This window comes from Bidens hawaiensis, unplaced genomic scaffold (assembly GCF_021521415.1).
Source record: "Bidens hawaiensis isolate Kalapana, Puna unplaced genomic scaffold, B.hawaiensis_p1.1 tig00015185_1, whole genome shotgun sequence".
Lineage (NCBI taxonomy): Eukaryota > Viridiplantae > Streptophyta > Magnoliopsida > Asterales > Asteraceae > Bidens > Bidens hawaiensis.
This window is the reverse complement of record NW_027492343.1, coordinates 447,723-519,811: the sequence shown is the minus strand read 5'-3', so window position 1 is coordinate 519,811 and position 72,089 is coordinate 447,723. Positions and strand designations below refer to the sequence as shown.

The following is a 72,089-nucleotide window of genomic DNA, read 5'->3' as shown; positions in this document are numbered from 1 at the left end:
ATTTATTTATTAAAATTGAAATTAATATACTAATTAATGTTAATTAATAATACTAATTATTAGTCTTTTTAATAATAATACTTAATTATTAATAAATTAATAAAAGTAAAAAACATATTAGTCTTTTTAATAAAATAATCAATTATATTATTTTATAAATAATGTCTTTTTAAAAAATAAAAGTAAAAACATATTAATACGATAAATATAAAACAGGAAGATGAGATATTAGGACAAATATTTATTACTCTTTTCATTTGAAATCACAGATGTTTAGATGATACTTGTCGTTTTAAATGGTAGATGTCTGTTAAAGTGTATTTTGACATATAGGGGCAGGCTACTTTGGGTATCGTGAACCGCTAGTCAAAGTGGCGTCATTTAAAATGGCGGATCACACAAAAATGTACCACATCTGCCAACACCAGCTAATTGTCCAACTCACCCGATGGAAACTGAAATGCTCTATATATAATCTAAGATCCGCATTTCAAATGGCTGAAATGACGGATCTCCTAGAAACCATTTCACCCTTCTAAAATTTCCTACTAAAAAAAATCACTTATATAAAGATTAAGTGAATTGCTTGGACTTAAAATTTATTCAAGCCTACATGATATAATAAAATCACCCCTTAGGGCTAAGTAATATACTGTGTTATTATATTGATGTAGTTTGAGTTGATTAATGTGCAAATAGGAACCGATTAGTTGATGATACTCCTTTAGTGCAAGACTTATGCCTTATGTACGGTTGGATCTTTTTGCCAACGGATATTAAAAGTCGGGTTGCAACAAGTTTTTGTAGTCGGAGGCTGTTTATCGTTAGTGAAGAGGTAGGTCCCAACAGAGCCCAGTTGGACCCGCAAGACTCACCTTAAAAAGGGACGTCTGCGCAGAAACCAACTGGATCCGCAGGACCAACCATGCTCAGACGTGACGTCCTTACGCGCAGTACGCAAGCTGTTCCCGCAGGAAATGCCTCCCAATGGTGAAGGACTCTGCCTGTTCCCGCAGTTGCCGATACAAGCCATCAGGGAAGGCCACCCGCGCAGCAAGGCTACACGCACAAGGCACTTAGCTCTCAATCACTCAGTGTCACCTGAAGGAATGAGCAAAGCCGGGAACAATCCCGCACAAGGGCGGGAGGGGGAATACTCCCGCCCAAATAAGCCAGTCCGTACGATACGGGAAGATCTTCTGTAATGTACCTGACGAGGTATGGGCAAAAGATCTGACTAAAGATACGACAGCTTATTGACAACAGTATGGCGAGCAGCATGCTCCTGTACTGTATGTCACTATTAGCCGCTGCCTACTCACCAACTCCTGTCATACCATGTGCATAGCCGGTAGTTGGTGGAAAAGGAATAGTACACAGCAGGCCTGGTCACTATCAGCCGCTGCCTACCCACCAACTACCAGCAGGGCACGTGCGTAGGCCACAGTTGGTTGAACAGGAATACTATTCAGCCGGCCACACCTCCTTGGAAACCTACCTTCGGCTATAAATACCACAAATGGTATGACCATCTCATCTTATCATATCTTATCATATTATCATCATAATATACCTGATATCTGCTCTAGCAATCTCTTAATATACATTTATATTTAAAGAGCAATCTAGTCTGATTCTCACGCCGGAGGGTGGTCACAAGGAGGAACCCCCCCCCCCTTCTCAGTGACAAGGTCACGGTGTCTGTTTTGCAGGTTATCAGAACAACCATCTTTGCCGGGTCTAACCCCTCGTGGGAAACATCTATCTAACCCCCAGGTTATCCGTAATCTGCCCGGGGTCCGGTTAGTGTTTCTTCATTGGCGCCATCCGTGCATAAAGCTAGAACTTCATTTTTCTCCAGTTTTTTCAAACTTCTGGAAAGATGGTTAAAGAAACTCCGGTAACCACAACCCCAGCTACTGGGGGGAATACCGGCTACACAGTCTTTACGAACACTACCCCGGTTACCCAAGCCGGGGCAAGTGAAGTAAATTTTATGAACACTACCCCAGTTATCCAAGCTGGGGCAAGTGCAGTAAATAATCGCTCACTGGGATTCACCGATACCCAGTTAGAGAAACGAACAAGACTCCCCCGCCAAACACTCGATGAAGTTAAGGCATGGGCGGAGGCACGTCAAAAGGAATTCCAAGCTGAGTTGGACGAACGCTTGTGTTCCGTCCAACAGGCTGACGAATTCGAAGAATACTTGGACGATGACTCGGAGGAATCCAACTCCGACGCGAACCCTCGCCATAGGGCAAAAGGGAAGCGTAAGGAAACGGACTCCCAACCGAGAAGGCATTTTGGAGAAGCCTTCAAACCAAAAAACACAGGTGGAAGTCCACGTGACTTCTCCAAAACATTCAGACCAAACGTTGCAAATGCGGGAACGTCCAAATTTGCAAGGGACATTGCGGAAGCAATTGCCCCAAAAAGTGCCAAACAAATGTCCAGCATAGGCACATATGATGTTATATCTGACCCAGATGATCATTTGAACAGATTCATAGCGGGGGGCAACCGTCAGTAGTTGGACGGAACCTACGTGGTGTTACATGTTCCAAATGACGCTTGTTGGGGCTGCTAGAGCGTGGTTCGATCGTCTACCGGTCAACCACATCTACGACTGGGCAGACTTCCAACAGAAGTTTAGCCAACACTTCAGCCAGCAAAGAATGTATATACCGAGGAGCAATGGACAATCCTCAAATGCATTCGAGAGGAAGATGAATCTTTGCTAGACTTCATCACTCGCTTCAACTCGAAAAAGCTAAGTCTGGGTAACATTAGCGAAGATCTCGTTCGCGCTGCTTTTATTCAGGGCGCGAACGACCCAGAGCTCATCCGCACCTTAACGGGTAAAGATGGCATGCCATCCACATGGGATGCCATCATGACAGCAGCTAAACGCTTTGCGGAAACGGAGAAGCAACTGGGTAGAGATCTCCCACAGAGCACAAACCTCTACACCCAGAAAACAAGAGAAGACAACGTCCTTACCGCCCGATTAAACAAAAAGCTAAAGCTAGGAATTTGGCAGTCAAGGGTAAACTTTGACACCTCATCCGGCTTGCAACATCGGTTAGGCGGAAGGGATAACGTACAGTCAAACAAGAACTCCAGATGGATGCCGCTCACCAAAAGCGTCACCGAGATATTCGCCACTGAGGAGCTCCCATGGCCAAAGCCTCAAATAATCCGACATCGTCACAATGCTGATCGGAGCAAATACTGTGACTTTCACAGGACAAAAGGCCACAACACCGAAGAATGCATAGACGTAAAGGACATGGTCGAAGCATTTGTCAGAGATGGGACGCTCACGCACCTCGTGGCGCAATGAACGCTGAGCAGGCTGATGCGTGTAGAACCCCAGCTGGGGAAAACACGAATAAAATTTCAGCTTCAATATGGAGACTACATGCTGCGTAAAGAACGAGATCCCGAACCAGGTGCGTATCGGCTCGATGGCACTCCCATCCCAACAACATGGAAGGGAGTTCAATTACACAGTTTGCATGTAGATCAATTCCAAATTTGTAAAGAAAAGGCCAAGAGCCACTTCTAATGGAAATGATTCTCCTTAGAACATCGACGCTGATGATTTTACATTTATACTTTATGAACTATCAACACTGATGACGGTCTTCACCGCATACATAAGTGTGAAAGTCGTTGCATGGGGAAGACGGAAAAACCCGCATAAACCCAAAAAACGGCAAACCTTCACGCAGGTCAGTTGAAGGGGAAAAGTTCAGTCATCCCACTAAATGAAAGTGCCGGTCTATCCGCATGAATCATGATAGAGGAAACTGAACACTAACCTATTAACAACCGAGCGTCGAACGGTTAATTTATTCAACACTAATATGCCGGTTTTCACCGCATAATTACGTGGAAAGTCGTTAGTTGGGGAAGGCGGCAAAACCCGCATAAACCCAAAAAACGGCAAACCTTCACGCAGGTCAGTTGAAGGGGAAAAAATTCAGTCATCCCACTAATTAAAGTGCCGGTCTATCCGCATGAATCATGATAGAGGAAACTGAATAACCTATTAACAACCGAGCGTCGAACGGTTAATTTATTCAACACTAATATGCCGGTTTTCACCGCATAATTACGTGGAAAGTCGTTAGTTGGGAAGGCGGAAAAACCTGCATAAACCCAAAAAACGGCAAACCTTCACGCAGGTCAGTTGAAGGGGAAAAAGTTCAGTCATCCCACTAAATGAAAGTGCCGGTCTATCCGCATGAATCATGATAGAGGAAACTGAATAACCTATTAACAACCGAGCGTCGAACGGTTAATTTATTCAACACTAATATGCCGGTTTTCACCGCATAATTACGTGGAAAGTCGTTGGTTGGGGAAGGCGGCAAAACCCGCATAAACCCAAAAAACGGCAAACCTTCACGCAGGTCAGTTAAAGGGGAAAAGTTCAGTCATCCCACTAAATGAAAGTGCCAGTCTATCCGCATGAATCATGATAGAGGAAACTGAACACTAACCTATTGACAACCGCGCGTCGAACGGTTAACTTATTCAACAGAATTTCTAACAAAAGGATGAGGAAAACCTACACGCAGGTCAGATATAGGTTAAGTTTAGCCATCCTACTAAGTGCAAGTGACGGTCCTACCCGCACAATCACGAAAGAGGAAGCAAAACTTCACACCTATTATTTACCACGTTCAAAGGTTAACTTATCCTAAAGACTTAGAAATCTCAAAAAAGATGAGGAAAACCTACACGCAGGTCAGATGGTAAAGTTTACCCATCCTACTAAGTGCAAGTGACGGTCCTACCCGCACAATCACGAAAGAGGAAGCAAAACTTCAACCTATTATCTACCACGTTCAAAGGCTAACTTATTCTAAACACTTGGAAAATTGCTAATTTAAACTAAAGTATGCAAGTCATATAACGTTTATAAAGTAAGGAATCCAGAGAAAATAGCGGTCTTACCCGCACAAAGATTTATATTTCACAATGATTCATTACAAGAATGGTCGGGTAACTACCCGCCTACAAGAAAATAAATCTATACAAGCTAAATCTATCCTAGCAGTGGGAAGGGATCTTCAGGATCAGGCTTCAGGGCCACTTCCACTTGGACCAGCACCATCAGTAGAGCGTGGCAGTTCAAGGAAAGCTTTAAGGATAGCTAGCCCATCATCAGCAGCAGCAACTTCGTTTACCTTCTCCACCACCGGATGCGGGAAGGCGGCATACTGATTCACTGCTTGGTCGTATACATCTTCAGTATCTACATCGAATAAAGGGAAGTTGGAAGGCGGGATGCCTTTCTCAACGAACCCTAGACCAAGCAGGAAGCCGGCCTTTTCCCCATCCTCGTGAGAAGCGTTGAGGGCTGCGCTCATAGCATCGTCATAAGACGTCTCAGTGAAGACTCGATGCACAACCTACAAAAGAAAATATACAAGTATCAGAACCTTTTCTATTTACAAAGAAAAGCGTAAAGACATGAAAAGCTTACCTGAGACAACGCTTCTCGAAGAAGCCATTCCTTGGCAACCAGAGCTTCTTGGAGGGCAGCTTGAGCTTCGTTACGGGCGCATTCGGCTTCACTCTTGTTGAGGTTGGCAAGCAACACATCTTTAGCCGCAGCCTCTTCGACGCCCTTTAGCTTACGCTCGGTATGGTCAAGCACCCCCCTCTGGTCCAGGATTTCTTGAAGCTTCTTCGCGTCCTCCATCGCCAAGGCATCATGAGCCTGCTGGAGAGCCTCTAATTTGGCTTTAATCTCTTCATTCTCCAGGCGTAGAGGCTCAGCAACAGCTTCAGCCTTGGTGGCCCTTTCAGTTGCGTTCCTAGCAGTTTCCTTAGCCAGCCAAAGCTGTTCATTAACAGCTTGGGCAGCCTTGGAGCGAGCCTCGAGACGGGCCTGAACCTCAACTTCAAGGGCCTTGAACGCCTTCTCCTTCTCCGCCGCCGCGGCGGAGAGCCTCCTATTCTCCTCCCGGACAGCCCGCGCCTGAGCTACTTCCTGAAGGCGAGCTGCTTTTAACTTGTCGTTTTCACGACAAAGCAGCTCGACGCGCGGCTGCATCCGGGCCAGGAGAACCCGAAGCTCATTGCTTAGCCTACCCTCCTGGTAGCTAGCCATGGCTTCCCCCAACGCACCACTAGGAGCAGCGTGACGAGCCCACTCCACGTACTCCACAGGGGTGCGAAGGGTTGTTCCTCGGCGAATGTTCCATCGTGGAACATACACTTCATTGGAATCCGACACTGCAAAAAACAAAGAGCAGTTAGGAAAAGATGATTGAAAAATATAAAATAGGCCAAAAGAACCCTACGCACCTGTAGGGTCAATTACAGGCCGATAACCGCCGAACCCATCACCTGAACCCAAGGGAAATCCATCCAAGAGGTCAGGCAGATGGGAAGGTGGCAGAGGTTGGCGATACGCCCCATGCATACCTGAAGGATCGGCCGTCGTTGCCGATGACGGAGGAGGCATGGTAAAGGCCGCCGCGGCCGCCGCTGCAGAATCCGCAGCAATAGTAACCGCCGGCTCGGTGAAAGATGCCGTAAAAATGGCACTCACAGCCGGCGGTGACGTCATCTCAGCTGGAACAGTCGGCTCAAAGGAGTGAGCAACTGAACCAGCGGAAGCAGGCGCAGGCGCCTGGGTCGTCGCCTCAGGTAGGCTAACCAAGCCTACCGTCATTGGCGGAGAGGTACTCCTCTGCGGTCCACCCTGGAATGCGTCAACATCCACGCCTGCGTAAAGAAGATAAGTATTAATGATGGAAAACTATAAAGTTAAAAGATAAAGGAAGTTTGTACTTACGGGTTTTCTTGAGCCGAAAGGTACGGAGAGGCGGGGACGAACCCGATGGAGCCGGCCTCTTTGCGTCGCTCACCGTCGTCTTCTTGGGCTCTCCGGAGGTGACAGTCGCAGCCTCCGGAGCGGTGGTCTTATCACCACCGGGATTCCCCGCCACCTCTTCGCTCTCGGTCTCCGAATCAGACCGAGGCACCGGATCGGCAGTGGAGGCCACCTTCTCTTTCCCCTTCCCGCCGGCAGCCTTCTTCTTCCGCACCAACGGAGGACCATCTGTGGATTCCTCATCAGAACATACGATTAGAGGAATTCCAGCAGAGGTTTCAACATTGAGGGGTCGAGGGTTGAATAGCGCCTTACCTGGCCGCCTGGCTCTCAGGATCTCGTGGCCTAGCGGGTAGACCTCCATGAACCGATCCGCCGTTTGTTCTAGGATGGGCAACTCGTTCTCGTCTAGTACCCATCCGAGCGGGACCGTCAGCCTCCCGCGGGTTCAGGAGCGACTGCAAGTCGTTCCCCTCTGAAATAAACAGGAAAAAAGTTAGAAGAGATTCTAAATCAACAAAAAGAAACAGAGCATACCGTAAGGAACAGAGTTCGAACCGTATTCAAGGACGATTGGGATCTTTTGCGCATCCGCCTCCTTCCACACCCGGCTCATCCCCAGCATCACCATCCCGGACTCCGCAAACCGGTAAACCGGAGATTGGACTCGGGATATCTTCGAAAACCATTCCGCCTCCTCGTAGTTGGAGGCGTGAAGGCTGGGAAGTGCTTGCCCGTTCTTGAATTTCATGGCAAGTGGGATGGCGCGAGCGGAGATGTAGAAGAACTCCCGCTTCCACGAGCGAAGACTGCGCTCGGTTGCGCAGATTTTCAAACCCTTAATCCGGGTTATCAATGTATACCACCCCTGGATGCACCTCCAAGTGTAGAAGGTCATCAGGCGGTCAACATAGGGCTCAATGCCCAGAATCCGGCACACCCACTCGAAGTGCCGAATCTTGGCAATCGCCATCGGGTGCACCTCGGTCAGGTGCACACCGTGCCTCTCCAGGACACGGTAAACAAACTTTGTCAATGGGAACCTAAGATTCCCATAAACAAAGAATGCAGCATATACCCCGATCTTGCCTCTGGGGGCATCGTACACCGTTTGATGGGGTTCAGGAAACTCAGGCTCGAGAGACTCGAGCATGAACTTCCTGACGACGTACTGGTACAGATCGACAGGCAGAGCACACTGGCACACGCCAGCAGTACTCTTGTCATCGGCTGTAGATTCGAGATCACGAGACGACATCTTGCAAAAGAAAGAAGAAAACGATTTCAAGAGAATGCTCGGCTGAAAGATGAGTATTCGCCGGAAAACGTTCTGAAGATGAAGAGAAGAGTGAAAGTATGAATTACAAAGAACCTTCTCCCCCTTTATATACTAATCGCAATTAATGCGATGCATTTAATGCGAAAGAGAGAGAAATCGAAGGTGCAATGAAACTATGACACGTGGCAAAGAGCAAGCTGGCAACAGCTGTTGACAGGACGCATACCATTAATTTCGTGGCCACGCGCCCGAAAAATCGCGCCCACGCGCCTGAAAAAGCGTCTGGAATGACCATGTACTGTCACGTCACCATAACTTCCTGCACGTCCTGACACAGTCAGAAGAAACCGTCGCACGACGTTTCAGACGTTTGGACTGTTCTTATCCTTTCACCAACTCTTCGAATTTCAAAATTCAAAAAGATTCAAAAGTAAGCGGGAAAATACCCCTTACCTTGGCAACCAAGTAACCGTAAGACGGATGCGGGTACAGTGTTAAGGCAAAACCCTTCACATACCTAGCACCCGCAGGGAATTGAAGCCAAGAATAACTTGGCAACCAAGTAACCGTAAGACGGATGCGGGTACAGTGTTAAGGCAAAACCCTTCACATACCTAGCACCCGCAGGGAATTGAAGCCAAGAATAACTTGGCAACCAAGTAACCGTAAGACGGATGCGGGTACAGTGTTAAGGCAAAACCCTTCAAATACCTAGCACCCGCAGGGAATTGAAGCCAAGAATACCTTGGCAACCAAGTAACCGTAAGACGGATGCGGGTACAGTGTTAAGGCAAAACCCTTCACATACCTAGCACCCGCAGGGAATTGAAGCCAAGAATACCTCGGCAACCAAGTAACTATAAGACGGGTGCGGGTACAGTGTTAAGGCAAAACCCTTCACATACCTAGCACCCGCAGGGAATTGACGCCAGGAATACCTTGGAAGTAAAGTAACCATAAGACGAGCGCGGGTACAGTGTCAAGGCAAAACCCTTCACATACCTAGCGCTCCGCATGGAATTGAAACCAAGAAGGATCTTCTGGGCAATGCTTGCGGAAACGAAAATAACATCCCCGCATAGCGGGAACGTCGAGAACAACATTGTTTGAAGCTCCAGGATGGAATTGGTGGTTTTAACATAATTGATCACTATGTTCAAAACTACCAAAACCTCATGGAGAATCCACACAAGTGGGACTCAACGCTCCTGACTTGCGAGGAGGTTACAGACCTACCCGCATCATACCCAAAGATCAAGCAGGAAAGTCGGGAATTTCTGCAAGTGACAAGGACTTCCGCGGGAAGAATCCCCATGGAAAACCTTAAAAAACCCTTTTCAAAACCCTTTGCTTAAGTCCAAAAGTTCACCTCACTTTATTAAACACTCATGAGAAGAACATTGGACTGGGGGGACTTGAAGAGGTAGGTCCCAGCAGAGCCCAGTTGGACCCGCAAGACTCACCTTGAAAAGGGACGTCTGCGCAGAAACCAACTGGATCCGCAGGACCAACCATGCTCAGACGTGACGTCCTTACGCGCAGTACGCAAGCTGTTCCCGCAGGAAGTGCCTCCCAATGGTGAAGGACTCTGCCTGTTCCCGCAGTTGCGGATACAAGCCATCAGGGAAGGCCACCCGCGCAGCAAGGCTACACGCACAAGGCACTTAGCTCTCAATCACTCAGTGTCACCTGAAGGAATGAGCAAAGCCGGGAACAATCCCGCACAAGGGCGGGAGGGGGAATACTCCCGCCCAAATAAGCCAGTCCGTACGATACGGGAAGATCTTCTGTACTGTACCTGACGAGGTATGGGCAAAAGATCTGACTAAAGATACGACAGCTTATTGACAACAGTATGGCGAGCAGCATGCTCCTGTACTGTATGTCACTATTAGCCGCTGCCTACTCACCAACTCCTGTCATACCATGTGCATAGCCGGCAGTTGGTGGAAAAGGAATAGTACACAGCAGGCCTGGTCACTATCAGCCGCTGCCTACCCACCAACTACCAGCAGGGCACGTGCGTAGGCCACAGTTGGTTGAACATGAATACTATTCAGCCGGCCACACCTCCTTGGAAACCTACCTCGGCTATAAATACCACAAATGGTATGACCATCTCATCTTATCATATCTTATCATATTATCATCATAATATACCTGATATCTGCTCTAGCAATCTCTTAATATACATTTATATTTAAAGAGCAATCTAGTCTGATTCTCACGCCGGAGGGTGGTCACAAGGAGGAACCCCCCCCCCCCCCATTCTCAGTGACAAGCTCACGGTGTCTGTTTTGCAGGTTATCAGAAGAACCATCTTTGCCGGGTCTAACCCCTCGTGGGAAACATCTATCTAACCCCCAGGTTATCCGTAATCTGCCCGGGGTCCGGTTAGTGTTTCTTCATTTAGCTTTATGAAAATATGACGACCGTTTTCTTAAGTGAAATGGTTTTAAACTTTTGGATGATGATGAATATTAAAACATAACTCCTATAATTGTTCAAGTATGCCGATTGTGATCTGTTTGCAGATTGTCTAGGGTCTACAATGGTCAAATGCACAAGTCGATCTTTAATTTATAAAGAAAATATACATTTAAAAAAATCCCGCGATAAATATATGTATACAAACATTACATTACACATTGTATTGAAGGTACGTGGTTCAAGATGCCATGAACGTGATATCGATCACCAAAACAATGAAGAAATAAATGGATTATAATCTTGTGAATTTATATTGTCCCAGAACCCACCACGCCATTTGATAGGATGGTGGAGCATATCGTAAACATCACAAAGTCTATCAGTACTAGATTTAGAACCAAATATCGGGGTTAACATTCAAAAAATTCAAAAAAAATATTTAACCGTATTTCATACAATGTAAACTACACAAAAATAGAAACATGATGATAAATAAATTTAAACACATGGGCTGCATATTTCTCCTATTCGGTTTTTGAAAGCTTGATGTCACACCCCACCCTAAGACGGAAATGTCGGGACGTGAACAGATTGTTCAATGCTCGCAAGGTACTATCATGCAATTTTAAAGGTGACAATATCTATTTATTAATTTAATTAATCCAAATATTCAACAATCAACCAAAGTACATCATCTTTAAAATAAAAAGCAAAATAAATTCAAATTAAGTCTTCATAATTCCTTCTAACTTAAAATCATCACTAAGTCCTTCATCTTGGCAATCAAGTCAACGAAAACATGCATATACGTATAAAATAAAGTAGGTTTGTCAACACAATATTGAGTGAGTAAAACATCAGTAAATTTAGTTACAATATAATGCAAAAGGTGCAAAACTATCCTTTGTGAGATAAACAATAAAGCCATCGAGCAATTAAGTGTGTCGGTAAAACAATTGCCTTGCAAAGTGGGCTTTGGCTACTGCGACGGACGTATGATCATGCTATGAATGTGAATATGATGGAAATCTCCGAATGCGATCAAATAAACAATTAAACATGTAGCAAATTAGGCATTTAATTGATAAACACACAAGATTAAACAATTTGCTATTGTGAATACTAGATAATACGTAAATATGATAGGATACGCATATATCTCCAAAAAGTTGAAAATAAATAAAAAAAAGGGGGGAATAAGTTACTCACCTTATCAAATAAGCAAAAAATGGTAAATGATGTGATAAGAAAATGAAATATCACGCTCTTCGAGAATTATCAACGAAAAACCCTAGTTAAGAATGATAATGGAAATAAATGTGAATTAAAGACGGATTCTATAACTTGATAGGGATTCGGGCTTTGATGATGATCGTGTATGTTTGTGAATACACTTATTATTTAATTTATTACTATTTGTAAAAATCACTTTTATTTACCAAGAGTTAAGATTATATAATACAAATAATATAATTTAAACATATATATTTAAAATATACTTATAAAAAAAATTAAACCAATAATCATAATTTGATAAGTTATATAATAGTGTTTGTTTTAAATATTTATTTTAAATATTTAACGAACTCTCGTTAATAAGATTGATAAAAACATATTTAATATATTTATTATAATCTTACTTATACACACACACATATATAGTTTTAACAAAAAGAAAACGTCAATCTAGAAGTGCCAATTTTCAAAAAATATATTTAATTACCCTTTTATATTAATTATAATAGAGAATATTCCAATTTGACTTCCTGTGATATATATCGGCGGGAGATAGAGACGTCTGTCATATTTGGGCGGGACAATCTGTGCCCTTCCGTCAAATATTTCTGTTAATGACCGTTAAGAAGGAGGATGTTTAAGACTTTTTACAAATACAAAATTGGCAGGTCAGTCTGTGCTCTTCTGATTATTAAATTTTTCAAAAGCTTGAAAAAACCAGTTTGCGGGGAAAAATGGCAGTCCGACACCGGGTATCTTCTTCTTCCTCCTTCCTCCGTTTTCCTTACCCCCATTCTCCACCACAACTTCCTTCCCTCATTCCTTTTCATTACCCCTCTCACATTCCTTCCTCTATACTCAATATATATATACATACCTCCATCTTCATCCAAGACCAGCCACTCAAAACCGAAGCCACCGTAGCCTCCTCCACCACCTTCGGCTCCTACCGTAGCTCCCGGCACCTCCATCAGCTCCTCACCGTCGCTCCCGGTACCTCCATCGGCTCCCACCATCTCCACCGGCTCCCACCGTAGCCACCTCCACTGTTGCACCCGGCACCCGGCTCCGCTACCATGGTTGTAACCATCACCTGCAACTTCAATCTGGCTCTGTTAGGAGTCTCGATTGACGTTAATTTGCGATTACAGTTCCGTAATCGATCACTTGAAGTTAGTTTTTTGGTCACATTTGCTGGCCAAAACCGAATTAACTATAACTGGACGTGGCATCTTGGGCCGCGTCTCGGTATGCTACCGTTGTAATCCCGAAGTTTATAATTCGGGTGAATAATTATTTAGTATGTTATGTATGTAAAATCCCGAAATTTATAATTCGGGTGTTTTGATATATGTATTTTGTGTTCGTGTTATATATATAAAAAATGCTTGTCTTCATCGTGTTGGGGTTCGGGTTCGGGTTTAAAAGTTTGCACCAAAACGGGCCGTTTTGGTTGTTTCGGGTTAAAAGTTTGTTAAAAAACGGGGTGTTTTAGTTGTTTCGGCTTATAATTTTGTTAAAAAACGGGCCGTTTTGGTTGTTTCAGGTTCAAAGTTTGCTAAAAAACGCCCCTTTTTGGTTGTCTCAGGTTTAAATTTTGCTAAAAAGCGGGCCGTCTTGGTTGTTTCGGGTTAGAAAATGGTTAAAAAACGGGCCGTTTTGGTTGTCTCGGGTTTAAATTTTGCTAAAAAACGGGCCGTTTGGGTTGTTTTGGGTTAAAAGTTTGTTAAAAAACGCGCCGTTTTGGTTGTTTCGGGTAAGAATTTGGTTAAAAAACGGGCCGTTTTGGTTGTCTCGGCTTTAAATTTTGCTAAAAACCGGGCCGTTTGGGTTGTTTTGGGTTAAAAGTTTGTTAAAAAACGGGCCGTTTTGGGTGGTTTCGGGTTAACCTGTAGCTAAAAAACGGCCCGTTTTGATTGTTTCAGGTTAAAAGTTTGTTAAAAGCAGGCCGTTTTGGTTGTTTCGGGTTAAAAATTTGTTAAAAACGGGCAGTTCTGGTTGTTTCGGGTTAGAATTTGGTTAAAAAATGGCCCGTTTTGGTTGTCTCGGGTTTAAATTTTGCTAAAAAACGGGCCGGTTTGGTTGTTTTGGGTTAAAAGTTTGTAAAAAAACGGGCCGTTTTGGTTATTTCGGGTTAACAGTTTGTTAAAAAACGGGCCGTTTTGGGTGGTTTCGGAATAGAATTTGGTTAAAAAACGGCCCGTTTTGGTTGTCTCAGGTTTAAATTTTGCTAAAAAATGGGCCGTTTTGGTTGTTTCGGGTTAAAAGTTTGTTAAAAAACGGACCGTTTTGGTTGTTTCGGGTTATATTTTTGCTAAAAAACGGGCCGCTTTTGTTGTTTCGGGTTAAATTTTTGCTAAAAAATGGCTCGTTTTTTAACAAACTTTTAACCCGAAACAACCAAAACGGCGCGTTTTTTAGCTAAAAGTTAACCCGAAACAACCCAGACGGCGCGTTTTTTAGCTAAAAGTTAACCGGAAACAACCAAAACGGCGCGTTTTTTAGCAAACTTTTAACCCGAAACAACCAAAACGAACCGTTTTTTAGCTAAAAGTTAACCCGTAACAACCAAAAACGGCGCGTTTTTTAACAAATTTTTAACCCAAACTGCCCGTTTTTTAGCAAAATTTAAACCCGAGTCAACCATAACGAACCGCTTTTTAGGATAAAAATAACCCGAAACAAACCAAAAACGGCTGTTTCGGATTCAAAGTTTGCTAAAAAAAAACGCCCCTTTTTGGTTGTTTCGGGTTTAAATTTTGCTAAGAACCGGGTTCATTTTGGTTGTTTTGGGTTTAAATTTTGCTAAAAAACGGTTCGTTTTGGTGGTTTCGGGTTTAAGTTTTGCTAAAAACCGGTTCGTTTTTGTGGTTTTAGGTTTAAATTTTGCTAAAAAAAACGGTTCGTTTTGGTTATTTCGGGTTTAAATTTTGCTAAAAAACGGTTCGTTTTGGTGGTTTCGAGTTAAAAGTTAACTAGTGTTTGGTTCGGGTTCATTTAGATAATATATATGATGATGATATATATGATTATGATGATAAGCAAGCATCACACATTAATGTTAAGAGGGTATATATAATTCATATTGTATATTTATAAGAAATATTGGCTTAGTTCAAATGATTGGTGTTGTTTGTTGTTAAAGCGTGGGTTGGGGGTTCGAACCACTCCACACGATTTAGAATTAATTTAGGCTTAAGGGTAAAATAGTAATTCCAACATTCTGTGGTCAGTCAACTAACGGTCAACTTGACGGAAGGGCACAAATTGTCCCGCCCAAATATGACAAACGTCCATAATGCGCAAATTAGTTTTCATGGGCTAATCTATCTCCCGCCGATATATCACAGGGAGGCAAATTGGAATTTTCTCATTATAATAAGTTTTATTAATTAAAAATTAAATGAAAATTAAAACACCAAAATAACGGATGACAGGGCTCGAACCAGCGTCTCCAGGCGTTCACATAAACCAGCACAATGTGTACAAGCAAACTGGGCTGGTGTCTAATTCCGTTAATAATTAAAACTAGATATTTTTATACGTTAACACTGATCATCCCTAACCTCATGAACCCTAACATTTACAATTGGCTAAATTGTTTGATGGTTGACTAAATCATCATAGGGTTATGCCAGTGATTAAAAACGAACTAGCAACATATAATAATTATCTCAAACAGTTACGAAATGAAGATCTATTGAATTGAAACAGGGCCGGCTCAAAAACGAACTTGAAACACTAGTAACTGGATGACATAATGCAATTACTTTAGGGATTAGGTTCGCGAGATTTGCAGGAACGTTCGCACGTGTTTATTTGAATTAATATGGATTCTAGATGGTATAATACTAAGTTGGTATAAGACAGTGACGTATTTTGAACAGCCAAATCAAATTCTGATCTCATTCTCTAATTAACTTGTCGGTGTAAGTTCGTTTTAGGCAATGTAAACGATTTGGAATATCAGTTTGATTATAATACGAAGATTAAGGAACAAGAAATCAAACGAGTCACAAATTCGGATCCAAATACGGATATGGACCTGGTTTGGATCAGGAGATGATATCTATTATTTAATTTAAATTGCAATTTAGTCCCTACACTTCATACATGGACACAATTGGAGTTAAAACTAAGTTTAGGGTGGGTTTGTATATAATTCAAAGTGATAATAGATAATTAAATAAATATGATAAAAAAAAATAATAATAATTCGATAAATGCGCTATTTTATTGATTAAATTACCCGAACATAGAAACGGGTCAGGCAATGGCTATTAAAACAATAAACGAAAAGTTCGGATTGTTACACTTGAAATCGAGCCATTACATCATTTCCTTTTACTTTATCAAGAGTTTTTATTTCGACCGCACAAATTAAAGCATTGTTCAAATACTCATCACCCATTCGATTGCGCAAATCCGTCTTGATAAGCTTCATTTTAGAAAAACATCTTTCAACGGTTGCGGTTGCAGCCGGTAAAACCAACGCTAGCTTCAACATAAGATAAACCAGAGAAAAAGTTGTGTATTTTCCGGTTCCGGTTTCCACCATTACACGAGCAAGGTCACATATTCCACCCAATTTTGCAAATTTATCATCTTCATTTAAAGTGTGATAAAAGGTCGTAAGATCACCTGGAGTACACTATCTTTTTTCGTTACTAAAGTCATTCGGATACATATTAGAAAATACCACTATCTTCAATATGTCAAACTTAGAAACCAAATCACAAGGATTAAACCGGACATATTTTCTATCAAACTAGTTGTGACCTCACTAAATATATTTTCAAGTTCTTGAATTTGCATATCCAAAACGGTATTAAAAACTTTTGTAAGGCCAAATATTATGATATGACTAGCGATATCAAATTACGAAACCCGTTGTATATTTACGGTCAAGTTAATAATTTATGTCGGCGAGAAAACCGGACACGAAACAAGGGCTTCGGCATGCGCTTTTAGCTTCAATGGGATAAGCCTTTTAGAAGGAATAGTTTTAGCTATAAATAGGGGCTTTATGTATTATTGTATTTGTGTTTTCAATGGTGCAAATCACCCACCCAAGGGGAGCTCAACTTGGGTGGGGTCGGTTCTTGCGTAACGTATTAATCTTTAATCGACAACGAGATCGTTCCTTTATTTTATCTTTATATTATTTATGTTCGGTCGTTTGATTTACCACACCCATCTCGAAGGTTTATCAAGTGCAAAGTTCGTTCGCACGTTAGATCATGTCGTTTGGGACCCACAACTTCAACCTCAAAATGATGTCGATTAGTAATGATATATTTTCGGTTTCGTTGATTACCATAACTTTCCATCATATTTAACATCTTAGTCTGGTTTTTTTACAAAAAGATATCACCCTAGCCAACATCTTGTCAAACCCGTTTTGTCTTAGATTATTCAATGCTCAGTTTGTTCTGCTTATCAGCTTAAACGCTTCTAACAAGTCTTATATTTTTTTGGTAGATGTTTTGACAGAGCATTTGTGAAGCCTAAAATATCGTCCAACAAGGTATATATATTATTTTAAGTGTAACATATATTATTTTAAGAGTTAATGGGTTTTATTGGTTTGGGCTTTACACCTTTGTTCGGGCTTTAGTTGGGTTGAATTTTTTAATTGGCGCGCTGGGCTTAAAGCGCATAGGGGTAAGGTTTTTTTTTCATGGGTAACGAAACACGAAAACCGACCTTTAATAATTATTTTTACACTACCGACAAGAAGTTGAGGGGTAGAGGAGGCTACCCCTCGTAATACACTATATCTGCCACTGCAATATACACAACTAAGTTTGGATTAAATACAGATGAAATTAACGTGCTAATTGTGAGAATCAAATAGAGTAATTATATATACAAGAAGATTAATCATATAATTACATCATAAAACAATTATATAATTACTTTATGATGTAATTATATAATTACTCTACTTGTATATATAATTACTCTACTTGATTCTAACAATTAGAATGTTAGTTTCATTTTTATGTTAACTTTCACCTACACAACTAATATTGTTGTTCGTTTTTTTTTTATGTTTTGATTTTGTCTTGTGTTTTTTAAATAAACTGAACTGTTTTTTGAATATTAACTTCTATATATTTTAAACTTAATGTTACATTTTTGTTTAATTGAACTAATTATTTAAAAGACAACTTTAGGGATGGTGGGATGACAAGGTTGTGCATTCCCAAGATTTCGCTATAAAAGTGTGTGACGGAAAAAGCTGATGTGGCATATATAGGTGGATGGGAGCGAGTTAGAGCACCCACGACGGGCTTCATATTTCGAGGTATGGATAATGTGTAACCAAGTGGATAGACCCTAATCCAGACTCTAGTGTTGTGGAGAAAGTCTGCATAGGTGAAAGCTTGCTTCTGCAGATGAGCTGACAGACGGAAGGGTTGCAACTTTTATAGTTTAATTGAGGTTTGTAGATGTTTTTGGGTAACGTTTGTAATATATTGTGGAACTGGAGCTCCTGTCAATGTTTATTGTTGTGGGTGCTCTTACGGGATTGAACAGATAAACTCCCTCCAAAGGAGTGATATGGCTTGAAACTGATAGTAGTTTTTTCTAATATCGCAGAATTACACATTGGTCCTGTTTAGACTGCATGATAGGGTTTTAACCGCAAGTTCTTAAACTAAAAACAGATGTGACTAGAAAGCATAAAGTAGTCAACCAAACATAGCGTTTACAAAAAGGAAGACACGTGTCACTCGAAAGCGCAAACTAGTTGCAAAATAAACACACAAATATTTATTTAGTTCAACGTTTACTAGGCAATGCGTGTGTGGCCTTGCTTTACCTGTACACACAGCGTAGTCGAATCAATATATTGTTTATGCAATGCTTATTTTTTCGGGTGCCCGAAAATCGAGTTTAGTCTCCAGGGAGAACGCTGGATCAGGTTTTGAGGCTCATGGTCGTGGCGATTTAAGTTCACGAAGTATCTTCTCATCAGATAATTTTTTGGCAAATCTGTCCCAAAGAAAAATACTCAATAAATTAGTAGTAATGCACCAACTGAAAATATAGCTTGTCAAATATTGTTTCTAAGATTACATACTTTATAAGAGAGAATTGAATACCTTAGGGCTTAGACTTAACTTATTTAGGTCGCATACCATAATGGTATTTCCATTACATATATTATTATTATTATTAGCTTTTATATAGCTGTTAAACTGTGATCTTATTATTAATATTATTATAATTAGTAGTAGTTTGTATATAACTGTTAAACTTTGATTTCCTTTATTTTGCTTCATACACATGTACTTAGAGCCGAGGGTCTCTCTGGAAGCCACCTCTTCATTCCTTTGGATGGAGGTACGGTGTGCCTACATCCCACCCTCCCCAGACCCTACTTATAGCTTTGCTGTCGGTGGGATTTTACTGGGCATGATTGATTGATTGATTGATTACTTACTTTATAAGTGCCTCTTTATTAGTTTCATTCGTGTAGGGGATGAATTTGCCATTTTCCAAGTTGACTCTTGAAAGCTTCTTATCAAGTAACCCTTTTCCGGCTTCAACCAAAAAATCCAGATTTCCTTTCGTGGCTCTGTCGAGTGGAGACAATGTCCTATCCAAGCTATCTTCCTGCGTTTCACAGAACTCTTCATGGAATAGCGTGACCAAATCGATCGACGATCATTACCAGTGATTCTAGATTAAATGGTGATGACGTACGCCAATGTTTAGCAGTTACAAGAATTACACAACAAATTTTAAGTGTGCAAATATGTGAGGAAATTAAGGGCATAGTTGTGGTGTAAACAAAAACCTGGATGCGTAGGTAATTTGTTTCGACGTTAAGTGCTTTGAAGACAACCGAAAGATGGAAATCAACCATATCAGTGCTAGCTTGTGTGAAAATATCAAGTAAGGGACTGGAGCCATTATTGAACCACCATCCAAGAACGCCCCATTTTGAAGCCTCGTTTGCTGTATATTTCCCTTCTATTTTGCATTCTCCTGTTCCGATAGATATGACCAAATATCTACGATACTCGAGGGATTGAGGTAAGGGAAAATCATGATTTTTGTGAATGAGTTGTTTGGCAATTTCTCCCATTGCAATGAGAGTCTATTAAAGAACAACATGAAAAATAAAATGAATAAATTAATAAATAAAACCCACCAGCAGATGTTCTAATCTTGTTAATCTGATAATCAAATGTGGCAATCCACTGAATTTTTTAACAAAAAGAACATTTTGTTAATACTGTAGAAATAAATGTTTTGATTTATAGGTTTCAAATGGCAAGGCTCATTCTTTTCTGTTGTTTTTATTAACATATTGCGTCTTAACACTTCTTGTTAGTTTAAACCCAATGACAATTAACGAAAATGATTGTGCCCCCAATTCAACATTGATAAATGTTCTTATCAACTTTTATTATATCCGCTTTAATTTTTAAATTTACTTTTTGCTTTCGCTCTATGTTAATAACTTAATGTTACCGGATTATTTGCTGCCACACCACCATCAACAAGGTTGAATTCATGGCTCTCCTCCTTGTGTTCGGTTTTAAAATAATGCGGTGGAAGATAAGTTGGTGCCGCTGATGTTGCGATGCAAATATCTGAAAGCTTGGCATTCATGTACGGTTTTTCATCAATCTGGCAAAATAAGGCATATAGACCTCATGTTTAAATGCTTCCATAGTAACAGGATAGAACAAGAACACAAATAAGACGATGAGAAAACCTCATAGCTGGAGAAAATAGTAGGCTGGAGTTTATTGATGTCGAAGGTAGGAATTGCAACATTAGTTAATGTATCTCCTAATTTTGTCTCTTTAAGCTTCTCCTTTATGGAATCTTGGAGGCACTTTCCATCATACAACGGCCCAAACATGTTTTTTGCTATCTTTGTAAACGTATTGCTGTCAATCAAGCAAACAAAATCATGTGAACATTGTTTATACATAGTTTAAATATAAGCAATAAAATTGGTATAACCAGTTAAAATTATGTAAAGGTTGTTTACAAATAATTAAAGTTAAATGTAAGCAAGGAAAATTGTATGTGAAGAAACAGCTAAGACGAAAGACATAGAAAAATACAAACAAAAAATTTTACAAGCTTAAAGGAAAAAGTAAAACACTCTTAAGAAATTACCTTACATTGTCTAAGTCTACTTCTAAATTACACTTCTTTAAGAAATTACCTTCACAATTTGGAAATACATAGTTTTATACAACGCATTGGTACCTATAGGCCAAACATTCTTTGCTTAATATGATACATATGTGTACTAGGCTTAAATTAGTGGATATGACAAATGACAAATATATCAGGGTGATATTACAATATTAATAATCTAGGGGTCCAAATTAAAATGTATATAGTACTAGTGGTGAAGGAGGGGGGGGGGGGGGGGGGGTTACCAATCTCATAGGAGATTCAAATTCGAGAGCCATTGGGTCACTAGCCGATATCACTGAAGACGGGTTATCCGGGTCAGCAGCAAATGGGTGGATCAGCTGGGTTGGATCAGATAAAAACAAAAGTGGCTAATGTCACAACTTCATGCAGCTTGCAGTCCCACGTTCCCATTGCCTATCAATTATCATATTTTAGTTTTTGTCTTTTATTTCAATTTAAGTTTTTAAGCTTTCATTTCCCTTAGGCCATCCGTAGTATGCGGATTGTTTAGGCGACGACGGGCTACAACACCCCCCCGGGGGGCGATTTTAGGGGCGATAGGAGGGGGGGGGGGGGTTTCTCGCCTTCTCTTCCTTTACTTTTATTATTATTATTATTATTATTATTATTATTATTATTATTATTATTATTATTATGTGAGTGCTATATACATACATATATGTATATATATAGGGTAAGGATCCTAAGAGAACCTTTTGCAAATTGAGAACTTTTAGAACCATTTTGGACCACTAAAAACACTTTTAAAAAAAATATTTAAAAAAATCATAAAACAATAAATAATAAAAATTTTAAAAAAGTAAAAAAAACCAAAATTATTATATTTCATTCCGGTTTCATTAAAAAAAAATAAAAAAAATGTCGTATTATACTCATATGTATAATTTTATATAACCTTTAGTTACGTAATATACACATATGTACAGTATCGTTTATCTTAAATTATACACATGTGTACAAAAAACATGCAAATGTACATATATGTATATATTATACATATGTGTATATGATTTAGCTAAACCGAGTTTTTTTGAAACCGGGATGATAAAATAAGAATTTTGGTTTTTTACTTTTTTGATTTTTGTGTTTTTTTTATTTTATGATTTTTTTTATTTTTGAGTTTTTTGTGGTAAAAAATGGTTCTCATAGTTCTCAATTTCAAAAAGGTTCTCTCATGATCCTGATCCTATATATATATATATATATATATATATATATATATATATATATATATATATATATATATATATGTATAGGGGCTACAACACCACTACACCCTTAAAACAAAATCCACCATTTGCTGACTGGGCGCCACATGGTGCAAAACACCTCATTTTGTAGCCCCTCCATTACACATAGCCTTAGTGGATAGAAGTTAGTAGTTTTAATTCCCTAAAGGCTATGAACGTGGGTTAGTGTTCTCCTTATTCTCTATGTAATCACACTTGATCATGAAACAGACAGAGAAGATTTATTATGTTTAATTTGGTTTTTCCCTACTGGAAGGCTAAATATTCATTTGCTACGTCAAGCTTAGCAACTTGAGAGGTGAACTTTGGATACCTACTCGTGACAGGTGGTGAGTTGTATCTTGTTATGGATTCGTTTTGTTCTTCGGTTACAATTTGGGTGGTGAATCTGTATCCCGGGTAGTCCATTGGAATCATCTTTGTTTGATTTCACAATTTTGATCAGTCGTTTGAAGCCGAGTTTAAAACAGGGGGGCTTGTGCAATTGTTAACCTTATGCACTTAAGGAACAAACAAGTAGAGTACAAGACATCGATGAATTTGAGAATATTTTCTCCTCTCTAGCTTTAGTTTTCTTCTTTTCTTTATCAATATTCGCATGATTACCGATTGTTTTGTAACAGTTGAAATCACAGATTATACTATAACCTCAAAAATTGCTTTAATCATTACTGTAATATCTTTTAAAGTTTAAGCCGGTAAAGTAAGGGCTGACAAAATAAATATCAGGCCTTTACTTTATTGTTATGTTAATATAATAAATTCAAGATCTTTACAATAAAGGAATATCATAAAGTTTTCTGTTCTTGATGTCTTAATTCAGTTCTATCTCATGTGTATATGTGTTATCCATCTTTAAACAGATTTGACTAGAAACTTATGATTATTCCAAAAAAAAATTGAATGAAGTTATTATTACCAATCTTGTGGGAAGATCTTTGGACAGTTAGTGTGGTAGAAGGCTCTGATGTCTTTAGCCGCGAACAAAGGGCGCCTATTTTCATCTGGAGCTGTTAACATCGCAGTGATGAGACCACCAGTACTAGTACCAGCAATTATATCAAAATAATCTGCTATTCTTGCATCCTCACCATCTAGTTTCTAAACCAAAAGATCCGTTAATAAAAACCGGGGTCTCAAGAAATCGATGGTTGCACGAATTAGTTTCCAATTATATACTTTAGTGTTCTTTTTTGTTTTCATTTTTACTTAGAAATTGTAAGGTACTAAGGTCTTGAAAAAACATTGGTAGAAGCTAAAACAATTTTTTTATTTAAATCAACATAAATATAGAAACCACATAAACTTGTTATACCTGAAGCTCGTTTTCAAGAAACTCGATGATAATTGCTGGGATTAGACCTCTAATTCCACCACCATCTATGCTAAGGACTGTGATCAAATTCCCATAAACTGGGGGCTGTACTATTGAATTTGTTCTTTGCATAGTAATTGATGTGTCTTTCCCTTATTTGTGTATAATTTTGTTCAAGCTTCCCCTCATGACATTACTATTTATAGGCCCATGTTCTACTTTTCTTGCTCCACTATTCTGTGTTTGAAATAAGCTTTATTTTATTAAATTGTTTGGTCAAATTATGCTTTCCTATACAAGAACTATATGCCCAAATAATAAAATGGCACAAGTCTGAAAATGAAAGTGTATTTTGTGTATATTTCATTATAGGAATCTGAATGTTTATATCTGGATTTGTGCCTTAAATGGAATATTAAAATATGTCAAGTCCAAATAATTTATTCTAAAGAATAAGGTTCCATATTGTATTGAAATGTTGAAGTTGTTAGTTCGATATGTTGGTCTAATGTTCTTGGTTAAAGACTTAAAGTTATATGCTAAAGTATAAATTGGAATAGCTAAATGGCTATTGAGAAACAATACATATGGATGGACGCCGGGTAGGAGTTTCAATTGGCTTACTATAAGGAGAGGCTTGAACATGTCGTGTTGCATATTGGCATTTGTTTGGATATGTGTAGGATATATTTACATAATCCAACGACAATCAAATGTCCTTAAAAAATATTAAGTTTGATAGTTTCTAATCAGGTGTCACACCTCAACCTACGACGAAAATGTCGGGGCGTGAGCTGATTGCCACAGCTCTCAAGGTACTATTATAAAATTATAAGCGACAATATCTAATTAATTTATTTATTATCAAACAACATTTAAATACAACAAAAATTAAGAAAATTACAAATACAAAACCAACAATTCTTGTATATGTTTATTATCCTAAAGTCATCTCTACGTGAGCTGCAGTTCGATAAGCAATCCCAATCTATAACCTGCAAATGCGTACAAAATATATATTTGTCAACAACACATGTTGAGTGAGTAGATCACCAGTTTTGACACAAACAAACATGGTAATATATAATGATATAAATGAATAATAAAAATAGGCAAAACTGTTATCTATGAGTATAAACAATGAAATCGTTAAGCAATTAATGAGTGTCGGTGAAACCATTGCCAATGCGATCGGGCTCCGGTCACTACGACGGTCGTATGATTATACTATTTGGATGAGGATGAGATACCAACCAACCATAAAATAGTAGACACATAAGCATATAACAAATACCAAGTAGTCATTCAATTGATACACAACACAAAGATCACATTTTGCATTTGAGAAATAATAGTGTAAGTAATTTGATAGTTGGTACGCAAGTGTCCCCAAAACATTTGAAAACAAGTAGAAATAAGTGAGTGATTACTCACATGATAGGATGAACGAAATAAAACAAGTGATGATATGAGAGAGATGAACCCTTCGGGATATATCATCAAGGATTTCTAGTTATATAATGTAATATCAAATTAATTATAAGAGATATAACATGATTTAAGGAACTAAGATTTTGATGTTATTAAGTTATGTTTGAGATTTGAATGGTTAATGATTGATCGATTAATCTCCACGACCATTGTTATTAATAATCTTATTAATTATAAATTCCCCAATAATTACTCATGATGTAATACATAATTAAATACTTAAATTATTTAATTAATACAAGATATGCTTGAAATAACAAAATCTAAATAGATAAATGATTAAATATACAAATTAAATAAAATAATTTAATTAAATATAAATTGATATATTCTTATAATAATAATAATGATATCTAAATAAATAAATAAATAAAATAGTTATAATAATGTGTAGAAAGATATAAATATTTTGTCTTAAATCTTTTAAGAAAAATCTATTTAATACGTTTAGTTTATATAAAATAAATATAAGTTTATAAAGACGCTCAACGACAAGAATCTCAAATGATGATGTTGGGTTTAAAAAAGTTAAAGTCTATTATCAGTATATACTTACAATACTCACGTATATATGTATATAACTTAACGAGATTAATTGATAAAAACGTAACCTAGTAACGTTGGTTTAATGAAATAATGTTTTTTTTTATATTTAATAATAATTATAAATCATTGAAAAGCATTAAAAAAAATAAAAGAACAAAACTGATCTGGCCAGGGATCGAACCTGCGACCCTGGGCTCATATCTTAAACATACACACTCAACCAACTGCACTACCAAGTCAATTGATTAGAGAATGAAAACAAATTAATAACTACAGAAGCTTGCGAAACCCCAATTGATTATAAACCCTAAAATCCTAAATCGTTTAATCCGTTATTTGTAAGATCAAATTAAGTTAGGGTTAATGTTATACGATATCAAACGAACACAGAAGCATAAACATTTACCTTTAATGAGGGTTGATTGATGGTGAATGGCGAGACAAGATGGACGCCAAAACACGAAGAGATTAGCCCAGTTGCAGGCTTGAATGGCGTAATTAAATCATAGGGTTTTGATGCGCGAGGTATCCAGGAAGGTTGACATAGGATTAATTGAATTATGAATATTGTAATGGTTTCCAATGAAAAACGGGTTAGGACGGCGATACAGTTTTAGTTAATACATATAATAGTTGATCGTGTATTCTTAATTAGAATGTCGGTGAGATTCAGAATACGCGTATAAACGATTTGTTATAATCAATTCCATCTATAGAGCGAAGATTAGGGTGCAAGACATCCAAACGGGTTGCGGATATGGGTCTTGGATACGGGTTCGGGTCCTGGGTGAAGATGTAAAATAATAACTTTGGGCAGGTTTGCAAGTAAGTCCTTGAAGTTTAAATATGGGTACAAAAAATGGTTAAAAACTTGTGTCTAGGGTGAAATATGTATTTATCTCAAAGTTATATCTTAAAAGTTTATTAATTATTAAATAATAATAAAATGATATTAGCTCGGTAAACGCGATTTGTTGTTGATTAAAATTACCCGAAACAAGAACGGCTCGGGTATTGGTATTTAAAACTTTAAACGGAAAACTCGAGTTGTTACAGTCTCCCATACTTTAGGGAATTTCGTTCCGAAATTAAGAGATACTATAACAACATCATTAACTTTTGAGACAAAGAAAAATTTAAATATAAATTTTAAAATTTATTATAACACAGAACTTTGAATAGCCAAAACAACGCTCCAAACGAAAATCCTATAAGGACACTTATATATAGGATGTACTAGTGGCGTATCCACCAATTACCATTATCACAACTACTTTCAATTCTATATTATGACACACAATTGCACGTATTATGATTTCCATGCGAGGACTTCGATAATTATGTAGGTCTCCATAATTACTTAGGTCGTCGGATGGTCCACATAACTCGTCACATCGTGTTGGTTACAAACTATATTGAAAAACATAACATTGTGAGAAAAGTTATTTATTTATTATAAATATGAGGAAAGTATTAACATATTATAAGACCACTTGGGAGTTGATTTATTATAAGTGTAAAATCAGAAGATTATATAAAATATTTCTAATAACGCAATTTAGGTGAACTTTCAAGTTTGATTAATGTAATTAGTGAAAATTTTTAAAGTAACTTAAAAGTTAAGAGAAACGGAAACATTGAAGTTGGGATACATGATGCATCGACAAGATCGATTGTGAAGAAAGAGAGTGGGGATACGAGCCAACTAACAAATTTATGTGAAATTACCAAATAAGACAACAAACCAAAATTTTATGATTGCAAGGATAACATCAACAAAAATTGATGAAGGAATTAATTGATAATTGTAGACGAATAATAACCTATGAAATTTTTAAATATTGCAACATTCGAGGTAGAATTCATAAGATTGAGAGTACAAATATGAACAAAATTAAATGAAGACTTTGAGGGATTTAGTTTAGTTAAATGAGAAACTCATGAAATTTAAAGAGAACTTTATACAACGTTGAAATATCGCAATTGTGTATTGAAGATGAGGTAAATTAAAATATTAAAGTACTGGTAGTATTGAGAATGCAAAAATATTAATGCAAAAATTCATGTATACAAACAAACTGTAAATAGATGGAATTGGGAAGCGGATATTCACGAATCACCGAGATAGTCCTATTCCAATTAAATCTTTAAAAATAGATATAGTATAAAGTGGGTCATTGGAATATCCCCAAATTACAAGGGATTTTCCTATCTCCATAAAATCACTAAAATTAAAATAAAGAAGTTGCAATATTCATAGTTTATCATGAAAGATTACAAAATAATGAATATTAAATTAATAATGAATAATATAGATGAGTTGAGAAATAATATAATTAAAAAGAAGAAAACGCGGAGCTGGAAATGCATGAACCACCATGACTATTCCAACTACAACTGAAGAAGTCATCGAAACATTTTAAATTCCCAAAATGTATTAAAAACTGAAGTAAGGAGCTGAAATATCTACGAACCACCGTGCGATTCAAACTAAATAACGAAATCTAACCAGAATGAAAATGGATTGTTGAGGTACCCACGAACCACCGCAGGTTTTCGACAACAATAGTGCAAATGTCATTAGATAAAATGGATCACCATGGGAATTAAATGAAATTCATTTTTTAATAGTGAAAATTAAGTTAAATAATGGAAAATAAAACTCCATAGCGGAAATAATTTTGTTTAAATAATGACAAGTTCAATTAATAATAGAACTACAATAATTCAATTTCAACGATGAAAATTTATAAGATGACAGGTAAATTATAATGCATGAGATCAATAAATACACGACGTACAAAAAAATGTTAAAAATCAAAGTTGAGCGTAGAAATTAACGCGTTTTCAATAATTTAATAAGCAAACAAGGTAAATGAGAAAAGACAAATTGAATAATATGGTCAACTAATAACTGACTGTCGAAATTGTGTCTTTTATAATTGAAAAATTATTTCGATTTATGAGAATCTAAATGCTTTGATTAGTTGACGAAATGTTAATGAACCAAATCCTATAATTTTGATTTAGTAAAATCAAAGTATAGATAAGTACGGTAATCAATGATATTGTTCTTTGGAAAGATAAAGTAAATTTTTATTGTATGCAGAAATATTTAAGTTGATGGATTATTCATATTGGGTTTGTTCCAAAATAACTAATTTAGACGAAGAGTTGTTTAAGGTATAATTGAAGACAAATCGGTTAGATAAAAATGAAGAAGACCGTGAAGATCTCCTGTAAGGCCCCGTCACCGGTAACCCTACTTTCGTGTTGGATTTACTCATAAACGCAGTTCTAAATATCAGAGTTAATTAAAACATTCGCGGAATTTAAAAACTTTCATAAAACATTTCATAACAAAACACGTCTTGTCTTAAAACATCATTTTGTCTTTCAAAATAAACGAAACATTAAACTTAAACGTCTTGAGTCTTTCGATGCCAGCCTCTTATTCAGTGCCACGTGTCTCCTCAAGCGAGCTGCCTCATCCTACTCACCTGCGTGCATACTAAAAGTCAGCTACACTGAGTGAGTTCTAGTTAATCACATAATCATACAATACATTCTTACATTTCATACTTAACCTCTTAACTTTCTTTCGTACACACCTAAGTGCATATACTTTCATTCTTACCTTCGTACTTTCTTTACATACATAATCATACGTTTTAAAGAGCCTTTCGCCCTATAACCTCACAGATATTATAAGGGTCTGGTCCCTAACATCACAGATATTATAAGGGTCTGGTCCCTAATATCACAGATATTATAAGGGTCTGGTCCCTAACATCACAGATATTATAAGGGTCTGGTCCCTAACATCACAGATATTATAAGGGTCTGGTCCCTAACATCACAGATATTATAAGGGTCTGGTCCCTAACATCACAGATATTATAAGGGTCTGGTCCCTAGTTCTCGAATATTCGTAGGGTTCGATTCCCTCTTCGTTACCATACAACCATACATCATACCTCGAGTATTATTAGGGCTCGGTACACTTTTCGTAACCATACAACCATACAACCATCTTTTCCTTCTTTTATTAACTTTATTACGTTCATACACATAAGTATACATACCATACTTACCTTATACATAGCGTTACAACCTGACAGTACGTGCAATATCCGAAGATCGTTCACGTACAATCAAGCAATCATTCATACATATCACATATATCACATATGGCATACACTTATCACTTAGGATAAATGTATTAACAACACATCGAGTATGCACACAGCCCCGAAAACATAACAAGGAATGGGGCTAGAAACTCACCTGAACACGGTTACGTTCACCGTTAATCGTAATCCCTTTCTTCAGTTGTGCACGGCTGACTGTATAACAAGTATACGTATCAGTTAACTATCACTTCTCATATAGCATTTCTATCTTTATATGACCCACAACGAACGGGGGTCCGGGGGCAGCGCCCCTGGCAGCGGGGTCTAGGGGCGGCAGCCCCTAGCAGGGTCCAAGGGGCAGAGCCCCTGGCTGGGGTCGAGTTGCCAGGTCAGCTTGGAAAAATTTTATTTCCATTAACTGTCTTAACACATTTTTCATTAGGTTTTTAATTTATTTTCTGATCGAACTTGACTTTAGGCGAAGTTATCAGTTAGGCGAACTTGGCCGTAAGCGAAGTTATCAATTAGGCGAACTTGGCCTCAGGCGAAGTTACCAGTTAGGCGAACTTGGACGTAAGTGAAGTTATCAATTAGGCGAACTTGGCCTCAGGCGAAGTTACCAGTTTAGGCGAACTTGGCCGTAAGCGAAGTTATCAATTAGGCGAACTTGGCCGTAAGCGAAGTTATCAATTAGGCGAACTTGGCCTCAGGCGAAGTTACCAGTTAGGCGAACTTGGCCGTAAGCGAAGTTATCAATTAGGCGAACTTGGCCTCAGGCAAAGTTATCGCTTTGAAGGCGAAGTTATCGCTTTGAAGGCGAAGTTATCGCTTTGAAGGCGAAGTTGCCCAGTTCGCGGCGAAGTTGCCCAGTCCAGCCGCTGTTTGGTTTCTATCAAGCATTTTGGCGATTTTAACACCCTTGTTATGGTTCAACATCACCCACTACGTTCCCCAACCGTTTTCGGTCGTTTATACACTATAAAGCTTGGATCTTTAAACTTCAAAGATCAAGAATCATACCTTTTTGAGCTTGTTTGGATCTAGTTTAACTTGTTTAATCACAACTAATCGCTCACCCTCTCTCGGATCTTGTTCGTTCCTCTCCTCGGCCGCCGGCGGTGTGTGTGTGGTGTGTGTGTTTTGGAGTGTTAGAGAATAAGATGGAATTAATGATAGTTTAGGGTTTAGGGGATATTTATATCCCTTAAAGCCCATGGACCTGAGGCCCATTCTCATTTAACCCATCTCAATTAATCTAAGTTCATGATCCGCTCCTTACTCGATATTAAATAATTAGTAACGCGAAATCACTAAACATAACTTTCTTTATTCAACATTAAAATTTTAGGATGTTACAAGTCTCCCCTCCTTAAAGAGGTTTCGTCCCCGAAACCTAACCATTACATAAACAAACTAGGGTAAAACTTGCGCATCTCATCCTCGGCTTCCCAAGTAGCATCTGATCCCTTGCGGTGTTTCCATATCACTTTTACCAAAGGTATAATCTTGTGACGAAGCTGCTTCTCCTTGTGATCAACGATCTCTATCGGTTGCTCGATGTAGTTCAGTTGTTCATCAACCTCAATGTCCATCAATGGCACGTGAGACGTGTCATCAGCTAGACACTTCCTCAGATGGGAAACATGGAAGGTTGAATGAATTGCTTCTAACTCATCGGGTAAATCCAGTTTATAAGCTACTTCACCCACACGATCTACAATCTTGAACGGTCCAATGTACCTCGGACTCAACTTCCCCCTCTTTCTAAAACGGATAATTCCTTTCCAAGGCGAGACCTTAAGCATCACATTGTCGCCAACGTTAAACTCAATTGGTCGTCGCCGCTTATCTGCATAAGACTTTTGTCTGTCTTGAGCGGCTTTCATTCTTGCTTTGATCTGATCGAACCTTGAAGACGTTTCTTGAACCACTTCTACGCTTCCCATTTCTTTCTGACCAATCTCACCCCAACACACCGGGGTTCTACATCGTCTACCGTAAAGCATCTCGAACGGTGGCATACCAATACTTGAATAGTAACTGTTGTTATAGGAGAACTCTGCCAGATGCAGATGATCTTCCCAACTTCCACCAAAATCTAAAACACAAGCACGTAGCATATCCTCAAGGGTTTGGATCGTCCTTTCAGACTGTCCATCGGTTTGAGGATGATACGCCGTACCGATGTTCAACCTCGTCCCCATAGCTTCATGGAATTTCTTCCAGAACCTCGAAGTAAACCGTGTATCTCTATCAGACACGATCGATAACGGTACTCCATGCTTGGTTACAACTTATTTGATGAACAAGCTTGCTAACGTTTCTGACGAGATGGCCTCTCGTATGGGCAGAAAGTGAGCACTCTTGGTCAAACGGTCCACAATCACCCAGATGGTATCATGTTGCTTAGCTGTACGAGGTAGCTTAGTTATGAAATCCATGGTGATGTGTTCCCATTTCCACTCAGGTATCTCTAGCGGTTGCATCTTCCCATAAGGCTTTTGGTGCTCGGCTTTGACTTGTAAGCAAGTTAAGCACTTACTAACATAATCCACTACATCATTCTTCATTCCTGGCCACCAGTAATCTCTTTTCAAGTCTTGGTACATCTTTGTAGCTCCAGGATGGATTGAGTACCTTGACTTATGAGCTTCATCTAAGATTCGACTTCTAAGATCACCATGGCGTGGGATCCACATACGGTCGAACCTAGTCTTAACTCCATGAGTGTTTTCCATCAACTCATCTTGCTGGCCATAAATCCTTTCTTTCTTTACTAATCCTTCATCTACTAACACTTCTGACTGCACTTTGATGATTTCTTCAAAAAGGCTTGGGTTCATGATCAGCTTGTATGACTTCACTGTTGCAAGGACTTCCTCATTCTTACGACTTAACGCATCGGCGACCACGTTAGCTTTACCGGGGTAATACTTAATCTCACAGTCGTAATCCTTAATCAACTCCAACCATCTTCTCTGCCTCATGTTCAATTCTTTCTGCTCGAAGAAGTAATTTAAACTCTTATGATCTGTATAAATAGTACACTTTGTACCGTACAGATAATGCCTCCATATCTTAAGAGCATGCACTACGGCTGCTAACTCCAAATCATGCGTCGGGTAAGTACTCTCATGGACCTTCAACTGTCTAGACGTGTAAACTATCACCTTCCCTCGTTGCATCAATACGCAACCTAACCCTTGATGTGAGGCATCAGCACAAACAACGAAATCCTCGTCACCATCGGGTAGAGCAAGGATTGGAGCTTGCGTGAGTCTCTTCTTCAATTCTTCAAAGGCTTCTTCCTGAAACTTTCCCAACTGAATACTATCGACTTTCGGGTCATACCGGTCAGCGGTGCGGCTATCTTGGAGAAACCTTCGATGAATCTCCTATAGTAGCCAGCTAACCCTAGGAAGCTTCATATATAAGTCGGATTATGCGGAGTCTTCCAATTCGTTATCGCTTCAATCTTAGCTGGGTCCACGGTAATCCCCTCCGGATTAACCACGTGACCTAAAAATTGCACTTCTCTTAACCAGAACGCGCACTTCGAAAACTTGGCATACAACTTCTCCTTCTTCAGAGTCTCCAATACCTCCCTCAGATGCTCAGCATGGTCAGACTCGCTCTTTGAATAAATCAATATATCATCGATGAAGACGATAACCGACTTATCCAACATCGGTCGACACACCCTATTCATCATGTCCATAAATGCTGCAGGAGCATTGGTTAGACCGAATGACATTACGAGGAACTCGTAGTGTCCATACCGCGTTCGGAACGCTGTCTTAGGGATGTCTGCCTCTTTCACCTTTAGCTGATGGTAGCCTGATCTGAGATCTATTCGTGAGAACCAACTTGAACCTTGCAGTTGGTCAAACAGATCATCAATCCTTGGCAAAGGATATCTATTCTTTACCGTAATCTTATTCAACTCACGATAGTCTATGCACATTCTCATACTTCCATCCTTCTTTTTCACGAACAATACTGGTGCGCCTCACGGGGAAACACTCGGTCTTATGAAACCTTTGTCGAGGAGTTCTTGCAGTTGGGACATCAATTCTTTCATCTCGGACGGTGCTAGACGGTAAGGCGCTTTTGCGACAGGTTGGGCTCCTGGTATTAAATCTATCTGAAATTCTATCTCTCGCCCCGGTGGCAACCCCGGAAGATCCTCAGGGAATACTTCTGGGTAGTCGTGCACAATAGGAACATCTTTCATTTCTTTCGTCTCGGCCGTAGCGTTGACGACATACGCCAGGTAGGCACAACACCCTCGCCTTAGCAAACCCTCGGCTTTTATCATCGAAATGACATTAAGCCCAGAACTTTCCTTATCACCATAAACCGTTACCGCACTACCGTCCAATGACTTTAACCTTATCATCCTACTCTTACATACTATCTGAGCCTCAAACTCAGACAACCAATCCATACCCAAAACCACATCGAATCCTCCCAAGGTCATAACGTACAAGGTAACCGGGAACTCATGTCCTTCCAATTCTATTTTACAGTTCTTAACCATTTTTGTTATTTTAACCGAAGTGTCACTGGCGGTTTCTACTACAAAAGTTTCAGGCACTCGGCAGCCTTTCATTTTAGCTAGTTTACTAAATGTCGTAGCTACAAAACTTCTATTCGCACCAGAATCAAATAATACGGCAGCAGAAATGCCGTTTACTAAGAACGTACCGGTCACAACATCAGGAATCTGTCTAGCTTGCTCTTGGGTCAACATGTAGGCCCTAGTCCTCGGCCTTGCTTGATCAACATCTTTCTTCCCACTACCTCCAGCCTCACCATCGGTGCACTCTCTCGCCATGTGGCCTGTCTTGCCACATTTGTAACATGCTGGCTTTGCACTGCACTCATTGGCATAATGTCCTACCTTCCCACACTTATAACACACATTAGACCCCATCCGGCATTCCCCACCGTGAGCCTTTCCACATTTGAGACAAACACCAGAACTTTTACCCCACTTGCACTCACCACCATGCATCTTTCCACAGGTCTTACACAATCTCTTCTCCCACACTCTCTGCTTCTTATCTTTGGGGTTCCATAACTGAGTATCGGGTCGTTTAGCAGGAGCGGCCCATTTCTTCTCTTTCTTCTCGTCTCCCACCACCACATCATCCGCAGCCAGGTCTGCATAGACCATCTCTGCGAGTTCGACAGCAGAATCGAAAGTAGCAGGTTTACTTGTCCTGACTAACATGCGGACTCTCTGTGGTAATCCCCTCACATAACACTGATTCCCCTAGCCTCAGTGCTGACCATATCGGGTACCAACCTAGACATTCGATTGAACTCTGTAGTGTACTCACGATGTGTCATCGTCCCAGCTTTCAAGTTTAGGAACTTCATCTCCGCCCTTTCAACCTCGGCGTCAGCACAGAACTTCTTCATCACTAACTCCTTCAGATCGTCCCACTTCATCTCTTTGATCTCTTCTCGGGTCTTCCTCTGCTCCACACTCTCCCACCAATACATAGCCTCATCTTCAAATGATTGGGTGGCATAACCGACAGCTTGGTCAGGACGACACTCGCTGATTCGGATAATTTTATCCATGGCGGTTATCCATTGAAGAGTAGAGATTGCGTCTCCTAAACCGGTCAGCTTAGGCGGGTCATAACCTTTGAAGGACTTATAGTTGCAACCGCCTCGGCCTCTCTTCCTATCATCAACTTTAACAGACCTTACCTCACTTGAATCACCATTTTCCCCCTCATCATCTTTCCCACCATTACCACCTGCCCCTTCAACAGTTCTTTCACGGCTATCAGCAGACCTTCCCGGGGTAATATTCTTCACAGTAGTGGCTACAGCTTGAACAATAGCTTTTTGAATTGCGGGATCCAGTTGAACTCCTTCATTGTTTTTCGGGTTTCTTCCAGCTGCGCTTCCTTCAGCTTCGGTGTTGGAAGCTGTCTCAACCGAAGGTTGCTGGACACGACGAGGCCTGCCGCGTCGTCCAGTGCGACCTCCAGCTCCAACAATGTCTCCAGCTCCAGCCATCGTATTCTAAAAGAGAAAACACAAACATCATCACTCAAGGAACTGTTTAGTACAAGGATAGCAAGGCTAACAGGTAATAACAGTGACCAGTTGTGATTAGTTGATCACGTTACTTTCCGTGTCCTATACACTTCCCTTTATGAGTCTATTTGTGCTGGTTCTACTTAAGCAGTTAGTCAAATCAAACAATCAATTATTCCTATCCCTGACGTTCACATATCTTTTCTTTCTCATTAACATATATCATTTAATCATACACTTTACCTTTACTGATCTTGCTTGAGCGACACATGGCATTCTTGAACTGGCATCTTCTTTCCTTTCTTACTTAAATCCCATTCTTTGTTCGAGTCTAAGCATGTAGGATGCTTAAATCTCTCGAACTTTGCTCTGATACCAACTTGTAAGGCCCCGTCACCGGTAACCCTACTTTCGTGTTGGATTTACTCATAAACGCAGTTCTAAATATCAGAGTTAATTAAAACATTCGCGGAATTTAAAAACTTTCATAAAACATTTCATAACAAAACACGTCTTGTCTTAAAACATCATTTTGTCTTTCAAAATAAACGAAACATTAAACTTAAACGTCTTGAGTCTTTCGATGCCAGCCTCTTATTCAGTGCCACGTGTCTCCTCAAGCGAGCTGCCTCATCCTACTCACCTGCGTGCTTACTAAAAGTCAGCTACGCTGAGTGAGTTATAGTTAATCACATAATCATACAATACATTCTTACATTTCATACTTAACCTCTTAACTTTCTTTCGTACACACCTAAGTGCATATACTTTCATTCTTACCTTCGTACTTTCTTTACATACATAATCATACGTTTTAAAGAGCCTTTCGCCCTATAACCTCACAGATATTATAAGGGTCTGGTCCCTAATATCACAGATATTATAAGGGTCTGGTCCCTAACATCACAGATATTATAAGGGTCTGGTCCCTAACATCACAGATATTATAAGGGTCTGGTCCCTAGTTCTCGAATATTCGTAGGGTTCGATTCCCTCTTCGTTACCATACAACCATACATCATACCTCGAGTATTATTAGGGCTCGGTACCCTTTTCGTAACCATACAACCATACAACCATCTTTTCCTTCTTTTATTAACTTTATTACGTTCATACACATAAGCATACATATCATACTTACCTTATACATAGCGTTACAACCTGACAGTACGTGCAATATCCGAAGATCGTTCACGTACCATCAAGCAATCATTCATACATATCACATATATCACATATGGCATACACTTATCACTTAGGATAAATGTATTAACAACACATCGAGTATGCACACAGCCCCGAAAACATAACAAGGAATGGGGCTAGAAACTCACCTGAACACGGTTACGTTCACCGTTAATCGTAATCCCTTTCTTCAGTTGTGCACGGCTGACTGTATAACAAGTATACGTATCACTTAACTATCACTTATCATATAGCATTTCTATCTTTATATGACCCACAACGAACGGGGGTCCGGGGGCAGCGCCCCTGGCAGCGGGGTCTAGGGGCGGCAGCCCCTAGCAGGGTCCAAGGGGCAGAGCCCCTGGCTGGGGTCGAGTTGCCAGGTCAGCTTGGAAAAATTTTATTTCCATTAACTGTCTTAACACATTTTTCATTAGGTTTTTAATTTATTTTCTAATCGAACTTGACTTTAGGCGAAGTTATCAGTTAGGCGAACTTGGCCGTAAGCGAAGTTATCAATTAGGCGAACTTGGCCTCAGGCGAAGTTACCAGTTAGGCGAACTTGGCCGTAAGCGAAGTTATCAATTAGGCGAACTTGGCCTCAGGCGAAGTTACCAGTTTAGGCGAACTTGGCCGTAAGCGAAGTTATCAATTAGGCGAACTTGGCCGTAAGCGAAGTTATCAATTAGGCGAACTTGGCCTCAGGCGAAGTTACCAGTTAGGCGAACTTGGCCGTAAGCGAAGTTATCAATTAGGCGAACTTGGCCTCAGGCAAAGTTATCGCTTTGAAGGCGAAGTTGCCCAGTTCGCGACGAAGTTGCCCAGTCCAGCCGCTGTTTGGTTTCTATCAAGCATTTTGGCGATTTTAACACCCTTGTTATGGTTCAACATCACCCACTACGTTCCCCAACCGTTTTCGGTCGTTTATACACTATAAAGCTTGGATCTTTAAACTTCAAAGATCAAGAATCATACCTTTTTGAGCTTGTTTGGATCTCGTTTAACTTGTTTATTCACAACTAATCGCTCACCCTCTCTCGGATCTTGTTCGTTCCTCTCCTCGGCCGCCGGCGGTGTGTGTGTGGTGTGTGTGTTTTGGAGTGTTAGAGAATAAGATGGAATGAATGATAGTTTAGGGTTTAGGGGATATTTATATCCCTTAAAGCCCATGGACCTGAGGCCCATTCTCATTTAACCCATCTCAATTAATCTAAGTTCATGATCCGCTCCTTACTCGATATTAAATAATTAGTAACGCGAAATCACTAAGCATAACTTTCTTTATTCAACATTAAAATTTTAGGATGTTACATCTCCTTTGAGAAAACTGAACTACAATTGATTTGATTTATCTGATTAAAAGCACCTTGGTTAATTGAGTATATAAGGAATTAAATATTTTATGATTTGAGACACCTCGATAGGTTTGCAAAAATGAGTTTTGACTAAGGCAGGCTTGATAAACTTAAGTCTCGCGGGTCTAGAATCAAATAAGCGAGAACAACCTTGTTACATGAAAAAGCCTAAAAGGCATAGAGTTGGTAAGCTTGAATTAAAGGGACATGGGTATTGTGGTATGGTGCATGTATAATTTGAACTCGGCATGCATGAATGAATAGGGAGCATACGTTGCGTAGATGATTAGGGTTTCCATAAATCTAGGAATCACGTGTAGCAGGTGTATAAGATTGAGTTGTCAGCATAGACCATTGCGGGACGTCTTGTGTAGTAGGCGGTGTACGGTAAGTATTAGCAGAATAGTCATAACGGTTATAGTGTGTAAGAACGACACAAGGATTGAGTCGGATGACAAAAGTCACAAATAAGGAATAACGAGTGAATACTGGTGCGAGGGTTATTGTCTAAGGCACTATGATTTTGTTGAGGTTGATAATTAGGTTAACCTAACTCGATGATTAAACTTGTATTTGTTATTATCGTTGTTATGAGTATAAGTATTGGTAAAAGATATGAATTTATTAGCAAAGAAGTTAATGAGCAGGATTGAATTGATTGTATTTATGTTTTGGAAATTGGGTTTATATTTTAAAGATTGCAGGAGTTATTTCTTTAACTAATCATCTAACCATGAGGCGGTTATAGAAAAATAAATAATTGATGTTATTTGATGTTGAGAAAACATTCTATGATTAATAAATATGTGATTTAATGAGACGATTGGATAGTTGTGTATATTCATATCAAGTAATGAGACGTCGGTGAAACCATTGCCAATGCGATCGGGCTCCGGTCAGTACGACGGTCGTATGATCATACTATGTGGATGAGGATGAGGATGAGATACCAACCAACCATAAAAACAGTAAACACATAAGCATATAACAAATACCAAGTAGTCATTCAATTGATACACAACACAAAGATCACAGTTTGCATTTGAGAAATAATAGTGTAAGTAATTTGATAGTTGGTACGCAAGTGTCCCCAAAACATTTGAAAACAAGTAAAAATAGGGGAGTGATTACTCACCTGATCGGATGAACAAAATAAAACAAGTGATGATGTGAGAGAGATGAACCATTCGGGATATACCATCAAGGATTCCTAGTTATATAATGTAATATCAAATTAATTATAAGAGATATAACATGAGTTAAGGAACTAAGATTTTGATGTGATTAAGTTATGTTTGAGATTTGAATGGTTAATGATTGATCGATTAATCTCCACGACCATTGTTATTAATAGTCTTATTAATTATAAATTCCCTAATAATTACTAATGATTTAATACATAGTTAAATACTTAAATTATTTAATTAATACAAGATATGCTTGAAATAACAAAATCTAAATAGATAAATGATTAAATATACAAATTAAATAAAATAATTTAATTAAATATAAATTGAGATATTCTTATAATAATAATAATGATATCTAAATAAATAAATAAATAAATAGTTATAATAATGTGTAGAAAGATATAAATATTTTGCCTTAAATCTTTAAAGAAAAATCTATTTAATATGTTTAGTTTATATAAAATAAATATAAGTTTATAAAGACGCTCAACGACAAGAATCTCAAATGATGATGTTGGGTTTAAAAAAGTTAAAGTCTATTATCAGTATGTATTTACAATACGTATATATGTATATGTATATAACTTAACGAGATTAATTGATAAAAACGTAACCTAGTAACGCTGGTTTAATGAAATAATGTTTGTTTTATATTTAATAATAATTATAAATCATTGAAAACCATAAAAAGAAAAAATAAAAGAACAAAACTGATCTGGCCAGGGATCGAACCTTTGACCCTGGGCTCAGATCTTAAACATACAACCAACTGCACTACCAAGTTAATTGGTTAGAGAATGAAAACAAATTAATAACTACAGAAGCTTGTGAAACCCCAATTGATTATAAACCCTAAAATCCTAAATCGTTTAATCCGTTATTTGTAAGATCAAATTAAGTTAGGGTTAATGTTATACGATACCAAACGAACACATAATCATAAGCAATTACCTTTAATGAGGGTTGATTGATGGTGAACGGCGAGACAAGATGGACGGCCAAAACACGAAGAGATTAGGCCAGTTGCAGCCTTGAATGGCGTAATTAATCATAGGGTTTTGATGCGCGAGGTATCCAGGAAGGTTGACATAGGATTAATTGAATTATGAATATCGTAATGGTGTCCAATGAAAAACGGGTTAGGAAGGCGATATAATTTTAGATAATACATATAATAGTTGATCGTGTTTTCTTAATTAGACTGTCAGTGAGATTCAGAATACGCGTATAAACGATTTGTTATAATCAATTCAATCTATAGAGCGAAGATTAGGGTGTAAGACATCCAAAAGGGTTGCGGATTTGGGTCTTGGATACGGGTTCGGGTCCTGGGTGAAGATGTAAAATAATAACTTTGGGCAGGTTTGCAAGTAAGTCCCTGAAGTTTAAATATGGGTACAAAAAATGGTTAAAAACTTGTGTTTAGGGTGAAATATGTATTTATCTCAAAGTTATATCTTAAAAGTTTATTAATTAACAATAATAATAAATTGATATTAGCTCGGTAAACGCGATTTGTTGTTGATTAAAATTACCCGAAACAAGAACGGGTCGGGTATTGGTATTCAATACTTTAAACGGAAAACCCGAGTTGTTACACAGGGTTTGAGAACTTTGTAATAATAAATAAAAGCGATTAACTTAGCAAAGTTCGTTACTGTTGCTAATTTTGAAGTTGTTATGGTTGCAGCATTATAATTGTATGTGTTATGAAAAAGCAAGAAGATGCTTACTACGATGAGTATTGTGTTTAAATAATGAAACTTTAACCATAGTAAATTTAATTTATAAAACTATGTGTCACGGGCTCACGAGGGGCTTGGGTGACAAAAAAGTGTTGCCACATAGGCGATATGTAGGCCTCCCGTTTACTCATAACTACCCAATATGGGTGTAATGGGAAGGGCTTGGTCGGTAATTAGGCAATGATTATATATTTAATTATTCTTATTTATTTATGTTAGTTTATATATTAACAAATGTAATTACATATTAATAAATACACTTAAGTTATAAAAAAGTTATAGTTTCATTTAAGTTTTATATAAAAAAAACTAAAATAAAGAGCTCAAACTTGAACATATGGTTGTGTAATTACCACGTTGATCCATATTATTTTATAGAACATGAAGATGAAAAATACTAAACTTAGATAGAAGAATGATATTTTGAAGTGGTGGGATTTTAAATAATAAAATATTGGGTTTAAATAAGTGTTTGATGTTATTATCATTATTTATTATTTATTTTTGTTTTTTTACTTGTAAATAATCATTTTTTAATGGCCAACTAAGTAACGCTGGGTATCCCGTACGCGGCTCCCATTGACTAAAGGTAGCCCGAGCCGGCCGCTAGTCCGGACGGACAGAGCCCCTAGCGGTCCACCTGTTGAGGGATTCACCGAATAAAACCTGACCCCCACGCCCGCCAAACGGCACGACAGCGAGGAGCCGGTAAAACCGGGTGAGATCAGGACTCGAACCCTGATAAGCCAGAGTCATCCCTCATATCTCCCATATAAGTTGGTGATAGTGAGATTTGATCCCCCTACCACTCACTTGTAAAGTAAGTGCTCTACAATTGAGTCACAACCAACTTATTTATAAATGGTTATATAGTACAATACTTCAATGATGGATCTAGTCAAAGTCACATTCCAAGCATAAAAATATCAATTTGAACCTAGATGTTATAATTCAGAAATCCGTAGTTAGTATCCGCCGTCTATTATAGTTTTCTCTTATTATTTTAATCACAAACGTAAGTGTTTATTAAAAACTTGTCTTTTCTAGAGGTGTGGATTCAATGGGAAAATCTTCAAATTGTCCATTTTGATCAAATAGCTCAAGGTTTTGTCTATTAAACTGAAAAATCCCCAAATTGTCCAATCATATACCGTAGGAGACAAACGTTAATCGTTGTCAGGCACATCTATTCTAGGCATATAGGAATTGGCCATGTGCACAACATACCGTCGTCTCGAGGTGTGGATTCCAACGAATTCAGATTTAAAAAAACATCTCTTTTTGCTAGTAGTGTGATTCTGTGGTGGATTCAGTTTCAGTATAGTTGGTGAGTTAAAACACTACAAAATTTAAGTAATTATAAGATTTAGAGCTCACGAAAAAGAAAACTTAGTAAACCAACTTTTATAACGATGTCGATAGCAAAAATGCGTACTTTTTTATATTACTTTTTTTTATGCGTATAGTATTTTACCATCCTAACAGGATTGTGATTTGAAACACGATTTCATTTCAATCTCTAGCACTGTTTAATTACAAAATTTTGTGCACCCTTTTGTATCAACATGTGAGCAGGTTGCTCCATAAGCTTGATTTAACTCACATGTGACGAGCCTAAAACGGATTGACAAGTGGCGGCCAAGATTTTCTAGATTCAACATTTTGAGAACTACATAATAGTCTTAGATGAACATATATATTAAATTACGTGGTTACCGGTGTTTTGTAACACTTCTATATTATAAATATAATGAAGATGTGCATAAAGTCTGTTTTATATATTTATTATGTATTTGGAGGATGAGGTGGGGGCTGTTAATTATGTAGACCTTTAATTAGTCGACGCCAAGAAAAAAGCAGAAACTATTATTAGATGCTTTTTTTTTCTTTCTTTCTAAAGGATGCATGTTAGTGGTGATGAAAAGGATAGTGATGGAGCCAGATTGATTATGAAATATTTGTCACCAGTATTTGTCACAAATTAATAATGTTAGAATCCAGTACAAGAATCGACAGAATTATGAAACCTAAAGCCTTAAGAACGAACTTGAGCATTGTGGAAAATCTATGTTGCAAATATGCAGAGATGGATTTATTATATGGAGGTTGTTCGGATCAAAACTTTTAATTAATCCTAAAAGTTACGAGGGTAAGAATTATTGTTTACAAACACAATAATTAACAAGAAAATATACTTACCGGCAGGAAAACTTGGGCACCATGTTGTTAGAATTTTAGAAGAATCTTATATCAAGCGATTAACTTAAAACACATCTTTTTTTTTACAACGACCGAGTAAGTCATATGTAAACCAACTTTTTCAGGGATATGTACAAGGTTGGCTCTTAGAACGCTGTGAGACCGTGCGTCCGTGCCCCTCTGATGCGTGGGAACCGGATGGAATCCGTAAACTTTCGCCCCCTGTCTATTTTGTACCCGAGATTAGCCCTGATTTATCAGTTCACCCAAATATCCATAGAAATAATTAAAGTGGGAATTGAACATGTATCTTCACTGAAAAAGGCATGCCAATTAACTAATTAACCACTAAACAAAATTCACAAAACACGTAAAACGTAACTAATATAATAACTTAATAGCGCATTAACCTGATCACGTCTTCAGTGTGACGTTGGCATAGAGCAACCAGAGTGGGGGTAATCATGTGTCTGATGAGCCAGGCCCACACCAAGCTTTCGTCTTCGGATATGCTTCGACATTGCTTAATTTAACCAAAAGTTTTATCCCTTTAAAACTTATTAAAATTTTGTTTTGTGAATAATTAATAATAATAGCATTGCCAAGTTTCAAAAGACATTGTTATCTTTAGTTTTTACAAAATTAAATAAAAACTTAAAGCTTTTATTTTATAAATATTTTGATTTATAGTTAACGATATAAATAAATATACCGTTGTTCCTTTTTTGATACATCTAGAAAGATTAGCCATTTATATATACAACATGAGACGGTTCATGTATAGAATAATATTAACATGAGAACATATGAAATCAATATCAATCTATTAAAAATGACAACGAATGAAAAATACTAACCTATCAAAAATGAGAACATAGAAAACTGTATCAACTAAAATACCAATCTAGATAAGACATGCTTTAAAATGAGAGAAATAAAGATCCTAATATCTCACTATATACAAAGCATGGGTGAAAGACTTATTAATTTTTAAGAGCTACAAAACTTGTTGTTTTATGTACAATTCACAATACATAAAATTATGAGATTTTACGGCAATGTAGTCTTTTAATTTAGTCACCAATGCCTTAGGTAAGCTTTCATTCTAAAAAAAATAAGTACTACATTGCCCCTTGCCGCATCGCGTGTTCAATCTTTTACGCGTGTACTGACTTTGCACGAGTTACGCGTTCAATTTCAGGTTACGTGAGCACTGTCTTCAGGTGACACGTATACTGATATTGATTATGCGTTCAACGTCGGGTTGTGCGCACCCTGCCGCATCGCACGGGCACACAACTAGTAACAACAAAAGAATCAGAACTAGCAACAAACTAATAACAAAAGAATAAAAACCTAATACTAACAACAAAATGTAAATCAATAAATACTTACAATGCATCATAATCAAAAATCAGCAAATACTAACAAAAAAAATAACAACAAACATTTATAAAAACAAACCTAATAATAACAACAAATTGGTTCTCACTGTTTTTATGTTAAGAAGTATTTGTATTTGATACTAAAACTATACGATATAACAGTTGTTTATTTCATCAAGCGATTGATTATTTCATCATATACAAATAGTTATTGGTGTACCTTTAAAAGAAAGGCAAATATATTACAAAAACCAATGAGAATCACTTACAACATGCAAGTAGCCTCCAATGAAAGGAAAAACTAAAGAACAAAATAGTTATCAATATACAAGCAACTAAATGAATCGTTGGTAATTGTTGTTTAAGTCATGTTTTCATTGGGATGCACTTTAAACTAAAAGTAAGATCGACAAGATCAATGCACGTTAGGAGAAAAATGCCTTTTGAGCTGGTTATGGGCCGTTTAAAACATCATCGCTTCAAAAGATATTGTTGTTTTTTGAATAGTTTTGGACCACTTTAAACATAACAATTGTTAACTTCATTCTAACCCAATTTTTGAATGTTCTCTCTTATGTATATATTTTCACGAGTTGACTTGTAAGAAAAAAATCGGCATCATTTCCCCATAACTCTCCAAATATTCTGACGAACTGTTAACTCAATGGTGTAAGAAGAAATAGCGATCATTTTTTTAAATGTCCACACGTTAAAATGTATACACATATCTAATATAAGATGAAATATTAAAGAAATTTGGACAAACTGTAATTAACCTCTATTAGATAAATTTAAAACTGTTACATATATTCTATTATTTGTTATCTTTAAGACTGTGTTTGTTGTATGTGAGTTATTAAAAAAATCAAAGATAATTTCAAAGACAAACAACAAAGATAAATAGGTGTTAAAGGCTAGAATTTACAAACACTCTGTCGATTATAACTTTAGCCAAACTAAATAAATAGCTTAATGAATCAGAATGTAAATGGTGGCTTGCTTCTAACGTTTAGTACATTTTTTTATTATTATACTCCTAATAAACCCATCCTCTTATTCTCTTATGTCAGTTTTCTATAAATGTTTATTAGAACGTACATATGCTATTTATAGTAAATTCAATGTTTAGTACTTTCTCTTTCTAAAAACTGTTCTTACTTTCACGCCGGAGGGTGGTTACGGAAAGATCTCACTTTTGTCATTCCCGTAACAAGCTCATTGTGTTTTGTTTTGTAGGTTTCTGTCACCGGACTAGTTGAGCATTCACTCATATTGACGTGTTATTCGTTACTTGACCCGTATCCTGTGGAAACATCAGTCTAACCTATTTGGGTTTATATATGTGCTTCTTCATTGACGCCATCCATGTTTTTGCTAGAACTTTAAGCTTTGATCGTTTGGTTGATATGAGTCAGTCTCAACAATTCCAGATGGAAACTTCGGTGGTAACTAGACGTTCCGATGGATCTGCTGCAATTGCTGGACATACTCTTGGTGATTTGAGACGTGTGACGGCGGAGGGTCGTCGGACTCGTCAGATTCTAGATCTGGAAGTCCGACGGCGAGATCTCTCCGTCAAAACCTCAGATCTGAAAATATTCTGCCTCTTGAAGAATGGTTGCAGTTCCAACAGGGAAAGATTTCAGTTGAGTATGAGCGAATGTTAGGAGAGGAGAGAGTTCGTGTGAGGACCCTAACGTACGATGATGTTACATTGAGGTCTCCATCTCCTCTATTAACAGTTCGTCAGAGTCAGGCACGTGAGAGCATCAGAACGGAGGTATATTATGATGAGGAGGCAGAAGTTAGACGTCGTGATATCGATCGTCTAGTTATGCGGGATGTGCTCCGCAGAACTTGATCAAAGTCATGCGTCTAGAAGTCGAAGGGATCCTACATACCGTCGTAATGAAGTGAGCTACTTCAGTGAGGATATTCAAGCTTATGGTAGGGAAAAGACTAGCCGCCCGCGTGCGATGGTCAAACATACCGAGTACTGTAGTGATGCGGATGAAGACTTTATAAAACCTTATCGACCGGCAGCATTTGCGTGGAAATCGAAATTCATCCCGCGGATTGCTACTACTCCATTCCCTGTGAATGCAAAAATTCCTACTAATTTGGGGAAGTATAACGGTATGACAGATCCAAGTGACCATTTGCTAAATTTTACTGCGGTAGTCGGGGTCAGTGGTTGGACACTTCCATATTGTTTTCACATATTTGCTCTTACATTGACTGGTGTCGCTAGTGAATGGTTCGAGAAATTACACGATTGCCAGATTCAGAATTGGAATGATTTGGTGGCCAAGTTCTCACAACATTTCTGTCAACAAAAGAAACACACGCGGGAGCCGACTGAAATTCTAGATGCGATTAGGGGGAACAATGAATCTGTCAGAGATTTTATTACTCGCTTCAATGAGGAAAGTTTGAACATCAGAGGAATTGTGAGGACATGTTGTGGGGTGCCTTCTGCAAGAATGTTCGTAATAGCAACTTAATCCGTTGTTTGACGGGCAGAGATGAAATGCCTAAAACCTGGGCTAAAATCATGACAGCCGCCAAAGTTTTTGTGGCAACGGAGCGTATTTTAGGACGAGATAGCCCCAAACAGTCAACAAAGGTGGAATTTAAAGACACAAGGGTGACTAGACCAACACTGGGATCTATCTAGTCTCGTATAAAACCTCCAACAGAAGATTCAAAACAGCCGGCTGCAAGATCATTAATTGGAAACAAGAATAAGGATCGCAACTGGGGGCAAGATAATAATAGGTGGACTCCGTTGACAAAACCCATTCAGAAATTTTATCTACAGAAAATGTGGATTTCAAGAATTCGCAACCACTTCTGCGAAGAACACATTTAAAACCCCCAATAAGCAGTGTATGTTTCACAATGACATCGCTAATCATACCGATGATTGTGCCAGGTTAAGAATGAAATTGAACAAGCAATTAAGTCAGGAAAGATGGAACATTTGCTAAAGAATTTTAGGAAGAGGGGCCGCAAGCCACCCGCACAAGCTAATTCTGGTTCGAAAAAAAAGCTAGTTAAAGATCTAAATGCTCACATGATCCAAGGAGGAAAACTCCAGAGACATAAAAGACAGGAAATTGATTGTGATTAATGGAAGAGCGAAACAGTAGTTTTCCCGCGAGTAAAAGATGGCCCATGCATGAAGTACCCGTTGATCATCACCGCATTAATTGGGCATTACAGGTCCCAACATGTTTTCTTTGACACGGGAAGTACATCGGATATCATGTATGAGCAATGTTTTGAGCAATTGGATGAAGAAGATAAGGCGAGGTTTTAACTAAAGGTGCATATAAGTTGGAAAACTTGGATGGAACCAAAATTCCAAGAATATGAAACATAGCACAGTTAAAAAGATGTTACTTGTGACGGACCGCGCGTTGATTAGAGGCATGTGTGCCTATTTTGTTTTATGTTAAAGGCTTGTGTGCCACTATTAGACAGAAGTAATATGAGTATTACTTAATGTTAAAAATAAAAATTGTAAACAGGCTTGCATGCTACTTTTCTTTAAGAAACTGCTTACTCATGTTATGATTTGCTTAAAATTTATACCTTGTGTGCGTGCCAAAAGTGGCCAGCGTTTTATTAAACTTATACTTGGTGTGTGTGCCAGAAGTGACTCGCTTGTCATTAAACTTATACCCAGTGTGTGTGCCAGAAGTGACCCACGAGTCAATAAACTTATACATGGTGGCGTGCTAGAAGCGACCCGCGTGTCATTAAACTTATACCTAGTGTGCATGCCAGAAGTGACCCACGTGTCATTAAAATTATACCTGGTGAGCGTGCCAGAAGTGACCCACGTGTCATAAAAATTGTACCTGGTGCGCGTGCTAGAAGTGACCTGCGTGTCATAAAACTTATACCTAGCATGTGTTCCAATATAGACCCACATGTCTTTAGAATTTCATTCGATATGAAAGGAATAAAAGTATTCTGTTATTAAAATATATATGAAAATCCTAACTTACACTTATATTAATTAAGATAATAATACAAAGTGAGACGGAAAATTATGTCACACCCCAAAAATCTTAACTTAACATAGCGGAAGTCTTAACTTAAGCTGTTCGGATATGACAGATGCCGATAGCCAACAATATTAGACAGTTAATAATAAAAGCATCATCTTTTATTATAAGAAAATATTTTACAAAATCAGAGTTTATTACACGTGCTAATGCACGGTTTACAATACTTCACTTTTGTTCAAACATCCCACGCTCTCATTTCCATGCCACCTCAAAATCTTCACTTACCTGAAAAGCATATTTAAATAATATTTGGGTCAACACGAATGTTGGTGAGTTATTCCCGAGAAAACTTATCATATAAATATAGACAATTTATATATAAACAACACATGAATATAATAGTGTACGGCCATTATACTCCCAACAATACCGATCTTAAATTCATACAAGCACACAACACAATATATATATATATATATATATATATATATATATATATATATGTTCTTATTATAAATATCCATGCAAGCACACAACACAAAAAGTTTACTACTAATAATTCTATAAATTCATACTTAAAAATATAAACAAGAAATAATCAACTAATAATTGTTTTATTTAATAATTTTAAATTAATTATTAAAATTTACAAAAATTATTACCTTTAGTTGCTGGAGTGTTTTGAAAAATTTAAATTATTATTTTATTTAGAATTTTGACTCTATTTTAATCGGTTTTGTCGGTTTCGTCGGTTTTGAGCTAAAAAACGAGCCGGTTGTTATTTTGTGAAAAATTTTAGTTTTAAATTAACAAAAACACTTTTTATATAGTTTCTAGTCAAGTTTTATTAGTTTTTCAATAAAAATGTTATGGTTTTTATTTTGTTGCCAATTTCTTAAAAATGCCAATTTTTGACGTTTTCGTGTCAGTTTTCGCGACACGAACCGGGTTGGTTTAAGTTTTGCTATTCTTGACCTTTCTAATACTTTAACTTGTGTTAAATATAAGAATATTATGACTTTAGGAGCTGTTTTAATTCAGTTCCAAAATTCATGTCGGTTCACTTCAAAAGTTGAACTTTCCGACCGTTAAAGTTACCGACAAGCTATTTAAGTCACAATGTCAAAACCAAACCATTTGGTACAGCAAATATACATATAATAGCAAGTAATATATCATCACATCCATGTTTGATCATCTAGCACCAAGTATGCACACAAAACAAATTTTTAACCACACATACTCAAACCTTAACTTAAGTTTTCAACTACACAATAAACATGTTATTTCTATAGTCTCTACAAGGTGTTTATGTACCAAAATTTCCAGATCTTAAAAACCCATATTAACCTCTTATTTCATCCCATTATCATCTTTTAAACAAACACACTCTTGATTCTTTAACAACAAAGTTTCTATTACTAGTAAGTAGCAATTTTTAATAACCTTATTATCATACCAACAATCTTTACAATAGAGTTTACTAAAGTAATCCTAACCATATGACTTTGATCATCCACACAAGATTATGTTCACTTATCAAATCATCTTGCAAAACATCTTGTACAATTTACAAAGTTTCTTTTATTAGTAAGTTTAACACAAACTCTTGTTTATCTAAGTTACCACGTTTCATGCATCCTAGTACTTCTAGTAGATTTTATTCTTTTTCATATGTCCCATTCAATCACTTAGTTTGTCATTTTCAATCCATATAAAAATCAATACAAGACAAGTATGAGCATTATGGTTAAAAATCAAATTTTTGTATTACTTGCATGTGTAAGTAACTTTCCAACAAAATCAAATCTCTACACTTTTGTCAACCCTTTTCCAAGATCCTTTTATCTTTTCAAAACCATTATTATTATTACTTACAACTTTTTCAAGAAATCAAGTATGTGGGTTTTCAAAATTATCATTCTTTCTTAACCATTTTACCATTTAACAAGCTTACAACTTCAATCCAAACACCCAAATCAAAACCCACGATTCTAATGGGTGTTTTTACCCATAATCCATTTCCAATCTTTTGACCATTTACACATTTACTTCTATTATTAAAACAATACTTAAACCCATTTGTTAAACAAACTCAAGTAACATCAATATGGACAATCTATACAAGCTAAAATGCAACCATAACAAGTCCTATAATCAACAAAACCCATCTTATACATTCACATGAAAACTCACGGGTCACTCACATGCATGCATACATCCACATTATACTTGTATGCATATTATCAAACATACCAAAATCAAGCTTTAAACATCAAATAGCAACTAATATACACAAATCTTGAAGTGGGTTACCTTGGATTTCAGGTTTGGTGCCTAAGGGAGATGATAATGTGGCCTTGTGTTAGCTATAATCCTTTCCTTAGCTTCCTACTTCTTGTTATTTGCTTAAGTTTCCACCAAATGCTCTTAATCTTCAGCAATGGTGGGTATAATAATTTGAAGAGGTGAGATGGTGAAATGATGGTGGTGATATACGTATATATGGAGATAGAGAGGAGTATAGGTTTGATGAGTTGTTACATAGGGTTGTTTGTTGGAACAATACCAAGTTTACAAGTAATCTACTTCAATAATTGTATGTATGTATGTATGTATATATTAATATAATAATGCAAGTGGGTGGTTTTGTGAGAAAATGACGGCTGAACTAGGGGTGGGAAATTGAAAGGGTTGGTTTTTAAATAATAACATGTGGTATTATCTAGGTGTTAAAGTTTAACGTATCTCGTAATTTATCTAGCCAAAAAGAACATCACATCTAAATTAAGCAAATATTATTCATTGAAAAAAATCCTAAGGTATAACTAATTTTCTTATCCTGTCACTTCATCGTATCAACCTGCAGCACGTTTAAAATAATATATTTTATCAAAAACACATATTGGTGAGTTTTCATAAGTTTTTGCATATATAAATACATATATAAAATGTGTGATTCAACAATCTTCATGCAATAAACATTCAAACATAATATAAATGAAATCAAATAATGTCGTCCTCACCGTTCATTTAGCCGAAGCCGCAGAAGTCGGGGAAATGACAACCACCTTACGTAAACAATCGAAGTCGTAACGTTAGATGGCACTGGCACGTCCCGTCGGTTCTTGTTCTAGTTTTCATTTGATTCCGAAAATGGGGACAAGAAAAATCCATGGTTAGTAGTTCTTTTAGATAGAACATGAAAGATGTAGTTTTTGGTTTTAGAGAAAAATGAAAAGAAAATCACTTTCTACCGAAATGTTAGTAGACTGTGTGATCAATCCCTCACATTGTACTTGTCAGGGTGAGAGGGACCTATATGAACCCCGTTAACAGAAAAAAAAAAAAACTTTACTAAGTGATGGACTCAAGATTTTTTTATTAAGGGTTTGATATTTTTTCGGTGTTTGGATTTATTACTATCCGTCTTTAATGTTTCGGGTCGTGTCGGGTTGCATAACAAAATGCAAAATTGGTCGCTGTGTTTTGAAAAAATCGTCAATAACCCCCTAAATGCACAAATTCAACACAATCAACACATAATTTTAAGCATAAATATTTACACCCTGTTAGGCCCATTTTGTGTTTAGTCTTTTGTATTTGATTATGCTTTAATGTTTATGTACGTTAGCTAGTCAGTTTATCTTTCTTTGTATGTTTGGGCCAAATGCCATGTTTGTTAGAGCCCATTGGCAGTGAATAATGCAATGATAGTGCATGAGCACACATACAATATAGTGTGTGTATCTTATGCACAAATAACTCTTTTGTCAATTTGCCTAAACTTTATCCTAAACAAAACTCTCTCTACTCTCTTCTCTCCTCACTCTCACAACAATAACAATAACCAAAGAAGATCCGAGATCTCGGTTCCTCACTAGTGATTTCCGCTAGCTAGTGTTGAGATTGATCCAAGTAGACTAGCATTGTGTTGTTTGATCCATCCAAAAGGACCTACAATTGGTATCAGAGCTTTCGGGCTCTACTAGTTGTGGATCTTGGGTCACAACCTTGGATTTTGGTCTTGTTTGCGTTGAAGATGGATTTTCAAGTGTTTAAGTGGGTTACGGGTACCTTAAAGTGAAGATAGAGTGTTCATAAGTTCATATCTTCAAGTGTTCAAGCTTCGGGTTTAAGTTTGTGTGAAGACTAAAGGATTAAAGTGTTTCAAAATTCAAATTTGGTGTTTAAAAGTGTTAAAATATGGATTTTTCTAGATTCATAAAGTGTCAAGTTGATTGAAGTGACTTCCTTAAAAGGAAGATGTTGAAAAAGGTGATAGAAAGTACAATATGTACTTTTCTTAAGAATAATACACTCCAGTCGAATCGAATCAGCTTCAATCGAATCGAATCAAGTGTTGTCGAATCGAATTGAAGGTTCTCTTATCAATTTGAAAGTAATCTAATCGAATATGCCAAGTAATCGAAACTAGTCTACTTTAAAATCTAATCGAGTCCACATCAGTTTCTAATCGAACCTCAAAGTAATCGAATCAAATTCCAAAGTTCTATTCTAATCAAATATCATTCTAATCGAATCAAATCTTCATTCGCTTAGATTAGACCATTCGATCAGAAAGGAATCCATTTGATTAGATTTAAGCCATTCGATTAGATCTCTTTGTCATTCGATTACATTTCCATTCGATTACGTTGCACTTGGACAAAATCTTTCAGAAACAGTTTGCCAATTCAATTACTTGCCCATTCGATTACATCATATCCGATTACTTTGGACTTGTGTTTTTCCACAGAATCTGTTGAACTTGTGGTTTATCTTAAGTTTGTTTAAGCAATGACTAATGCAAATGAAGAAGTTAGACATAAAGCCATAAGAAGTTACATGATTTTTGAGAACTAGGCCAGAACTACAACTAAGCCTCCAAAGCTACTGAATTGGGACAATGACTTTGAAGAGTTCAAATGGTTTTTTAAGAACTACATTAGAATTCTTGATTATGCACTTCTTAGACCCATTTAGCAAGGTAAATATGTCTGGCAAAACCGTCCCATCTATCAGTTTTTGCAGTAAATTTGAATTTCAAATGACAGCTGTGTTCCACTATCACCTACCATTTTGGGGGCAATTGTTAGGGCATGAATATTATGCTGAGGATCCTTAATTCTTAACTATCTTATGGATAGATTATCCTTGAGATATGTATCAGGTTATAAAGGATCAACGATCCTCGGTATTATTTGTTTACTAATGATTGCGTTTAGTATGGTGATGTGTTAGACAGGTGTAACAACTTTAAGGCGTGCTTGCATCAATTATCCTCATGAAGTATTCTCTAGCTGGAGTATGGATCCAGGATCCTTATTCAACGTAGTTATTATTGGACGATTTCGTGTAAAGATTGATGTTTAAATATCAATAACGGCTCCTAGACTTATTCTTCCACTTATTTCGCTACTGGATCTATATGGCACGTGGTCAAAGTAATGGGAGCGCTAGTGGAAGACTTGCGGATTATTAGGAGATATTGTTATATGTAATTTCTTTATAGTTATCGAGTTATGATCGATTAGGACTCACTTGTACTCTCACACACACTAGAGCAGAATCAATAACTCTCTCTACTCACTAGCTTACTTTGTAACATCGATCATAAACTCCAAAACACTTATAACCACCTTTTACCATTAATAAACTAGACGGTGATAGTTTTCACCGTCGAGGGTTTTTTGTGCCGGAGATTATTATAATCGCGTACCATCCGACCAAAGATTACCTTGTTAATCTTTGACCGAAGCGATTCGACCAAAGATTACCTTGCTAGTTTTTGACCGAAGTAAGATTATCATAATCAAGGGTTTTTTCCCTCGTGATCAAATCATTGTGTTCACCAAGATTTCGGTTAAACATTCACTTTTATCGTGTTAGCACTATACCTCACTTGACAGATTTGGATACATTATCCTTAGCTGATTTTTATCCAAAACAAGGGTGACAGTAGAGCCATCTCAAGAGCCCATTGTTGCTCCTGCTGCCATGCCTGCTCGAAGAAAGTCAAGAAAATGTATCAAATACTACAGTTTAAGCAGAATGGCAAGCTTGAGATGGAGGTCGAAGCCGTATCATGACTCTTCTCCAATTCTCTATGCACGGTAGCACAAGGGTAGCAGAAGGTGGGCTGTTCGTCATGCCAATGATGATCTGACATATCTTTCCTATGGAGATATGCACACCCTGTCCATTCTTGGCATAAACTACTTTAGAAGGATTGTGGGTGGTGGAGAAGAGGAAGGCACCTTGGAGGGATGGTTCAAGCGGTTCTTGAAGTATGAGTGGAGGAAAGACTACCCAAACTTCCCGTTGAATCCGGGGAGATCTTTCAAGACAAAGGAAGTCAATCCCATTACCGGCAAGAAGACAAAGGGATGGAAATTCAAGATGCCTGAAGATCATGGAAAACCCATTATGGACGGCATGGACTTTGAAGATAACCTTCTTTATGACTTCATCTCATGGGAGTTTGACAACGAGAAATGGGAGGTGATAATTCATTGTAACAGCATGCATCACCTCCGCTTTTTTTATTGAGCACGAGTTGTCGGGATTTGTAAAGGAAGATCTACTGAAGCTTTATGGATTTCCTTTGTGCACGGTTGAAGATGTGCGTAGGGACTGAACCAACGCTATCATAGGTAAATTCAACAAGTTTGTCCGTATTTTTGTTGAAAAACAGCCATTTGATCACGACGAAGTGTTTGAGTACGAGTCCGACTAAAGACACAAGCTAACTGGCCAAATACTAAAGACTAGAGGGAGATTGTTAGGCCCATTTTGTGTTTAGTCTTCTGTAGTTGATAATGCTTTATCGTTTATGTATGCTAGCTAGTCAGTTTATCTTTCTTTGTATGTTTGATCCAAAGGCCATGTATGTTGGAGCCCATTGGGCCATGAATAATGCAATGCTAGTGGATGAGCACACACGCTATAAATAGAGTGTGTATCTCATGCATAAATAACCCTTTTGTCAATTTGTCTAAACTTTATCCTAAACAAAACTCTCTCTTCTCTCTTCTCTCCTCACCCTCACGGCAATAACAATAACCAAATAAGATCCGAGATCTCGGTTCCTCACTAGTGATTTTCGCTAGCTAGTATTGAGATTGATTCGAGTAGACTAGTGTTGTGTTGTTTGATACGTTCAAAAGGACCTACACACCCAATAATCTAATCAAGCTTAAACAAACTACACTTACACATAAATGATAAACTAATTACGTAAATAAAAATCGAAGAAAAACTAACCTTGATTTTTTAGCTCATAGTGAATTTGAAATTTAAAATCAATGATGGATGATTATTGCACCTGATTGGAGGCGTGACTCTTTGAGTGCCTTATTTAACAAACAGACATGTCAAACTCGAACAAAGATGCTCAGACATAAGAGGGTAGTCGTCGACAATTGTGGGGTCGTTAAGCAGCTTATCGATTTTTGAAATTTTTTAAAATTTTATAAACTTATATAGTTATTATATAAGTTTTAAATGTTAATTGGGTTATTGGACCACTTTAATTGGGTTTAGTGATTTATAGTAATATGAGCTTCACTTTAATGTAGTTTTCGATTTAATTCAATTGAGTTTAATTTATTTTTTTTGAAAGATAAACTTCATTCACCAAAACAAACCGCATGCAAGTCCTCAAAACAAGGACCACATGGAAAACCAAAAATTACATCAAAATAAGAGGGGAATCGTACCAATCCTTCCATTCTATACATTTGAATTTAGATCTATTTCTAATCCAAAAAAAGAACTAGCTTTACTCTTCGTGATAACATCCAGCACTTTAGTGTTCTTCCTTTGAAAAAACATCTCATTTCTAACAAACCAAATACACCATAAAGTCGTTAACACAATCCCGTGAACCATCCTCGTCTCATGTTTCCGCAGCTTCAAACCTTTTTCTAAAGAGAGTAAATCCCTAACCTCAAACACATATAAAGGAGGTAACCTACACCATCCCGCAACCCGATCCTACACCTCCAATGCAAAAATTCAAGAAGTAAATAAATGGGCCGATGATACCGTAGAATTGCCACACAATGGACAATTTATATCTTGCAAAATAACACCCCTCTTCGTCAATTCCACCATAGTTGGGAGTCTATCTAGTTCCGCTCGCCAAGACAAAACATTGCACTTCAAAGGGATCCATCCGTTCCATCTCATTTTATAAAAATCGCTATAATTCTGAGCCAAAATAAATAGTTGTTTAAACGCATATACCGTAAAATTACTTGGGCCACCACCTACCCATTTCCACGAATCCACTCCTTGAGCCCAAATGTATTTTCATAAATTGAGTTTAATAATTTATATAATTTCTTTAAACGACTAATAAAACAAAGTTATTTATTAAAAAGAATTTAACTTTATTTTTCATAATATATATACATATATGTGTGTGTGTGTGTGTGTGTTTAAATTGATAATGGGTTTGTTCATCGAAGAAGAATGGGTTCATTTATTAATACGGTACTATACACTCTTATATAAAACCGAAAATAGATTGGGTTCAGGTTTGCCCGAACCCCAAGATAAACTCGACTAGTATAGTGTAACATCCCCAAAATTTTGATCCAAATTTGACAACTTAGGAAAGTTGAAGGATCAAAAGTATTCTCAAGATAAGTAATGGGAAAAAAATTAAATAAGGAAATAAAAAGAAATAAATGAAATAAAATATTCCATAAATAAGTTCATCCCATATTATGAAAATGGGAAAGGAAAATCCATCCCACATGAAAGGATGTAAGAAAGTGGAAGCAATTTACTTAGGTATAAATAAGGAATAAAAATCTCATCCCACATGGAAAATGGTAAAGAAATGGAAGCTCTTTATAAGGAAGAGCTTTTTCATAGTGATATTCTTTTATGTCAAGAATGCACCAAGTCGTCCTAGCGGAGGGTGCGGAGCACCCGACGCGCACGGGCGAGGGCGAGGGCGATGGCGATGGCAAAGGAGAAGGGGAAGGCAACGGCGACGGCGAACGGAGTTGGGTGCAACGTGGCGCTTTGATGGCGCACTTTGAACTTTGCCGCGGGCTGCTTGAGAGCCGCCTTAGTATTTTTGGACAATGTTAGTTAGACCCAGACGTGACAGGATACTAAAAACAAAGGACTAAAATTGAAAAATTGTACTTTCTAACCCATCGCGATAAGCGACGGGCATGACCAAGGAACCATCATGTAACGCAATGGGGCCTCACAGAACCCAAAGCTTTAGGCGGTGTCGCGATACGCGATCTACCAAGCCAGTACGTCATCGCGTCACGCAATGACGTGGTTTGACAGCCCTTGACGCGTGCCCCCCACATGGCAGATGTGCCAGACCACGTGGCGACATGTGGCAGACGTGTCACGCCACGTGGTGACACGTGGCTCATCCTAAGCATCATGAGTCATCGCGATACATGATGACCATAAAGAAGGGTCCATCACATATCGCGATGGGACCGGATTTTAGCCTATAAATAGGGGGTTCACGGCCCTTTCCTCACAAACCAAAATTCCATCTCTCTCTAGAATCTCTCTCTCTACCTCGGTTTTCGTGCCCCAACCTAACAAATTATAATCTCGTAATCCGTACCATATTCCATCGACACCTCATAATTCGTTCCAACAAATCCCAAGATGACCTGACGACCCGCCTCGATAAGCGTGCCGACAAGCTTTGAAGATTGGCGTGATTCGATTTGCGTAACAAGAAGGTGTTGCTCAAAGAACTCGAGAGAAGTAAAGGCATCGAAGAACTGCCGAAATTTCTAGGTTTTATAAGTGAAACAAGGTAGGCATAATGTCCGAATAAAATATTAATAAAATAATAAAGGCTTATACCTTAGTTGGAGGTATATCCTGGACCTTGATCAAAATAAAAGATAACAATTAAATAAGATTTCTTTATGATTAAGAAATACAAAATAATATAAACAAAGGTTATAGCAAAAATATAGTTTCTTCATAATTAAGAAACCTAAGCTTTTACATAACAAATGGTATAGTTGAAATGTTTAAGAAAAGTAAAAGTTTATATACAAGGTTATAGTCAAAATATTGTTTCTTAATGATTAAGAAACACAAGACTTAACATAAAAGGTTATAGACAGATGACGTTTCTTCTTGAAGAAGAAACATATCATAGACATTTCTTCTTGAAGAAGAAACATAGCACATGAATAGAAAATAAAGGGAAAGAATTCATGTCCAAAATGTTTTATTCAAACAAAAGATCAATCAAGGTTTAAAGCTATCAAAACCAGACTAAAGGTCTGTAGCTGGATTAAGACACGATCCAGGTATTTATATATAAACCTATTTTATTATAGGTCAATCATTCATTCATTCAGAAAGGTTTCAAACGAGATCACCACATCATTCAGAACAAACAGTCACAGGTGAATACATTAAACCTTTTTCAGTCAAGATAAACGGGTTGTTTATCTTAAATAAAGACAGTCAAATAAAGATTTATGGGATTACGTGATTCTTATTAAAATACAAGATAGAAAATAAAAACAAACTCAGGCCGACTACACATGTGTCTTGATCCAAACATAATTAAGTAATCTAGTCTATCAATCAAGGCTACTTGGCCGCAGACTAGAGATCATAATAAAAGTTCTCCAATGAGTGTTAACTCCCAGAGAACCGTTATTGAGTGTGTATGGAAAGTGGAACAAATCCCGGAAATAAGAGACGTTTCTGCTGAGATTGTTCAAAGAAAACTATCTTGTCAGTCAAAGAAAGATTTATAAAATGTTTTTAGAGTCAACGATTCACCAACATATCACTAACGTATTTTCCCCCGAACATTTTAGGAAATAAAGTTAGAACATGTAGCAAGGAATTATAGTCATCCAAGAAGATAGATGCTCGCAAGGTAGAGATAACTCAGTTTTTAATTATTAAAATATTATAAACAATATGATTTGTAAAATCAAAGAGGTTTATAAATTAAACACTCGGATATTTATTATCCGAAAAGCTTTTCAAATAAATTGAATATTATTACAAATAAAGATTTAGAAATAAACTAATGTTTCAAAAGATATATTAATATTTTATTATAAATTAGCTTTATAAATAAATTAATATTTCAAAATATAGTAATACTTTTTAAAGACTTCCGCTAAAACTAAATAGGTACTAACTATTAGTCACACGCCTAGGCCTTAAGTCGGGGTGTGACATATAGCTATCAGCCAATTCAGAATCAGTTATAAGGCTTAAACTTAGTTACTTCCTAAAACTTAAGGTGTCATATTAACCTTTAGCTATGAAATACTTAGGTGATAATTTAAGCTCCTCGATTCAAGCCTTCAAGGTATAAGTCTTGTTCTCGTGCCTTCACTAGCGTTACACAGCTTTGGTTGTTGTGCTATGGGAGAAAATACGGATTATCTGACAAAGAGACCTATAATGACTTGTATTGAACATGGAATATCTATCCTTTGTTGCATTTGAATTCAATAATAGTTGTATTCAATGTTTTGAAACCTGGCTAGGCCTGGCTGGTCGGACCAGGACCCGGTCTCTATTGTAACACCCCGGCTAAAGCAGAATATGCCCGGGTGCGATGTAAAGATTGTTGAAAACACATGTGACACTATTAAGTGACAGAATTATCATTATTTCATTGATGATTCAAATAACAAGTTTTTTTGCAAATAAGATAATTACAAGAAAATAAAACATGTCAAACCCTTTATTAATAACCCTATGTCTAGTGTATTCTCTTATTTCATCCTCTAATAAGCATACATGTAACATATGTATAAAATAATGTCAACTAACTTAATAGTTGGTGAGTTCACACATTTTGATATAATACATAAAAATCATACAATTCCATGAAAACTTGTGAAAAACAAATAAGGTCCTTTCCCGATGGTAACAACTAACGTACTCCGATAATGAGGCCCTTTTCCACTCATAACAACAAGGTCTTGAGCGCAAGGGGGGGCGTTTGATCATACTATCTTGAAGTAATCCATGTGCAAATAATTTTGAGCAAGTAACAAGTAAACACACAAGTCCATGTAGCGAATTGTAGTTTGTAAGCTAAATCATAAGAATTGAGTTTTGTAAGATACATATGTTACCCCCAAAAGTAATAAAAGAGTAACAGGGGGTGTGAGAAACTCACATTTGAATTTGGATGACAACTTGGAAATGAAACTGAAAGCTCGTTATATGAAACTAAAGGATCGAATCTCACGAGCTAAAATAAGAAACACGAAAAATACTAACTAATTAACATAAATAAAACGTTGGTTTTAAAAATCATATGTTATTATTTATATATATACTTTTACACATTTTAAAGTATATTAATATTTAAGTCCTACGAATTTTAACGGGTTATTATTATAATATTACTTATGAGATTAATATAAAATTTGAATATAAAAATGTTACGGGATTTTAGCGTTACCGGTATATTTTATTTTAGTATAAACGTTGTCATTTAGAATCTATAGAGTTTACGACGAGATATATATATATATATATATATATATATATATATATATATATATATATATATATATATTACGAGTTTTAACGAATGTTTCGGGTTTGTAAAAGTTTGGTTTTTGGATAAAAATACTACTACAAATCTTTAATTGATTTTTAAGTAATTAAAAATAATTTTATTTTATTTAAAATGATTTATAAAAAAATATATATGGTTTATTATAATTGATAAATATTTTCAAGAAAATATAAAAAAGCTGGTGTAGTGACCCGGGTTCGAAACCGGGTCTTCAAGACCACAAAAAATAGACACAACCATTGGACCAGACAAGATTTGTGTTTAAAAGATGGAAACAATTAAATATAAATAAACTTTCAACTTCATTTTCTTCCTAATAAGCCCTAGAATTCTAATATGTTAATTGGCTCCATGTTTGCTCAAGTTAGGTTGGCTCCAAGTTTGACGAACGGAGCTTGGCCGGAGTTTAACTTTGACGAACGATTTGGTGATTATTGAGTGTTTGTTTGTATAATTTTATGTTTGCAACAAGTTTAGAAGAAGATAAACATCCTATTTATAGCCTCAATTGGATCGTTTGATGTTTACTTTGAGTTATTAAGATTTTGATTATAATCCGTTGAGTTGGGCGATTAATTAGAGTTAATTTGGTTGTTAATGATGAAATCACTCATATATTAATGTTTATCATTAGTGGAGAAGTCGTTTAGGATGGATTAACGGATCAAGAAGGAGTTAAAAATGATAATTGGGTTTCTCCGGTGCCGATTTCATGCCGCCAGAGGTGTCGCCGGAAAAACGCAAGAGAAGGGAGACAGGAGGGGGCTAGGTTGGTAATTTTTTTATTATTTTAAATACAATGTTACACTTTTAGCCCTTGAAATTTAAATAACTCTAAAATTTGTTTTTAAATTTTATTTACTCTTTAAACCTTGAACTTTATAAATATACATAACTTGATTAAAACTTGATATACTTTAATATACTAGCTAAATGCCCACGCAATGCGGCGGGTTGCGTGTTCAACTCAACATTGAATGCATAGTCATTGTCGGTACGCAAGTCACCTGATGATAGTGCGCACGTAAATCGAAATTTGACGCGTGGCTCATGCAAGGCCAGTTGCGGTAGTCGAAGATTGAACATGCGTAACTGGACCGGAAAACACGTTATCGAGATTTAAACATGCTTAACCAACTCCAGGTGTGTAATTCATGCCGATTACCGGCACGAGGCGCTGGGTTGAGCTCTTATCAAGATTGGACTATGTGCGTTACGTGGTGCTGGACACACGTTTATCTGCCCCCCGGTACATGTAAACAACAACATATGCATAACGAATGACGAAAATCAAGAAGCAAATCTGAACTATACAATAATTTCAAATAAATCATTTTTTAAACCAACTTGTTTTGGCCCCAAAACCGTTCCGTCTCGACAACATTCTGACATGGCCCCATTTTACTCGAACTTGTACCTTATCCACCCTTTTTTGTATTGACTTGTTCCGACCCATATCTGGTTTTATAAATAACCCGAGCTCGCCGACTCGTCATGTTGCCAGTTCTAAATGTTAATCAAGTAACATGTTAATTTTTTTAAAACTAAAAAACTATAGCAATATCATACTCAAATTAAAGAGAATAAAATGTTCATTTTTATAGTGTAATTTTTTTGAAAAAATAATAACGTGTGAAAAAGTTATAACCGTTACAAAGTCGTGAGGTAGTTGGTTTTGAATTAGGGGGTATGTGTGTAACTATTTTTAAAATTAACAAAAAAGGAGTGAAGTTGAGGGACCAAAGTTGTAAGTGTATTATGAGTTTAGGTAATACTTGTGAGTAAATACTTAATTGCCCCTAATAACCATATTTTAGATGCAATGTGTGTTGTACATAAAGCAATGAGTTTGATACCTCTTAAAATTTAAGAGGTCCCTAACTCATGCTTTATATATAGTATAGATTTGGATTGTTTACGTTTTATACTCGTATAGTTTGAAACTTGATTGTTTTATAAACTTTTAAGACTCGGAGATTCGTTAATTGAACAATACAAATAGAAAATGAACGAATACAAATTTTAAATAATTGAAATTGATATAAATCGATAAATTACAATAGCAAATACATTGAAACGACAAAAATGCGTCGGTTTAACGAATACAAATACAAATACGAATACGAAAAACTGACAATTTTCACATCTATACCTGGTCGGGTCTGTGTATTTAGGCCGTTTCTAAAAGCTCGCCCGGGTTTTGCGGTTGGCGGTCGGCCCGGACCGATTGACCCGGCTAGTGAATCGTTAAATCCATTTTTTCATTAAATCCAAAATGAAATGTGCATGTCAGGCTTCGAACTTGGGTCATTTTGGAGATAGAAGTTTTAATAATTACCCAATGAGCCAACCAACCAAGCTTCGTTGATGTCTCCATTTATCAAACATAAATTATATATATTTGAAAAGTAATGTATAAAACATAAATAAACATTAAAGTTTGTTACTATTATTATTATTATTATTATTATTATTATTATTATTATTATTATTATTATTTATATGTATATGAATTTTATATATATATATATATGTAAACTAGTTTTAGAGCCCGTGTAATACACGGGATTATCCAAATTATAAAAGTACAAGCACAAAAATAATTACATAACGTATATGAAAAATGTATTACATCTATGCTTGTATCTATACTATGTGTATATAAATTGATTTTGTTTATATCACAAAATGATTTTTTAAATGAACTTAATAAATATGCACGAGTGAAAACGTACCCAAGAACGCTCCTTTTATTGAAACTTTCATTATCAGTATCATATATGTATAATTGAAAGAATTCAGGAAGAAGACTTCTCATATAATAGTCATACAATAGTAGTTCTGACCACTCATTCTAAATACTAACCCATAGAAGGAAAGGAGAACATTAAGTTATAACGACAGATGTTCTTCAAGAACAATGCTTGTCTGAGCTAAACCATGAAAATATTTTAACAAGTTTGACAGCATAAAAAATAACATATTAAGTCATTAAATTTTGTGAATATTATGCTTCATTTGAGCATGGCATGCTTCCTTTACAACGTTCTGATCATCATTGAAGAAAAAATTAATGTTGGCCAAATGTTTCAATTTTGATACAGATTATAAGCATTGATAGGCCTTGGGGTGGCATTCGTAAGTGTTTACCATATATTCTTAAATTTTAATATTCGAGGGAAAATACTCAATTTACCAAATCCCGAACTTTTTGATTTTTTCCAAAAATGTCATTGAATATAAATTTGAAACCCAAATCATGTTTATAATTCTAACTTTCATCCGTTTGACATTTCAAGTCAACACTTTGAACTCGTAACAAATTTGACCGCTTACGAAGCCTCGAACTGTATCCAACAGTTGTTTCTCAACAACAAAGGCACTCGAATCACCACCCTCGAGCAAAAATTTGTGACTCTGAAGCTTCGCCAAATGCCCTCGGTTGAATCCTTTTGTCAACGCCTACGGGAAATTGGGAATCAACTCACTGATTTGGGCGTTCCGGTTCCTAACGAATGATTGGTAACTCAACTTGTTCGTGTGTGACACCCGGTAATTTCCCAATCCTATAAACTAAGTAGTCAACCTAATAATTAGGTGATTGTGAATATTATGCGCGCAAATAGAATCAGCGCGGGCATTTGTTATGTGCGCCCTGCGCGAGCGCGCTATGATAATCAGCGCGGGCATTTGTTATATGCGCCCTGCGCGAGCGCGCTATGTTAGAATCAGCGCGGGCATTTGTTATGTGCGCCCTGCGCGAGCGCGCTATGTTAATCAGCGCGGGTATTTGTTATGTGCGCCCTGCGCGAACGCGCTATGTTAATCAGCGCGGGTATTTGTTATGTGCGCCCTGCGCGAGCGAGCCATGTTAAGAACCAGCGTGGGCATGTCATATGCGCCATGCGCAAATGTTTTGGCTTTATGTTTTCATGTAACTTAACTGTATGTTGTCTATTGGGTTGACCGTCCCGCATGATGCTAAGGCGGGTGCATCCTAAATCGTTTATGCGCGTGCGGAAGGGAACTAACCTCCCCGCATGGCGGGAACATTGAGAGCTAGTTTGTCTGAAGCTCCAAGATGGAATTGACTTCAACATGACTGATCACTATGTTGAAATACCAAGACCACCTGGAGAATCTACAAATGAAACTCAATGTCCCTAACTGCGAGAAGGTTACGCACCTACCCGCAGCAAAGAAATGTCCTTCACGCAGAAAGCTATGCGCACAAAGTTATACGCGCAGAACACTTAAGCCTAATCTCCAGATTTAAGGAGGATTATTCCCGCCCAAAAGGAAACAGTAGCGTGTTTCAGAAATTTCTACTTTTTAACTGTACACTGACAAAAGCACCTGAAAAAGCATACTGTAACATGAAAAGTCAACTGTCAGCCACCCTATTCTCACCAACCACAGACCTGCATGTCCTGTCCAAATCAAATCAAAATCTTTTATCCACTCCTCCACTTTTAAATAAATAATAATAATTTCCATACTTTATCATCATTACACCTAGATATGAAAGGATTACAATTCCCTAAAGCAAGGGATTGTGTCCCCTTGAGTTTACCTATAAATATGTAACCCAAATTATCACTCAAACACACTTCAAACTTCTCTCTTAAGAACTGCAAACTTGCACTAATCATCTCCCAAGCATCCGTTGTTTTCATTTCCGATCCTGTTACTAGGTAAGCCGAGATTATAACCTTGAGATCTACTTTCCAACCCTTATATTCTCCTATTTCTTGATCTTAATATATATACTTCTTGTTATTTATTCGTATTCTAGACCTTCAATTCAAAGGCCAACACCAAGAAAACCCGAATCTCGATTAAATCCCTTAACAAGAACCACAGGTGAGTCTCACAGCCCCTATTTTTACTGTTTTCACTATTTTAAACTGTTTTCGGGGCGAGGGACACGTACCTAAATTATGTTTTATCATGATACTCTTACAAGCAATACAAGCAATTATGTGTTTAAATAATGTTTCATTATGGTATATTTACGAGCAATGCAAACGGTTATCTATGGTTTTCGATGTTAGTGCACCAGATTCGAGTAAGTGATCACTTTACCATTGGAACTCTAAGGGTAGGGACTGCTGGTTTGATCCACCCACTCGTAGGGGTCGCACCTCTTACACAGACGAGTGCCTAGCACGGGGCAGTACTATGGGATTGAGCCCGCTCGTAGAGGTCGCTCCTCCTACGCAGACGAGCGCCTTGTTTTCCGGCACAACGTCCGCGCATAACCCGCGGGACGGTATTATTCGCTCGTAGTGGCAGCGCCACTTACACAGACGAGCACGATTTTTCAGAAGTGTCCGCGCGTAACCCGCGGGACGGTATTACTTATTTCGCTCGTAGTGGCTGCGCCACTTACACAGACGAGCACAGTTCCCAGAAATGTTCGCGCGTAACCCGCGGAACGATTTTATCAGAATATGTTGATAGAACTATGTTTTACCAAGCATGTGTTTTAATGATGCTATCAGAATTATGTTTCAGAATGATTTTTATCAAGATTATGATGCAATACGATTTATCAAGTTACTAGAACTTGTGAACTCACTCAGTTTATACTGATTCAAATGTTTTACGTGTCTTTCAGGAGATAACTAGGTAGCGCATGGGGTCACACTTAGAGCACCTGACGCTGATCATCTAAAACTAGCTTTTTGGAAGATTTTAGTTCTATCCCTTCGATGCGCGTGGTTGTTCTCGCCACGCAAGGGGATATGGCGTGGAAATCTTCAACAGTTTTTATACTTGGATGTTTTTATGTAAATTTTAACAATGTAATGTATTTGTATTAAACATTTCATGCGCAATGAAAATCTTACTTTGTTTGCAATGGCCCGTGCTTAAGTATCAATCCCCACTCGCGCGCGCCCGGCTGTTTCCGCCGTTCAGGGCCGGGTGTGACATCGTGGGTTACCAAATGAGTACGATGCCACCGGAGCTTTAATCAATCACAATCTTCGTAGAGGCGTGTGATATGTTACAAAAAGAATATGATCGGCAGCAAGCACGTGACCAGTCTGACTCAATCGTGGCTGCCGCGGTTCAATACACGCCCCCTCCGAACCACCACCGCCAATATCCTTCGAGAGGGGATTCTAGGCGTACACAGTTCAAATCGGCGCTCCTCCAATAAAACTGGTCCTCCTTCAAATTACCCTAAGACCAGTCAACACAACTTTCACTCCAACAAAAGAAATGCTTCGTCGAGTAACCCGTATGGCCTAAATTGAAAGTTCCAAGGTCCTTTAAACAATTGGCCCAACTATTATAATTTGCCACCACCACCCCCAAGCCCATTCCCCACTCAACCAGGTTGGGCTCCTTATCCGTGGGTTGCACCTTACCCGACTAGGCCGGCCCCACCGCCCACCACTCGGCCTGCTGGAAATACTGCCGCTACTCCCGCGGCCCAAGCTCATGTCACAGAATTCGATGCAATGGACCCCACTGATCATCTAACGCTTTTGCAGCAATGGGTACCAATATTGAGGGAGGCCAATGGCATATGGACACGGGCGCCACTTCCCACATCACGGGTGATCAAGGTAAAATTAAATCCCTGTTATTATCTAGTTCAATAACATCTATTCTTGTAGGAAATTGACATCACATTCCAATCCTCGAATCGGGCAATAGCACAATCCCCACCTCCACTAAACCCCTCCACCTTAAAAATAGCTCCTAACATTATTAAAAATTTACTTAGTGTCCGTCAGTTTAATATTGACAATTGGACATCAGTTGAGTTTGGCCCTTTTGGCTTTTCTGTGAAGGACTTCACGGATGGGAAGATCCTAACGAGGCATGATAGTAACAGCCATCTTTACCCGCTCACCAGCACCACTGCTTCCGCATTTCATTTTTCTCATGATCAAGATTTTTGGCATCATCGTCTCGGTCATCCTGGTTTATCTGTTTTTAAGTCTCTAGTTATGAATAAATTTATCACTTGTAATAAATGTGGCCGTGAGCTTGTTTGTCACTCTTGCCAATTATCCAAGAGTAAACGTTTACCTTTTTCATTATCATTGTCACAAACATTATTACCGTTTGATATCATTCACTGTGACTTATGGACATCCCCGGTCATAAGTAAATCGAGCTACAAATATTATATGGTTTTTGTTGACGACAAAACCCAATACACTTGGATATTTCCCCTAAAATTTAAATCCAAAACCGTTGAAAAATTTGCCAAGTTCCACAAATTCATTCGAACCCAATTTAACATCCACATAAAATCATTCCAATGTGATTTAGGGGCTGAATTTGATAACCATACTTTTAAAATTTTAACCCATGCACAAGGGCTTCAATTTCGGTTCTCATGTCCTCAAACATCCCAACAAAATGGGAAATCTGAACGCATAATTCGATGGATAAATGAAATCATGTTAACTCTTTTGATGCATGCCTCTTTACCTCCAAACTATTGGGTTGAAGCTCTCCATGTCGCCACCTATCTCCATAATATCCTATCCTCTAAAATCCTAAATTTTCACTCACCCATGTCCGCGTTATACCAACGACACCCCACGTATGATCATTTACGTGTCTTTGGTTGCGCTTGCTACCCAAATATATCGGCTACACGGCCACACAAACTTAGTCCACGTTCCACTATATGTGTTTTTCTAGGCTATCCGGTCAATTTTCGTGGATATCAATGTCTTGAACTCTCAACAGGCAAAGTTATTTTGTCCCGTCATGTCATTTTTGACGAGACACATTTTCCATTTAAAACCATCTCACAACATACATCAACCGGCTACTCATTTCTTGATAATGATCCATCCCCACTTTTGTTCCAACAACAAACTTCCACTTCCACAATCCCAAACTAACATCCTTCCGCTACATCCACGACTCAACAACCACCTACTAGCCCACAATCACCTACTATCCCACTTCACCATAACCATCAACCAATGACCCACACTCCTTTAACTTACAACGAAGCCCAACCACATGACACAAACAATCACACCACTAGTAACCACCATGCACCACATATTGTTCATCAAATAAACAACCCACCATCACATATACCACCTACCTCACTTCACCCCATGACCACTCGCCTACGTGCAGGTAATTCCAAGCCAAAAACTCATCTCAATCTTCACACAAATTCCATATCACCCTTACCAACTTCCCACCTTACCTCATTGTCCGATCCAAACTGGAAGGCTGCCATGGATGACGAGTATAAAGCGTTAATGGATAATAACACTTGGGAATTAGTTCCTCGGCCTCCCGACGCCCATGTCATTCGATGTATGTGGCTTTTTCGCCACAAGTTTAATGCCACCGGACAACTACAAAGATAAAAAGCCCGACTTGTGGTTAATGGTAAATCTCAACAAGTGGGAATTGATTGTGATGAAACCTTTAGTCTGGTCGTAAAACCGAAAACCATTCGCACCATGCTCAGCCTTGCTTCATCACGTTCTTGGCTAATTCATCAACTGGATGTCAAGAACGTGTTTTTACACGGTGATCTTAAAGAAACCGTATACATGTTTCAACCACCCGGGTTTCAAGACCCTCAACGACCGACATATATTTGCAAACTAAAAAAATTGTTGTACGGTCTAAAGCAAGCAGCTCGTGTGTGGTTTGAACGGTTTGCCGCATACTTACTTAAATGTGGATTTAAAGGTGCCATATCGGACTCCTCTCTATTTATCTACAAAAAAGGCGATGAACTCGCATACCTTTTACTATATGTAGATGACATTATTTTGACGGCATCACATGAGACTCTACTACACAGTGTCATCAAGTCTCTCTCAAAATAATTCTCCACGTCCGACCTTGGTAAGCTTCGCCATTTTCTTGGTATCTCCGTCAGGCATCAAAATGAGGTCTATTTCTTTCTCAACAGACATATGCAGAAGACATATTAGCTCGGGAAAATATGACCACCTGCAAACCGGCAGCCACACCTGTTGATACCTCTTCCAAACTAAGTGCCAGCTCCGGCCCTCCGTTCAATGACCATACCCTTTACCGCAGTTTAGCCAGCGCACTTCAGTATCTCACTTTCACCCGGCCAGATATTTCTTACGTAGTTCAACAAATCTGCCTTTTTCTGCATGACCCCCGTGAACCTCATTTTCACTTCCTTAAGCGTGTTCTTCACTATTTACGTGGTACCACCTCTCATGGGTTACATATTGGTCCATCCCTATCCACGTCACTCACTACATACTCTGACACCAACTGGGGCGGTTGTTCAGATTCACGTCGTTCTACATCGGGATATTGCATTTTTTTAGGTACCAACTTGGTCTCATGGTCGTCAAAACGTCAAGCTACCATCTCAAGATCAAGTGCCGAGGCAGAATATCATGGTGTTGCAAACACGGACGCCGAAACGAGTTGGCTACAAAATCTCCTTCTCGAATTATATGTTCCTACTCGCCAAGCCACGGTTGTGTATTGCGATAATTTATCCGCCTTCTATCTTTCAGAAAACCCGGTACAACACCAACGAACCAAACACGTTGAAATTGATATTCATTTTGTTCGTGACAAAGTACGGGTCGGTGACATACGAGTTCTTCACATTCCGGCGGACTATCAGTATGCAGATATTTTTACCAAAGGACACGACCAATTTTCTCAAAGTTCAAGTCTAGTCTTTGCGATCATGGTCTTACCGCTAAGACTAACGGGGTGTCTTAGTCAACATTTATGTATGGAAACTATTATGTAATTATTTAGTATTAATGTGTATTTATTTGTTTCATTTCTAATCCTTTAGTCAGTTAAGAATGTTATGTATATATGTTAATATTGTTTAATGAGAAAGTTATTCAAAATCATTTGAAATTATATATTCTTTTCAATATTTAATAAACATGGTTCGTTGTTAATTTTTGGATTTCACCAAGTATTTTGGAATACATAGTAAAATAATATGTTAATATTTATTTTTATAAAAATGTATAAATATAATGTAAAAAAGGAAAGTGAATATGTACATGTATTAGAGTCAATTACGATCTTAGTTTTGGAGGGAAAAAGTTGTGAGGTTTAACCATAAACTGACACGTGTCACAAATATTTTACTTTATTAGAATATGTAGATATATATTTAAATAATCTATGACGTCATCCGGGTCAAACACCGGTCCGCCCTCCCGGGTCAGTCCGGCCTTTGACCCGGTAAGGCGTCCGGGGTGACGTCCGGGCCGGGTCTGAAAACATTGGTTGTATTCTATAGTTGTATTATATAGTTGTTGGCTAAAGTTAAAATATAAAGGGAGAAAAAAAAAGAAAAGTGTGAGAAAAATTTATGACCACAAAAAAAACCCTTAAAAATAAATTCAAAAAATATATTAAAAACATCATAACTCAATATAAATAAAGAAAAAAAATTTAAAAACTAAAATGTTTCCGCCATCATTCCCGTTCAAAACAAAAAAAATGATGAAAAGGCACAATGCCAAAATCAAAGACACAATGACGAAAATGAACATAAGACACAAATATAACTAAAAAAATACACAATAGATCACAAAATCTAACATAATGCTTAACAAAATATAACGCAGTGTTGAATAATACAATACAATATAAAGAAAAAAGGACACAAT

The 72,089-nt window shown here is 37.6% G+C and overlaps 1 protein-coding gene across 1 annotated transcript; it reads right to left on the bottom strand.

Moving 5' to 3' along the window:
• Positions 1-18,301: 18,301 nt before the first annotated feature.
• On the bottom strand, positions 18,302-23,768 carry LOC143548464 (patatin-like protein 2). Its single transcript, XM_077039624.1, has 7 exons — positions 23,568-23,768; positions 23,172-23,353; positions 20,542-20,719; positions 20,295-20,453; positions 19,615-19,917; positions 19,258-19,430; positions 18,302-18,806 (listed from the first exon to the last, which is right to left on the bottom strand). The coding sequence occupies exons 1-7, from the start codon at positions 23,697-23,699 to the stop codon at positions 18,746-18,748; spliced, it is 1,188 nt and encodes a 395-aa protein (XP_076895739.1). The 5' UTR covers positions 23,700-23,768; the 3' UTR covers positions 18,302-18,745.
• Positions 23,769-72,089: the final 48,321 nt, after the last annotated feature.

Bases quoted from the DNA above. Each gene is read 5' to 3' on its own strand.
- LOC143548464 (XM_077039624.1), bottom strand. From the start codon at position 23,699: ATGCAAAGAACAAATTCAATAGTACAGCCCCCAGTTTATGGGAATTTG. The intron at 20,720-23,171 runs GTAATAATAACT...CTTGATTGACAG, and splicing joins AAGATCTTCCCACAAGATTG to CAATACGTTTACAAAGATAG. The intron at 19,431-19,614 runs GTTTTTGTTTAC...TGTGAAACGCAG, and splicing joins CAAATTACCTACGCATCCAG to GAAGATAGCTTGGATAGGAC.